The sequence below is a fragment of the Pleurodeles waltl genome, chromosome 10, assembly GCF_031143425.1.
Source record: "Pleurodeles waltl isolate 20211129_DDA chromosome 10, aPleWal1.hap1.20221129, whole genome shotgun sequence".
Classification (NCBI taxonomy): Eukaryota; Metazoa; Chordata; class Amphibia; order Caudata; family Salamandridae; genus Pleurodeles; species Pleurodeles waltl.
Window position 1 is genome coordinate 206,378,031 of NC_090449.1, and position 72,089 is coordinate 206,450,119.

General features: G+C 45.8%; 1 protein-coding gene across 2 annotated transcripts; it reads left to right on the forward strand.

Annotated features, from left to right (window-relative positions):
* The first annotated feature begins 11,006 nt into the window (after positions 1–11,006).
* RPS15A (ribosomal protein S15a) lies at positions 11,007–30,175 on the forward strand. 2 transcript variants are annotated; one of them, XM_069210189.1, is made up of 5 exons: positions 11,007–11,126; positions 12,493–12,630; positions 13,143–13,222; positions 24,363–24,448; positions 30,046–30,175. In XM_069210189.1, exons 2-5 carry the CDS (start codon positions 12,498–12,500, stop codon positions 30,137–30,139), a joined length of 393 nt encoding a protein of 130 aa, XP_069066290.1. In that variant the 5' UTR covers positions 11,007–11,126; positions 12,493–12,497; the 3' UTR covers positions 30,140–30,175. The 2 variants fall into 2 exon arrangements, with proteins under 2 accessions (XP_069066290.1, XP_069066289.1); XM_069210188.1 differs by having other exon boundaries at positions 11,053–11,163.
* The last annotated feature ends 41,914 nt before the right edge of the window (positions 30,176–72,089 follow it).

The following is a 72,089-nucleotide window of genomic DNA, read 5'->3' on the forward strand; positions in this document are numbered from 1 at the left end:
ATACAAAAACCTATTGGCCTGGAATTGTCTCTGAGTGTGTGTTCCTCATTTATTGCTTGTGTGTGTACAACAAATGCTTAACACTACTCCTTTGCTAAGCCTACTGCTCGACCACACTACCACAAAATAGAGCATTAGTATTATCTCTTTTTGCCACTATCTTACCTCTAAGGGGAACCCTTGGACTCTGTGCATACTATTCCTTACTTTGAAATAGTGCATACAGAGCCAACTTCCTACATTGGTGGATCAGCGGTGGGATACAAGACTTTGCATTTGCTGGACTACTCAGCCAATACCTGATCACACAACTAAATTCCAAAAACTGTCATTAGAAATTGATTTTTACAATTTGTGCTATTTTTCTAAATTCTTAAAAGTCCTGCTAGGGCCTTGTGTTAGTCCCTGTTAGCATTTCTTTTAGAGTTTAAAAGTTTTATGAAAGTTAGAATTAAGTTCTAGAGATAGTTTTAGATTCTTAAAAAGTATTCCAACTTTTAGAAACATAGGGGGTCATTCTGACTCCCGCCGGCCGCGGTAACTGCAGGGCCGGCGGGAGCCGCCAGAATACCGCTGCGCGGTCAATAGACCGCCGGGGTTATTCTGAGTTTCCCGCTGGGCTGGCGGGCGACCGCCAGAAGGCCACCCGCCAGCCCAGCGGGAAACCCCCTTCCATGAGGATGCCGGCTCCGAATGGAGCCGGCGGAGTGGAAGGGGTGCGACGGGTGCAGTTGCACCCGTCGTGATTTTCAGTGTCTGCTTGGCAGACACTGAAAATCTTGGTGGGGCCCTGTTAGGGGGCCCCACGACACCCCTTACCGCCATCCTGATCCTGGCAGCCAAAGCCGCCAGGAACAGGATGGCGGTAAGGGGGTCGGAATCCCCATGGCGGCGCAGCAAGCTGCGCCGCCGTGGAGGATTCCCCAGGGCAGCGGGAAACCGGCAGTACACCGCCGGTTTCCCGTATCTGACCGCGGCTGTACCGCCGCGGTCAGAATGCCCATGGGAGCACCGCCAGCCTGTTGGCGGTGCTCCCGCGGTCGTTGGCCCTGGCGGTCCATGACCGCCAGGGTCAGAATGACCCCCATAATGCCTGGTGCAGATGAGAATGTGGTGGAACTCGACCTCATACCTTACCTCCATCTTAAGATGAGGGAGCTAAGGTCTTTCTGCAAAATAAAGAAAATCCCAGTTGGCTTAAGACCCTCCAAACAACAGCTCCAGGAGCTTTTGGCAGAGTTTGAAAAAGCCAACCCCTCTGAGGATGACAACCCAGAGGATGATGATAGTGACTTGGAGGAGAATTCCCGCCTTCCAGTCCTAATTAGGGAACCCAAGGACCCTCAATCCCTGATTCCAAATGTGTTAGTCAGAGATGCTGCTTCCCTCACAGGAGGGGCCAGCACCTCTGAAATCACTGAGGATAGCCTCAGTGAAGATGACCTCCTGTTAGCCAGGATGGCCAAAAGATTGGCTTTGGAGAGACAGCTCCTAGCCATAGAAAGGGAAAGACAAGAGATGGATTTTGGTCCCATCCATGGTGGCAGCAACTTAGATAGGGTCAGAGATTCTCCTGTAATGCTGAAAATCCCTAAAGGGATTGTAACTAAATATAAAGATGGTGATGACATCACCAAATGGTTCACAGCTTTTGAGAGGGCTTGTGCAACCAGAAAAGTAAACAGATCTCACTTGGGTGCTCTCCTTTGGGAAATGTTCACTGGAAAGTGTAGGGATAGACTCCTCACACGCTCTGGAAAAGATGCAGAATCCTATGACCTCATGAAGGCTACCCTGATTGAGGGCTTTGGATTCTCCACTGAGGAGTACAGGATTAGGTTCAGGGGGGCTCAAAAATCCTCGAGCCAGACCTGGGTTGATTTTGTTGACTACTCAGTGAAAACACTGGATGGTTGGGTAACTGGAAATGAAGTGCATGACTATGTTGGGCTTTATAATTTGTTTATGAAAGAACACATTTTAAGTAACTGCTTCAATGAAAAGTTGCATCAGTATCTGGTAGAGCTAGGTCCAATTTCTCCCCAAGAATTGGGAAAGAAGGCAGACCACTGGGTCAAGACTAGGGTAACCAAAACTTCCACTGGGGGTGACCAAAAGAAAGGGGTTACAAAGCCTCCCCACGAGAAAGTGGGTGACACTAGAAACAAAGAAAAAGAGTCCTCTGAAGGCCCCCAAAAACCAGAACAGGTGGGTGGGCCCCAAGACACAACCCAAAACAAAGGTGGGTAAGAACTGGGATGCCACTAAGGCATGGTGCCATAACTGTAGACAGACAGGGCACCACACCAAGGACACTTCTTGTCCCAAAAACAAACCCCCTAGCAAAATCCCAGGGGTGACCAGTGTAGCCATTGGGGATGACTCCTCAGATGAGGAGGTCTTCATAGCCTTCAACTGGAAAAAGGGCCCCACGGGTGAGTTGGAGATTCCAGAGGGAAGTAGACACTTCCACCACCTACTGGTGAATGGAATCCCAGCCACTGCCCTGAGAGACACTTGTGCCAGTCACACTATTGTGCATGACAGGGTGGTGTTCTCAAACCAGTACATCCCAGGTGAGACTGCCAGAGTAAGAGTTACCCCAGATAGGGTCACTGATAGGCCTGTGGCTTTTGTGCCCATAGAAGTGGGTGGGACTTTTAGCTGGAGAAGGGTGGTAGTCAGTACTGACCTCCCCCTTGATTGTCTCCTTGGAAATGACTACCCAGAGGTTAGTCAGAGCCCAAGAGAGGAACTGGTCCAGTGCCAGTCCTCTCCCAAGGATTCTGGAGGTGCTACCCCTGCAGTAACTGCAAGTAGGCCCCAGAAGAAAAAGGAAAGAAAACAGAGTAGGAAAGGTGGCCCTTTAGCCAAGGTTCCAGCAAGCCAAGGAGATTCTGCTCCAGTAGGGGAGAACTCCAAAAATGACACTGATAAAGTCCAACCTGACCCACAAGAAGTCCTGGCTAGTCAGGCAACTGTTAAACCTGAGTGGGCGGCTCCTCAGTTAACAGAAGAAAGAGTGGAAGAAGGGTGTTTATTACAAGATGTAGTAACACCCCACTCTTACACAGCAGACAGGCACCTTGAACCCAAAGAAGCCTGTAACTTAGCCCCTTCCCTTGTAGGTGAAGAGCTAAAGGTGTGGTTCTGGGCACTGACAGTTGTCAGTGGCCTCTGCTGGGTGTTAGCCTTTATGGCTGCACTATCCTTGGCATGATGGTCTGACCCCATGCCAAATAGCAAGTTAGGCCCCCTGACCTTGTTGGTCATGGTGGGGTTACTCCAGCTCTGGGTAACCTCTTTGGGTAAGCTAGGGGTGACCATGGCCAAGATAAGATTAGCAGAGGTGGATACCTCTAACCCCAAAATAGAGAGAATGGGTGGAGACATTAAAAGCACAGACAAGAGGCAATTCAGACTAGGTCCTATCACTGTGGAAGTGGGTCAGTTCCCCGGAGGGAATGACCTGAACAGAAGGATGTAAGGCAGAGTAGGCCCTGCAACAAACCAGCCTATTTCCTCTACTCTTCCTCGCCTGACAGACTAGGAAGACTCTCCCAGCTTTGGCTTAGTCTCCTGGCCTGTGGGCTGGGGGGAGGGGGGCTTGTGTAAAGAAATGGCTCCCTGTTGCAGTTACCCCCCACTTTTTGCCTGTCACTGATGCTGACTTGCCTGAGAAGTGTGCTGGGACCCTGCTAACCAGGCCCCAGCACCAGTGTTCTTTCACCTAAAATGTACCACTGTCTCCACAATTGGCACAACCCTGGCACCCAGGTAAGTCCCTTGTAACTGGTACCCCTGGTACCAAGGGCCCGGATGCCAGGGAAGGTCTCTAAGGGCTGCAGCATGTCTTATGCCACCCTAGGGACCCCTCACTCAGCACAGACACACTGCTTGCCAGCTTGTGTGTGCTGGTGGGGAGAAAATGACTAAGTCGACATGGCACTCCCCTCAGGGTGCATGCCAACCTTACACTGCCTGTGGCATAGGTAAGTCATCCCTCTAGCAGGCCTTACAGCCCTAAGGCAGGGTGCACTATATCTTTTGCCTTTATCCCAACTTCTTATGCAGACGACACTCAGATTATCATCCCGATTAACAAAGATATGGAGGAAGTGGCCACCCGCTTCAACGCCTGCATGACAGCAGTGAACAACTGGATGAAGGCCAATTGGCTAAAACTTAATTGCGAAAAAAATGAGATTCTGTGCTTTGGGATCAAGAGGTAACATTGGTCTTCCATCTGGTGGCCTAAAGAGTGTGGCACTCTTCCTGTGCCAGGGTCTACCTCGAGGAATTTTGGATTATTATTTGACGACCAATTGTCGTTCAAACCCCAGATCAATCAGATAATTAAGACCTGTATGTGGACTCTGAAGAAACTAAAAAAAAGTGTTTCCTTTTATTCCACAATCTTGCAGAACTACTGCTACTCTGGCTCTAGTCATTTCCAGACTGGATTACGGGAATGCGCTTCTGCTCAACTTGGATAAAGAATCGCTGAATAAGCTACAGTTGATGCAGAATAATGCTGCTAGGCTTCTACTGAAACTGCCCCGTGGGGCCTCTGCTAAGAGGTGCCTCAGAAATCTACACTGGCTTCCGGTAGCCCAGTGGATCTCCTTTAAGGCTCTCTGCATTACTCACAAGGCCGTCCATGGGATTGGGCCTAAGGCATTAACCACCAAGCTGCAATGGTATAGATCTAATAGGCTGTTGCGATCTGCCTCTGCCTATCGAATCCAAACTTCCAGCACCAAAAAGGTGAAGTGGGGAGATAGAGCGTTCACCATTGCGGCTGCTAAAATCTGGAATTCACTCCCACTGGATTTAAGGCAAGAACACAATTATCTAACATTTAGGAGACTGGCCCAGACCTGGCTCTTCCCGCAATAAGGTTTGGAGTCTCCTTGTTAGTAGACCCTGCCTCACCCAGTTAGCGCTTCGATGCCCTAGGGCCGGAATACGCTTTATAAATACTCAATACATACAATACATACATACACTATACCACAGGTGAGGGCATAGGTGCATGAGCACTATGCCCCTACAGTGTCTAAGCAAAACCTTAGACATTGTAAGTGCAGGGTAGCCATAAGAGTGTATGGTCTGGGAGTCTGTCAAAAACGAACTCCACAGCTCCATAATGACTACACTGAATACTGGGAAGTTTAGTATCAAACTTCTCAGAATAATAAACCCACACTGATGCCAGTGTTGGATTTATTAAAAAATGCACACATAGGGCATCTTAGAGATACCCCCTTTATTTTACCCAATTGTTCAGTGCAGGACTGACTGGTCTGTGCCAGCCTGCTGCTGAGAGACGAGTTTCTGACCCCATGTGGTGAGGGCCTTTGTGCTCTCTGGGGATAGAAACAAAAGCCTGCTCTGGGTGGAGATGCTTCACACCTCCCCCCTGCAGGAACTGTAACACCTAGCAGTGAGCCTCAAAGGCTTAGGCTTCGTGTTACAATGCCCCAGGGCACTCCAGCTAGTGAAGATGCCCGCCCCCTGGACACAGCCCCCACTTTTGGCAGCAAGTCCAGGAGAGATAATGAGAAAACGAAGGAGGAGTCACTGGCCAGTCAGGACAGCCCCTAGGGTGTCCTGAGCTGAGGTGACTCTGACTTTTAGAAATCCTCCATCTTGCAGATGGAGGATTCCCCCAATAGGATTAGGGATGTACCCCCCTCCCCTCAGGGAGGAGGCACAAAGAGGGTGTAGCCACCCTCAAGGACAGTAGCCATTGGCTACTGCCCTCCCCGACCTAAACACACCCCTAAATTCAGTATTTAGGGGCACCCCAGAACCTAGGAAATCAGATTCCTGCAACCTAAGAAGAAGAGGACTGCTAAGCTGAAAAACCCTGCAGAGAAGACGGAGACACCAACTGCTTTGGCCCCCGCTCTACCGGCCTGTCTCCCCACTTCTAAAGACACTGCTCCAGCGACGCTTTCCCCAGGGACCAGCGACCTCTGAATCCTCCGAGGACTGCCCTGCTCTAGAAGGACCAAGAAACTCCTGAGGACAGCGGCTCTGTTCACCCAAGACTGCAACTTTGTTTCCAAAGGAGCAACTTTTAAAACAACTGCGTTTCCCGCTGGAAGCGTGAGACTTGCTACTCGGCACCCGACGCCCCCGACTCGACTTGTGGAGAAACAACACTTCAGGGAGGACTCCCCGGCGACTACGAGACTGTGAGTAGCCAGAGTTGCCCCCCCCTGTGCCCCCACAGCGACGCCTGCAGAGGGAATCCCGAGGCTCCCCCTGACCGCGACTGCCAGACTCCCAGATCCCGATGCCTGGAAAAGACTCTGCACCCGCAGCCCCCAGGACCTGAAAGATAGGAACTCCAGTGCAGGAGTGACCCCCAGGAGGCCCTCTCCGTTGCCCAGGTGGTGGCTACCCCGAGGAGCCCCCCCTTGCCTGCTTGCATCGCTGAAGAGACCCCTTGGTCTCCCATTGATTTCAACGACAAACCCGACGCGTGTTTGCACACTGCACCCAGCCGCCCCGTGCTGCTGAGGGTGTACTTTCTGTGCTAACTTGTGTCCCCCCCGGTGCCCTACAAAACCCCCCTGGTCTGCCCTCCGAAGACGTGGGTACTTACCTGCTGGCAGACTGGAACCGGGGCACCCCCTTCTCCATTGAAGCCTATGCGTTTTGGGCACCACTTTGAACTCTGCACCTGACCGGCCCTGAGCTGCTGGTGTGGTAACTTTGGGGTTGCTCTGAACCCCCAACGGTGGGCTACCTTGGACCCAAACTTGAACCCCGTAGGTGGTTTACTTACCTGCAAGAACTAACAAACTCTTACTCCCCCTAGGAACTGTGAAAATTGCACTAAATGTCGGGAACCATCCTTTTTTACAACTTTTTTATTACGAAAGTCGTGGTTAATGAAAGCGTAACAATGCTTTTTTTAACCACGACTTCGTATTTTTGTGCCTTAACTACGTATGTTCTGAACAACGAACATGCGTGGTTAAGGAACAAAGAAGGGAGTTGGCGAAGGTAAGTGGTGGGTTTAGGTTTTGGGGTGGGGTTGGGGGGGTGGGGCGTTTTTGGTTTTGGGGAGGGGGTGGGGGTGGGGGTTAGGGGGTTTTAGGTTTTGGGGTGGGGTTGGGGGGTGGGACGTTTTTTGTTTTGGGGAGGGGGTGGGGGTTAGGGGGTTTTAGGTTTTGGGGTGGGGTTGGGGGGGTGGGGCGTTTTTGGTTTTGGGGAGTGGGTGAGGGGTCAGGGGGTTTTAGGTTTTGGGGTGGGGTTGGGGGGGTGGGGCGTTTTTGGTTTTGGGGAGGGGGTGGGGGATCAGGGGGTTTTAGGTTTTGGGGTGGGGTTGGGGGGGTGGTGCGTTTTTGGTTTTGGGGAGTGGGTGGGGGGTCAGGGGGTTTTAGGTTTTAGGGTGGGGTTGGGGGGTGGGGCGTTTTTGGTTTTGGGGAGTGGGTGGGGGGTCAGGGGTGGGGCGTTTTTGGTTTTGGGGAGTGGGTGGGGGTCAGGGAGTTTTAGGTTTTAGGGTGGGGGGTGGGGCGTTTTTGGTTTTGGGGAGTGGGTGGGGGGTCAGGGGGTTTTAGGTTGTGGGGTGGGGTTGGGGGGTGGGGTGAGGGATGTAGGGTGAATGGTGCCTATTGCTAATGATTTTATCGGGAATGCCTTTACAACGAAATATCGTTGTTAAGGCATTCGTGGTAAAATCATTAGTAGTAGCAACGAGGTCGGTGTTCCTAACTCGTTGTTAAGGTTAGTAGTTGTTTTTAATTCGGTGTTCCGTCATATAATCCTAAATGTCTAGTTTTAAAATAGCTATATGTGATTTATTTGAAAAGTATATATGCTATTTTGATTATTCAAAGTTCCTAAAGTACCTACCTGCAATACCTTTCATTTAAAGTATTACATGTAAAATCTTGAACCTGTGGTTCTTAAAATAAACCAAGAAAATATATTTTTCTATACAAAAACCTATTGGCCTGGAATTGTCTCTGAGTGTGTGTTCCTCATTTATTGCTTGTGTGTGTACAACAAATGCTTAACACTACTCCTTTGATAAGCCTACTGCTCGACCACACTACCACAAAATAGAGCATTAGTATTATCTCTTTTTGCCACTATCTTACCTCTAAGGGGAACCCTTGGACTCTGTGCATACTATTCCTTACTTTGAAATAGTGCATACAGAGCCAACTTCCTACACTACGGTACTTACACCTTATACCAGGTCCAGGTATCTTCTCTCAGTGAAGTGTAGGCAGTGTCTAGAAGCCAGTCTCTCTAGAAGTAGCTGGGGATGAGCAGCCAAGTCGTATCTTGGAGACATTCAAAGCTCATGCAATACCACTACAGGCACTCAGTACTTACACACAAGAAAGAAAACACTTGGTTGTACTAAAATAAAGGAACTTTATTTTTGGAACACAGTATCAGAAAATACTAGAGAGGCAACCCTCCAATAGGAGGTAAGTAAATACACTATGTATATACACAAATAAACAGTAAGGGGCGTAAAAAGTTTAGGAAACAGTGTAAAATAGCAATAAGCAATATTCCTGGGGGATCCCAGACCATATACTAAGAAAGTGGAATGTGAACACAGGGCCCCCACCTAGGTAGGTAAATCATGTAGAGGGGAGCTGGGAGTACTAGGAAACCACACAGGTAAGTAATGCAGTACCCCCCAGCAACCAGGAATGCAGGAGTAAAAACACTGGATTTCCCTAAAACCACCCCAAAGGATGAAAAGAAGAAAAAGAAGACATCCATCCCTGCATGAAATCAGGAGTGGATTACTGGAGATGGAGACCTGTGGAGAGAGGGTGCCAAGTCCAGAAGTGTCTGTGGCGTCCGGGGGGGGGGGGGGGGAGTAGAAGATGCTACAGACCCACAGGTACCTTTTGGAGTTTGTTGACAAAGAAAGAAGACAGGTCAGCACTGCAACACAGAAGCTGGAGAAGAGTTCCTGATGCATGCAAAAGGTGTCCCACGCTGGAAGCTGGATTGCAGATGGGTGTCGGTAAAGGATTTCCACCAACAAGCCTTGGCAAAGGCAAATTTACTGTTGGAGGAAAAGAGGTCCTGCCGGGGATAAGCAAGGCCCACAAGGACTGTACCCAGGAGGGGGAGTCATCGGCGACCCTCTGTGTCATAGAAGGCCCACAGGCGCAGAGGCAGCACCCACAGGTGTCCCTCAGGACAGGGACACAGAAGTCTCTGAAGCAGCCCATGTGGCACCACAGAAGTTGCTCCCACGTCGCCGGAGGACCACGCAGAGGCCCAGGAGTTGCAGGAGGAAGTGCTGGGGGCTGGAGCTACACCTTGCCTGAAGTTCCTCTTGGAGTTGTAGCAAATAAGCCTTGGCAGCTGCAAAGGACGCGGTGCACAGGGGTGCTGTCTTGCGTAGAGTGGAAAGAACTTACCAACACCAAAGTGCGACAGCTGGTAAGGAGGACCAAGGAAGACTCTCCGGACCACCACTTTGAAGCAGGACCCACGCCACTCAGGAAGTGGGGAGGTCCACCCAGCCGGTCGTTGTTGCAGCCAGGTACCTGTTGTTACAGGGAAGTGATGCCTTCATCCCAAGGGAGATTCCTTTTCTTCTTGTGCAGGCTGAAGAGTTGCAGACGTCTGAGGATGCACAGCCGGGGAAATGTTGCAGAGCTGGCAGGAATTCTGGATACAATATTGCAGAAGAGTTTTTCTGTGGATCTGCAGCTTGTAGGTTCCTGGTGGGTCCAGTCGTGGTTCCGGAGGCCAGAAGTTCGAAGCAGAGGTGTCCTGCTGGAGTCTTGCAAGCTGAATCTGAGGACCCATCCCAGAGGGTGCCTCTGATATCACCTGCCTGGCCTGGCCACTCAGATGCTCCCAGAGTTCCCTGCCAACCTTGGAAACAAGATAGCAAAACCCAGGGACTCTCTGGAGGAGCTCTGGGCACCACCCCTAGGCTGGTGATGGACAGGGGAGTGGTCACTCTCCTTTCCATTATCCAGTTTTGTGCCAGAGCAGGGGCTGGGGGTCTCTGAACCGGTGTGGACTAGTTTATGCACAGAGGGCACCAAATGTGCCCTTCAAAGCAAACCATTGACTTGGGGAGGCTACCCCTCCCATGCCAGTCACGCCTTTTCCCAAAGGAAGAGGGTGTTACCTCCCTCTCCCAAAGGAAATCCTTTGTTTTGCTTTCCTGGGCTTGATCAGATCAAGCAGCAGGAGGGTAGAAACCTGTCTGATGGGTGGAAGCAGCTGGGCTGCCCGGAAAACCCAGTAAGACTGGTAGTAGCAATGCTGGGTGGGTCCTCTAAGGAGCCCCCACAGTGCATGGAATCACACTTCCAATCATTGCAACAGTATTGGGGTATGATTTGGACATGTTCGATACCAAACATGCCCAGGTTTGGAGCTACCATTATATAGCTGGACATAGGTAGTGACCTATGTCTGGTAAACATAAAATGGTGTCCCTGCACTCACGAAGTCCAGTAAAATGGGGCTGGAGTTCGTGGGGCACCTCTGCTAGTGCAAGGGTGCCCTCAAACACAGGTACCTGCACCACACCCTCTGGGCTGAGAGGGCCAATTATGTGTGTGTGTGTGTGTGTGTATTAATCTATATCTGCCCCCTTACCCGCCCCTAATTCAATAACAAGGAACACTCATCCAAAATGGCCTCTGCGTTTACAATGAAAAATGTGCATTTTTAGCCCTTCATTTACTTTCAAAACTATTCTTTTAGGCTTTCTTTTCTAGACAGCATCAACGTTGCCACGGGATACCAGGCACATAGAATTAAGTACCGACAAATCGCTCAAAACGCGATGTGTTTTAAGATTTTTTTTTTTTTACTAATTTGTGTACTGCAAGGATCTTCATTAAACACACCACATAATTGCATCGGAGGAATAGGTCACTGTTCTGCTGGTCCAAATATCATTGTCGCACCTCGTAAACTGAGGGTACTTTAAGATTCAAGTTTGTTGGGCCGTTTTTGGGCAATCGACTACTTTTCCTGCGCAGTGGCGAATGGCTGCTCGCGTATTCACTAACGCGCGACTTAAAGTTCTCGCGAGAATAGGGAAGTTCCGAAATTCCCCCGCAGGCCCTCCTCCTTTCTCTTTCCGCCATATTGCAGGACCGGTGAGTAGCTGGTCTTGTAGTGGCCTTATTAGAATCGGTACGATATCGCTTTCATCCTATCTTCTATTCTTATTTTGTAGTGCGGGCTGAATAGTACGTTTTTCGGCCATCTGTTCAGCTTCATTTTTGGCTCCGGGGTCCCTGGGAAGTGGATACGCCGCAATAGTTTTTTTCGCCAGTGGGTGAAGAAGCCCATGTTTTCTCCATTTAGTGGGATTGTTGGTCTCCGCGGAATTTCGGGCTGTACAGGTCTAATCCTCCCCTTGTGAAAGCGGTATCAGGGTCCCCGACAAGCTGTTAGGGTGCGGGTCGCATGTGAACAATCAGCAGTTCTCCTTCTGCATATCCAGTGGCTGATCCATATACTGAACAGTTATAGATTGTTTACTGCAGAAGCACTATGTATGTAAATAATGATGTGCCACCCAGTCTGTCGTCGTAAATTGAACCACAGAACATGCAATGATTCTAACATTAACAGCACCCTTTTTCGGCTGCAGTTGATTCAGTAAATGAACACTGTACCACAGTGAGAAAGTGGCACTCGGTTGTACGGCTGTGCTCTCATCTTTTAGCGAATTGTTATTGTGTGTTGTCTTATTTCCTCATGTTGGCTATGTGGGGCGCAAGATGACAGCTTTCCTGCGCTGGATCCATGTTTCGTTGATAGGCTTTTATCATCCTGCTTTCTAGTTTGCGCTAATCTGGCGGCCTCATGAACGTTTACAGGACCTTTAAGGGATGTGCGCTTTATTACGCGAACTTTGAAGAACCCCCCTTCATTCTAGGTTAAAACGTGTTTCTGGAATAGGAACGTTTTCGGTTGTTCGCGAAGCCAATTTCCGCATGTTAGAATTTTGTAGAAAGCGTATACGTTTCTCATACATGCCCAATCGATTCAATCAAAAACTTTATTCGGATGCTTCGATTCAGGCGGGCGACACCTTTTTCTTGAAGCAACCAAACGTGGCTTTTTTGGCTTTCTCTCGTCTGGACTTGCCTCCGCTTCATTAGACGTCGGTGGGGGGGAATTAATCCTCCCAATTTTATTTTTCTTAGTCCCCTGCATTCCACTTCTAAAATGTTGGCAAGACCCGTCGCGTCCAACTTTGTGTTTCTTTTTGCTCTTGATTTGCCCTGGTGCGTAACCAGAGAGCAATCTGCACGTGTTTATTTTTCTTCCTTTTTGCTGTACATCTTGCGATGTTAAACCTATCATTCTGTTCCATTTTTTATCACGAGCACTTGGGAGACCGTCGTATTAATTACGTTGCGTTTATGTCCATGAGTATTTGACTTTACATTTATGTTAAGGAAGGGCGGCGTTTTGTTTTCTAATTGGCATTTTGTTACTTTCGTTGAACAGGCACCATGGTGCGCATGAATGTTCTTGCAGATGCTCTGAAAAGCATCAACAATGCAGAAAAACGTGGAAAACGCCAGGTTCTGATAAGACCGTGCTCCAAAGTCATCGTGCGTTTCTTAACTGTGATGATGAAACATGGTAAGTGGCTTATTTAGTAATTTTCTTTATAGTAAATGCATCCGAGATCACTTACGAGTCATATAATGTGTTGGTTAGATTTTTTCCTTCTGGTGCGTCGGAATGCATGTGAAAAATTAAACAAATTAACTGGGTTCATCCCGGTCCGTTTCCTGCCCTCTTTCTTTGAACCTGCTGTGACTTAAGAAACAAAGTGTGTTTCTATGAAGATGATGGCTGTGGGCATATAAGGGTTACACTGTGCGGTCTTTGGAAGGGGGGGTGGAGGGGGCTCCTGAAAGTTAAGTGATCGCCTAATCTGTGGTGGCTGCCTTTTCAGGGTTCTAATTCCGACAAACCCTGGCAGAACAGCCAAATTAGTTGGATGGTATATTGCCTCACCCGGTTGCAGGGTAGTGAGTCTATTTGAATGAACATTTACTAATACCACAATCAATATGCTTTTGTCCAAACATGTTTATTTTTTTATAGTCTCATAAATGACTAACTTGGCACGATCTGGATTTTTACAGGCTACATTGGTGAATTTGAAATCATTGATGATCACAGAGCTGGGAAAATTGTTGTGAACCTCACTGGCAGATTAAATAAGGTTTGAAATTGACTGTTTATCCTTTGTGTCTCGGATTTGCTTCTGTTTCGATACCTTATTAGCAACGTCCTACTTACTGTCTTAAACTCTGTTCTGCTCCCAACCTTATTACGTTTCCAGACGTGGTACAATCACTGTCTTAATTTTCTTTTAACGAACCCCTGAAAATCGAGCGGTAAATACACTCCTTGGTTATGGATTAGCATGATGAGCATTAGCGGTACGATCGTTTCTTTCGTCTATTTTTTTTCTCCTATATATTTTTGCCTCTTTAAAAAACAAAAAAAAACTCAATGGGTCAAACATAATTGGGGCATAACATTTGTTAGCAAAGCATAAGCAGTTCCAGTAGGGCTAACTCAACGGTGGAACTACGAATGAGTAAAGAGCCACAATCCATTTATCAATGTAGTGTTTTTTTGGGGGGGGGTATTAATAGCATTTATATAGTCTTACTACACCTAACGCGGTGTTTAAAACAATTTACAAGCAGCACTGTGCTGCCTTGAATCCCAGTATTAGTGGCCAATCCAGTGGTTATTGTTATTGGCATTTACCTTGTCCAGTCAAACCATACTATGCGATAATTAATGGAAGGGGGTATGGGAGTTCATGCAGATGTTTGGTGGGAGTAATAGGTGAGCTTAGAAGACTGTTGGGTTGCAAGAGTACGGTTTTCAATGACGGAGGTTGTGATCGTAGAGATTGGATGTAGTCTATTCACAAGAAAACTTGAAGGCAAACATGACTGCTTTCCTCGGAAGACGCATATAGAGGTTGTAAAATAAGGAGCAGGACATAGGAGAAAATGGACATAAAGCTCATACTTAATGGTCAAGCGCGCACAAGCGATCTGAACCATGTTGTAAACTCTCTGTGGTTCTAACCACTCCCATGTCACGACCGTCACTTTCATTAGTTCGTGGGCTTTCCTTTTAAAAATCGATTGATTACATTTGTGGAAGGCATGCATAAGTCATGCCTGTTCTGGTGTTTAGGCCTCCTCCCCCCCCCCCCCCCCCCAACCCCCCACCCCAAAAAAAAGCGCACCGGTTAACTACTGAAAACATACAATGCTGCTGGTTTCTGGGCTTCTTTATCTTCATTTCCTGCTCAGCGGAATCTCGCTGAGCAGAAGTTGAGTGCTTTGCATGGCTAATGTCACTTTTGCCGGTAAAGTGGATAAGTCCACTTTGCCCACAAGTTTCACTGCAAGCGAACTTTGGTTTCCTTTTCTGTGTTTCCTTCACGCTCATTGCGACCATCGGCTCGCATATGTGAAACTGTTTTTACTTTTCATTATTAGTTTATGTAGCAAGTAAAGCCCGGTTATGAGTTTACAACGCTAATAGCTCTAACGCGAGCAAAAGCATAGTTTTTCCTTGCAGGTTTAGGACTATAGTGTAGGCGTTTCAAAGTGCCATGCAGCTTGAAGATGCAAAGCTTTAGAAATAAACATGCTTGTAAGACATTTTTCACCTGAATTCCTATATTGCATTGTCTGTTGCTAGACCACGGTTTCCTGTTCGATTTAAGGGTTTGGAAGTGTAACTGAATGGCTGGACACATGCCTAAATATTATTAGTTTAAAGTAAGGAAGCAGAGACTTCATGATCGTAGTGTGAAATAAAATAAAGTTTGTCATGCGTACATTTTAAATAAGATTCAGTAAATGCTGGATCAGGTGTTTTTTGATGCTGATCTTTGAAGTTTGACTGTTAATTATAACGGTAAAGTAAGATCCATTTGGATGATTATGGTTTAGCATGTAATAAGATTGTGTGAAAATGGCTTCCCCAAGAGAATGGAAATACATTGTAGTGCACGTCTGTGGGCGGAGTCCCAGGCACTGAAGTGAGAAGTGTGGAGCCAGGGATACCTTTAGAAATTCTGCAAGGGCTGCTCATTTAATCCTTCCTGAATACTTTTATTTGGTAGCTCGTAGGGGTGTGAGGGACGAGACTGTAGTTTGTTAAAGGTGAAGAAGGTTCAAGGCCAGACCTCCCTTTGGTCCGTCCCGTGTTACTACTTAAAAAGACTGATATCGGCAAGGTGCAGAAATACTTCAATTAATTGTCTGTTTTGAGTACTTACGATTGGAGCCAGCTCATTTGCCTCCTGCTGTGAGATAAGTCACCTTGTACAAAAGCTTGGTCTGGAGGTCAGCTTTGATGGGCAGTTCGAGTGATCCAGACCAAACTGGTTATGCATAGGGCTCCTGGTTTTATATCACTTCTGTCTGTATTGTACTTGCGTCTGTATTGATCAATATTTATTTGTTTCGAGAATAAAAGGTGTCTTAAAATGGTAGATTACCACATTCATTTAAACTGACAAGCATGCACTCATATTTTAGCAAAGTAAGCAGACAAATAAAACAAAACACTACACCCATAGAAACATGAGCATTATATACAAATGCATGCCAGCATAGTTATGTATTTAACGTTTTTTTTTTTTTTTTTTTTTAAATAATTCTTCATGCTTATATCTGCTCAGCTGTGGCCCTGGCCTGGAATTCATGAACGACAGCATGGAGAGTTACTCAGTGAATCACAATTTTCTGTATTTTTCTGCTTTTAAAAATAAATACAGACAGAAAACACACTTTTCTCTGTATTTGTCAGTAAAAATGGAAAACTGGGAGCCTTAGTTATGTAGTATGAGACTGGATGCACTTAGGAGAATTTTTCAGTACTAAGATTTGTAAGATGTACTGTGGAGTAATTTCAGTAGGTTATGAAGTGATAACTTACCATGAACTTGGAGCATACTGCAGACTGAATCGTCAGTAATAACCCTTGTTACGGGAGTTAACACCATTATGAATGGACCTGCATGTTCCCAGGATTTAGCACTATTCTGGTAGTAATCACCAGTAAATACTGCTGCTATCATAGTTCTATGTGAAGCATGTTGCCACACAATACCACTGCTCTGACATGGCCAGCATATTGCCAGGAATTACCACCTTTATGCAAGAACCAGCACTTTTTGGGCTCAATGGGAACAACACTCCTCATTCACACACAGACCTTTTAAAAAAACAAAATAAAACGGGTCAACCCACAGTGTGGAAACTTCTTCCTGACTCCTGGTGCTTAGGTGGGCCTGCCATCCCTCACTCTGATCCTGATTTGTGGTGCAAGGGTGTGGGCTGCTGAAGCTCTGTGGATGGCTTCAAAAGGGATGTGGGATGGGAATGCCACAGAAATGTGGGTTCAGGAGTCTGGAAGAAGTGCAATAACTTGACATGGTCCAACCAGGGGTGCAGGTTAGGAAGGTGTTGTAATTACTTGATCTATGGGTCATACTAGTGTGAATATTATCTTGCTACTTTACCTCATTCACTTTCCTTCCCCCCCCCCCCCCCCCCATATTGGAATGTTCCCCAGATGAAGAAACATTGCGATTCTGTTAAGTTTGTAATGTGAGGTTCTTTGACTGAAAAGCTGATAGTGTATTAAACGTACTGAAGAACTAAGAAGTGCTTTGGACTTATAACAGAAGGCTAAATCAAGTGGTAGTATGAGAGAGAGCATCTGGTCAAAGTACCTGACCTGATGACAGCCATCCGGTAACTTGCAGGTTTGGGTAAGCGTAAAGGAAGTGCAGCCGTGCCGCTATACAGCATGCTTAAAACATTACAAAAGCCAGTGGCTGTCGGGGGCGGACACCCCCCCCCCCCCCCCCCCCAAAAAAAAACCCTCTGAGCTGCTGCCCCCCCCCGTGCTGAGCCCTTTTTTGGCTATTTGGGGTAGTTTGCGCTTAAGCCTTCATAACTTTCTGTCCACATAAGCTACCCACAACATCCTAGGGATTCTAAAGGTACCCAGAGTTTCTGGGTTCCCCTGGAGGAGACCAAGAAATTAGCCAAAATACACTTTTTTTAAATTTTTTTATTTATTTTTTTATAAAAGGGCTGCCGAAGGTGGCTTGTGATTTTTACCCAGGAATTAGCATTAACGAAGGATTTGTGGTGCTAAAATCACCATCTTCCCAGCTTTCAGGAACAGGCAGAGTTAAATCAGAAAACCACAATTTTGGCATTTTACTGGGACACACTTCATTTTTACTATTTTTGGTGCTTCATCCTCCTTCGTTAATAACAGGAATGGGTGTGAAACCAACACTGGATCGCGGAAAGATAAGTATTTCTGAAAAATAGTCAAAATTCTGAATTCAGCAAGGGGTCATTTGTGTAGATCCTACAAGGTTTTCCTACAGAAAATAACAGCTGAAAATAAAAATATTGAAATTGAGCTGAAAAAACAGCAATTTTTCTCAGCGTTTTACTCTTACTTTTTCCTGCAATGTCAGATTTTTTTAAAGGAACATACCGTTACATGTGCTGGACTCTTCTGGTTGCAGGGATATATAGGGCTTGTAGGTTCATCAAGATCCCTAGGTACCCAGAGCCAATAAAATGATCTGCACCTTGCAATGGGTTTTCATTCTATTCCGGGTATACAGCAATTCATTTGCTGAAACAGAGAGTGAAAAATAGGTATAAAGAAAACCTTTGTATTTCCGAAATGGGCATAAGATAAGGTATTGAGCAGCAGTGGTTATTGGCCCATCTCTGAATTCCGGGGTGCTCATACTAGCATGTGAACTACAGTCCATTTCTCAAATAGACGTCTTTTTTACACACTGTCTTGCATTTTGAAGGAAAAAATGTAGAGAAAGACAAGGGGCAATAACACTTGTACTATTCTGTGCTTCCCCCAAGTCTCCCGATAAAAAAATGGTACCTCACTTGCGTAGGTAGGCCTAGTGCCCGCGACAGGAATAGATCACACATCGGTCAATGTTGGTACTTACATGAGGCAACTGTTGACCCTGGGGTGATCCATTCCTTACGCAGGCACTAGGTATAGGCACTCAGGTGGGGTAGTGTTTTTATTAGAACAGGTGAGGAATCACTGGGTAGTAGGAATTTTGTGGATCGCAGCATATTCCTGTAGTTTGTGTGACAGAAATGCAAGAAAAATAGTTTTTATTCAACATTTCAGCTTTGAAGGGTATTCTGGGTAAGAAAATATCTCCACAATACAATTTGGGCCGTGGAATTTGGGGCTGAACTAAATTGGGGAGCTCCCAAGAGAGCACCCTCTCTGTGCTTGGCCCTGTCTGTTGGGCTAACCCACTATTGCCCTGTTGCACAGACTCTGCTTGCGAAGGGACAACAGGACTGCCCTCATCACCTCCCTCACAATTTACTGGAGGGAGTTACCCAATGGGACCCCTCCAACTGAAAAATCACTCCCAGAGTCTGCGCCATTGTCCTATCCCTCAGATGCTGTCTCAGTATCTGCTGTCCTCCTCCTTGGATTTCCCTCATTACCACCCACCAAACGTGCTCTTCATCGCTCTATAGCCACCCCCCCACCCCGCACATACATTTCATTTGTATTATAGCGCAGATAGTGGCTGACTTTACTAACGTACCCAGTTATTTACATAAAATACAGATTTGCTCTTTGCAGTAGTCGTATAAACCTGCGCTTCTTTATGGCACTAAAACTGCCACTAGACAAGTCTGATCCTTTTGTAGCAGAAACCTAATCACAAGACTTGCTTGACTTCTTTATTGTTGCCTAAAAGCTACAGTTGAAATGCGTCAATTGAAGCATGTGCACTGCTTTGAAGACGCAAGCTGCCACTGCAAGACAACTGGTGGCTAATATATATATATATATATATATATATATATATATATATATATATATATATTCAATCACTTTTCAGTGCCTGTGTGGTTTCCCTGGAGGCTGCAATCGGACCCCAGGAACACCAGACACACACATAAAAGTGATAAAATGCCCCCAGGGAAACCCTAAAATAAATTGCCCCCCCAATTCAATTTCGCACCCGAGGATTTTCAGACTCCCTCCCTGGTGTCGCCCACTGGTTGTGACCTGCACCAGGGAGGTAGTGCGGGCATCGGCCAGTGGCCGGCGCCCGCATTAAAGGGGTTAATTTTATACTGTGGTTCACTTGCACCTCATGGAGCAGTCTAGTTGCTTTCTGGAACATAACATCTTAATTCGCCTAGCAACATCGCTGAGTGAAATTTTGAACCCCACAGCTTCTCGAGTTTGATGAGGAGGCAGCTCAAACGTTGAACTTGTCAGAACCCTTGTGTTTTTATAAGTATATATCTTTGACCTTTGCTAGCTTTTTATTTTATTTTTTTTGAATAGAAATTGCTGTGAGACAGTTTTTTTGTTTATGGGTAGCTTATTATCCACTTAGTTTTCTAAGCTTTGGTGTTTCTCCTCTGATTTTCTCCCCCCACCCCTCCCCTTTTTTGTTTCTTTGTGGTGTGAAGTACATCCATCATTTGTGATGACCAAAAATGTTTTCTTGCAAGCTGGAGCAAGTCTTACTTTTAACAACAAAATGGTTGCCTCCCTTGCATTTGCCACATTACAATTGTTCAGTAGTGTACATCAAAACCTAACCAGCGACTTAATGTACTTGAAACGTTTCTATAGCATAGGTGGTAGTTGTGCTTGCTAATAATCCTCCACCATTGCTGGTATTAATTGCTGTACTCTTTCAGGCGGTAATCACTGTGGTATACTTTACTTGATAATTACTGTTACACTCTAGCTACTTAATGCTTTTTTTTTTTTGTCTGCTTAGGGTGACCTTTTCCTTTTTGATTTAGACGAGTAATAGCTAAGTGTGACTAGTGGGTGTGGGGGGGGGGGGGGGTGTGTGTGTCTTGAAGTCCATGGCCTTTTCTTTCTCATTAAGAAAATCCCAAACTTTCAGGTTGCAAACCCAGCAGATGCCTCTGCTAAGGCTTGAACTTGATTTCTTAACATAGTAGAAAGCCCTTATTTTGGTGCTTTAGGTGCATATGAATGTACTAAGTGGAAGAATTTGTTGTATGTAGCTAAAAAAAAGCTTGCTAGCATCTAGCGAATATTTCTAGAGGTTCTTCCACTTGATTTCGTACGGCTACTGAAGCCATCCAGTGCACCTTTTACAATAGGATCTTTGCAGTGCCTCCTTGGCTGTCAGACCTATAAGGACCTTGGGTGGTATGGATGGAGGTGAACTTATAGATTCAGACCTTCCTGAACTTAGACCATAACTGAGTTCATCAATGGAATATTCAGAGTTCTTACAATGGTGCTCAACCGCTCTGATCAGTTGAAAAGTGTAAGCTCCAAAATGGTCCAGTTGTTACGTTAATTCTGAAAGACTGGATGCCTCCTTTATTGCTTTAAGGTCCCAGTGGGTCGAAGTGTTTCGAGACGTTGGGGTGATTAGGCAGTGGACCAACATGAAATATGCAATGTTACTGATGTCTTTGAGCAGGACTGGAGTCCCATTCTCTGTGGTGCAAACTGGTTCCAGCTTGTGAGACACTTCTGCACAAAAAGGGCTTGGAGCCCACCCATTGTTTACTATTTGTCTTCATTGGAAAATGCAGCCAAAACGCCACTTCGATGCTTGCTGTGGAGCAGGCACCAAGCATAGATTAATTTAACTTAATCTGTGCCAGTCCGCTGCTTCCGATGTGATTAAGCCTACTATATTTGGCCCCCTCCCCTGTCATACTTTCTCAATAGCCCCCTTTATTTCTTCCCCTCTGCTGCTCGCTGTATAGCTTTTTTTTTTTTTTCCTTTTTTTCATGGTCCGTTTTTCATCATTGCTTGCTGTTGTGCCCTTTACTGCTTGCATCCACCCTCTCCCTCCATTGCCTTTTTAGGGTCAAGCCTGCGTCGCATACGTATCGCTCGCAAGACGCTTTAGGTATTAGAAAAGGGCATGGAGCCCTGCCGACGTCACGTCAGTGTTTTTCATTGGCTCTTAGGCTTGCCTATTAAAATCTGCTTTCTTTCATTAGTCGAAAGCATGCATACTGACCAAGTACAGAAAACATGCAAGGCTCGCTGTTTTCTGTCCGGCTCGTGGACTACTTTTTCTCTTTTCCTAACGCGATTTCGCTTGGCAGAAGTCGAGCGCTTTACACACTTAATTGCAGTTTTTCGGGTTACGTACATAAATGCACTTTTGCCGATAGGTGAAAAGTCGGGTTAGGGGTTTACAACGCTATCCGCTCTAACACGAGCAAACTCGAGATCCGTTGCATTGCAAGTGCTTGTTTGTGTTTTTCTTTTTGAGCTTTACTGCACTAGTTGGGACAGAAACAAAAGTGAAATGGGAGTTGGAGCCTGAGGGGCAACACACATTCCTGACGAGATAATTTTGTCATTTGCTGCCATGCAGCATCCATGGCCATTGCCTGACGCAGCTAGTTCTTTGATGTGGAACACTATCACGCAAAAATGTATGTTGGCATTGATTGTCTGTGATCAGAATAACTTACTTGTGACTAGGTCACATTAAGTGCTGAACGCATGCTAGCACTTGTAGGCTTGCGGTTTCTCAGATTCTTTCTCTCCTTGTTGGTTCGTTCTCTGGTCTTTCCCTCTTATATTGTCTTGTCTGTTCCTTTCTCTTTGTTTTTCAATTCCACTCCTATTTCAGACAGTAGCTCCAGCACAAGGGCTTTTGTCTCATAAGACAAAATATTTTGATGTTGGTTGCTCCCTTCCCTCAGTTAAAAGGCCTTCTGTTGTAGTCTCACTTGCTGTTGTGCCCCCTTACTGCTTGCACGCCCCTCCCTTGTGTTTTTTTTTTTTAAAGCACATGGGCAGACTTCACTTCCTGTGTAGCGAAAGGGAGGGAGTTCTTAGATAAATAATACTGGATAGTGATGGGATCTGGACACTTAAAAAAAAAAAAATTGAACGCAACATCTCTCTGCCCTTTCTAAGGCCTAAAGAGGTCCTGGGTATTCATCAGTGCCAAAGGATCCCTACAACTAGGCCTAATCACTAAATAGACACAAACAGGTGAACTCCTACCTAAATAAGCAGGTACACTACTCCTAATTGTAGCAGGCAACTAGCCTCATGGTCTTGAGGGAAGGTTGCCGATGATAAAGCATTATACTGCTAGTGTGTGAGGCTTCCTCTTCCAAATAAATATTTGTTCTTCCCCATGTGACGAGAACAGACCATCTCTACCTGATTAGAGTGCCTTAACACATTTCTGTGGTGAGAGCTTAATTATTCCTCTCTTGCAAGCCACCGCACCCCGTTGTGATTTGCCACTCTTCTCTATGCCTTTCCACTCTGCTAACCACTGCACTCAATGCCAAAACACTTTACACCTCTTTACTCGAGTGCACCAATCTTCACTGCACTCTGTGCCACTATATGCTGCAACACTACACCACTGTGCTCTACACTATTGTTCTCTATACCGCTGTAGGCCTCAAAGTCTTAAATGTTACTAGACCTGCAGTTCAAGTAAATTTAATGTACTGGACCCGTAAATGTTTTTTTAAATTGTGTGATCATGGGCAAATTTTGTTTTACCGTCGCCTTTTTCTTCATTCTCACATGAGTGCACCTTCAAATATGTGAGTTCAGCATTTCTGCTGTAAGAAGAAAAAAAATCCTCTTGTCTAAATGCATTAAGCTTGCTCGATGTGTAATCTAGCCCACACATAGGATACACATGATCCATGCATGACTTGCCTCTTAGTTTACTGATAGCTTTGCCATCAGTGCAGCAGTGTTTCTCAGGTTGTTTAAACACTCCCTTTTAATAAATATATTAGTAAAGCATGATGTAGCGCGCTGTCATTTACAGACAGTACATTTCTGGGAAATGTCCCAAAAAACTTTCCCACTAACTTGGAGGTTTACTGATAAAACTATAATAGTGTATTAACGATCTGTGAAAATTGAGTTCTAAAAGACATTTATCATTTGCACCTCACCAAGTAAAGTGGTCTGACTTTTTTTTTTTTTCATCCTATTAAGATTTTTTTCATCGCACGTACATAAAAAGGTCTTTCAGAGCTACTGAAATATATTTTGAAATGTTTGTAAAGTTGACTTAGTTATATAATTGTTGTGTATTAGGGAGCACCTGATACCAAAAGCCTGTCATTTCACATAGGTCAGGCAGATCACCTTACAAGATCCTGGAACTCTGCAGTCACAAGGAAAAGTATTTGTACTGCAAGAAGACAGACTGACTTGACCTTTGTCTTTGAATACAGGGCAACTGTGACAAGAATAAGATGTAAAGACGTCTTAAGTGCTAATTCATTTTCTGACTGAACAGAACACCTGTTTGTCCACTTGCCAGAAGGGGCTAGTAGGATTTACAAATAGCGCTACCTCCATAAAATATAACTCCACAGCGAGTGATCGAGTAGATTTTTTTTTTTTTTTTAGCACTGCACTCTACGCCACCCTGTTCTACTCTGCACCACTGTGCACTACGCCAGTGCTCTCTGTACCACTCTACGTAACTAGTCCAGTGCACTCTAGGCCACTACAATACACCATTGCACTCTCTCCCTCACTAGCTTCCTGTGCACCATTGTACTTTATAGCACTTCACTCTAGGCCATTCTACTCCGCTTTACAACGCTCCGCTGGTGCTTCATTCCACTTAACTCTACTCCACTCTGATACTCCTGCACACTGCTCTACGCAGCTCCCTCCATGCCACCCTTCTCCACTCTGTTCTGACACACCACTCTCCGTCATTCCACTCTATACCACCACACAATCTACTCCACTTTTTACCACTCCATTCTGACACCCCACTCTGACTCAACACTACTCAGTACCACTCAACTCTGAAACTTCACTCCACTCTACACCCTTCCACTCTACGAAACTTTACTCCCCTCCATGACTCCACTACATAATGCCACTCCACTTTTTTCCACCCTGATCATGTCTACACCACTCCGTGACTCTCCACGCCACTCCATAACACACCACTCTACTTTATTACACCTCTCAATGTTAACCTCCTTTAAGCCACTTACTTTTAGCCATGCTGAACAGCTGCTAAACTGGTGTACAAAATGACTAAAACATTGGCAAAGCCAATAACCAGCTCTTGGGTGGGTGAGACTTATTGACTTTGCCATTGCTTGTTGTGACTGGCTCTTAAAATGTGATAAGTGCTCATGATCTTTAGTCTTGATTGCCTGTACTTCAGACCGGTGTTGTCTCCTTGCATTAGTTGTCTTTATTATTACATATATGGATGTGTTAATCAAATTCAGTTTTTGTTTTGTAGTGTGGTGTAATTAGTCCACGGTTTGATGTGCAACTGAAGGATCTGGAAAAGTGGCAGAACAATCTGTTGCCATCTCGCCAGTTTGGGTAGGTACATCATTAACTTATCTGCTTTAAAGGGCATCCATTGTTCTTTTCATTTTTCTTTTAAATTCTCGTATTTTCTTAATCTACAGTTTCACTCTGATCTCCCATTTACTCAATTTTCAGCACCTCTTTTGTACAATTCTTTACCTTCATGACTCCCTTCCTGTTTAATTTCACGTCAGTCGTTCAATTAGTGCAGCCTTTCATGCCTCACACTAATCGTCCCTACCCCACCCCCTTGTCTCATTTTACCCTACAGCCCCTTCCCTTCTGTTACTTTCTGCAGAATATCTGTTTCCACTTTGAGTTGAGACATAAAGGGGAAACTTTCCTTTCTCCTCATCCCATTTTTGTAGTTTTAAAATGTTATAAGCTTAACATAGGGAACGCTCTTATGTAGTATGCTGTTCTGTATGCTTATGTGTTGGAGGGAGATAGTTGCTATCTTTATAGCAATGCACCACTACCTCTGACAGTCTTCAGAAGGGGTGCCAGGTAGAGCACATTTAAGTTGCCATATTACAACTACGCTATTCTTCGCCGACTATAGTCTGATTCATGGCAGTTATAATGCCCAAAACTATGACGCGGTGTGGCAAGGGGATGGTATTATAGCTTTGTCTTGAAGTGCCCCCCCCCCCCCAAAAAAAAACCTTTACTTAATTCTCGAGCCAAGTCACTTATTTCTGCTCCTAACGCACAATTTAAATACAATTGTTTGACTTGCTTTAATCACTCTACAATTTAAAAACAATCCAATATACTTTTCAGAAACTTGAAACATCACAAAACCATTGCAGGTAATACTAGAAGTTGTGTTTTCTTTATCAATAAAATAAAAACTTATAAGCAATTTGCTATCTTCACTATAAGATCTTGATCCTGAATTGTCCTACACCTTGCTTTAATGAGATCTCTCTAAACTAACCTAGATCTAAGCCTGAAAAAATGTGACTCGATGAGTATTGAAGGTATTTGGGGCTCAGCTATACCTAGATTAGCCATGTTCATCAGTCTGCTAGGTATCCAAGAACAAGTGTATGTTCAAAGCAGTTCATGAAATAACTTTGCCCGGGTTCCCTTGTGCTTCATAGTTCTGCATCTGGAAAATCAGTTGTCAAATTAACAACCTTGGGTGTTACGTCATGGGTTGTCACCTCCCTTCTCTTCCACGAGAACAACTTTTAAAAAAAAAACTAATATTCCCTAGATATTGGCCAGAAAATAATAAATCGTCCCCAGTTGCCTCCAGATTTGGTCTAATCTTAAATATCCCATGGTGTGCGCAGGTGCCCCTGTTCCACAAATGCAGTTGGTCTCTTCTTGCCTAGTGTAGGAGGCTGGACTGGCTTGTAGTGAGTACCAAGGGGGTACTTACACCTTGCACCAGGCCCAGGTATCCCTTATTAGTGTATAGGGTGTCTAGCAGCCATTAGGCTGATAGATAATGGTAGCTTAGCAGAGCAGCTTAGGCTGAACTAGGAGACAAATGAAGCTCCTACAGTACCACTAGTGTCACTTGCACAATATCTTAAGAAAACACAATACACAGATGTACTAAAAATAGAGGTACTTTATTTTTATGACAATATGCCAAAGTATCTCAGTGAGTACCCTCAGTATGAGGATAGCAAATATACACAAGATATATGTACACAATACCAAAAATATGCAGTATAGTCTTAGAAAACAGTGCAAACAATGTATAGTTACAATAGGATGCAATGGGGACACATAGGGATAGAGGCAACACAAACCATATACTCCAAAAGTGGAATGCGAACCACGAATGGACCCCAAACCTATGTGACCTTGTAGAGGGTCGCTGGGATTGTAAGAAAACAGTGAGGGTTAGAAAAATAGCCCACCTCAAGACCCTGAAAAGTGAGTGCAAAGTGCACTAAAGTTCCCCAAAGAGCACAGAAGTCGTGATAGGGGAATTCTGCAGGAAAGACACAAACCAGCAATGCAACAACGATGGATTTCCAAACGAGGGTACCTGGGGAACAAGGGGACCAAGTCCAAAAGTCACAAGCAAGTCGGAGATGGGCAGATGCCCAGGAAATGCCAGCTGTGGGTGCAAAGAAGCTGCTACTAGGCAGTAGAAGCTGAGGATTCTGCAGGAACGACAAGGGCTAGAAACTTCCCCTTTGGAGGATGGATGTCCCACGTCGTGAAGAGTCGTACAGAAGTGTTTTCCCGCCGAAAGACCGCCAACAAGCCTTGCTAGCTGCAAATCGTGCGGTTAGGGTTTTTGGATGCTGCTGTGGCCCAGGAGGGACCAGGATGTCGCCAATTGTGTCAGGGGACAGAGGGGGCGCCCAGCAAGACAAGGAGCCCTCTCAGAAGCAGGCAGCACCCGCTGAAGTGCCGGAACAGGCACTAAGAAGAGGAGTGAAATGGTGCTCACCGGAAGTTGCACAAAGGAGTCCCACGCCGCCGGAGGACAACTTAGAAAGTCGTGCAATGCAGGTTAGAGTGCCGTGGACCCAGGCTTGGCTGTGCACAAAGGATTTCTGCCGGAAGTGCACAGAGGCTGGAGTAGCTGCAAAAGACGCGGTTCCCAGCAGTGCAGTCTGGCGTGGGGAGGCAAGGACTTACCTCCACCAAACTTGGACTGAAGAGTCACTGGACTGTGGGAGTCACTTGGACAGAGTTGCTGGATTCAAGGGACCTCTCTCGTCGTGCTGAGAGGAGACCCAGGGGACCGGTGATGCAGTTCTTTGGTGCCTGCGGTAGCAGGGGGGAAGATTCCGTCGACCCACGGGAGATTTCTTCGGAGCTTCTATTGCAGAGAGGAGGCAGACTACCCCCACAGCATGCACCACCAGGAAAACAGTCAAGAAGGCGGCAGGATCAGCGTTACAGAGTTGCAGTAGTCGTCTTTGCTAGTTTGTTGCAGTTTTGCAGGCTTCCAGCGCGGTCAGCAGCCGATTCCTTGGCAGAAGGTGAAGAAAGAGATGCAGAGGAACTCTGAGCTCTTGCATTCGTTATCTAAGGAATCCCCCAAAGCTGAGACCCTAAATAGCCAGAAAAGAGGTTTGGCTACCTAGGAGAGAGGATAGGCTAGCAACACCTGAAGGAGCCTATCAGAAGAAGTCTCTGACGTCACCTGCTGGCCCTGGCCACTCAGAGCAGTCCAGTGTGCCAGCAGCACCTCTGTTTCCAAGATGGCAGAGGTCTGGAGCACACTGGAGGAGCTCTGGGCACCTCCCAGGGGAGGTGTAGGTCAGGGGAGTGGTCACTCCCCTTTCCTTTGTCCAGTTTCGTGCCAGAGCAGGGCTGAGGGGTCCCTGAACCGGTGTAGACTGGCTTATGCAGAAATGGGCACCATCTGTGCCCATGAAAGCATTTCCAGAGGCTGGGGGAGGCTACTCCTCCCCAGCCCTGACACCTTATTCCAAAGGGAGAGGGTGTAAAACCCTCCCTCTGAGGAAGTCCTTTGTTCTGCCTTCCTGGGCCAAGCCTGGCTGGACCCCAGGAGGGCAGAAACCTGTGAGGGGTTGGCAGCAGCTGCAGTGAAACGCCTGAAAAGGCAGTTTGGCAGTACCAGGGTCTGTGCTACAGACCCGTGGGATCATGGGATTGTGCCAACAATACCAGGATGGCATAGAGGGGGCAATTCCATGATCTTAGACATGTTACATGGCCATATTCTGAGTTACCATTGTGAAGCTACACATAGGTAGTGACCTATGTGTAGTGCACGCGTGTAATGGTGTCCCCGCACTCACAAAGTCCGGGGAATTTGCCCTAAACAATGTGGGGGCACCTTGGTTAGTGCCAGGGTGCCCACACACTAAGTAACTTTGCACCTAACCTTTACCAGGTAAAGGTTAGACATATAGGTGACTTATAAGTTACTTAAGTGCAGTGGTAAATGGCTGTGAAATAACGTGGACATTATTTCACTCAGGCTGCAGTGGCAGGCCTGTGTAAGAATTGTCAGAGCTCCCTATGGGTGGCAAAAGGAATGCTGCAGCCCATAGGGATCTCCTGGAACCCCAATACCCTGGGTACCTCAGTACCATATACTGGGGAATTATAAGGGTGTTCCAGTATGCCAATGTGAATTGGTGAAATTGGTCACTAGCCTGTCAGTGACAATTTGGAAAGAAATGAGAGAGCATAACCACTGAGGTTCTGGATAGCAGAGCCTCAGTGAGACAGTTAGTCATAACACATTCAGGCACACTTATGAGCACTGGGGCCCTGGCTGGCGGGGTCCCAGTGACACATACAACTAAAACAACATATATACAGTGAAAAATGGGGGTAACATGCCAGGCAAGATGGTACTTTCCTACACCTGGGCTCTTTCAAGGTATCGTGGTGCACGCCATAGCCATTGTTACAAGTGCCCCCTATGCATTTGTCGTTCTTACTGTGTGTCAAAACCCTCTCGTAAGATTTAGTAGCGCACATGCTGTCCTGGGAGAATGCAGTTTGGATTGTTGCTTTCCTTCACACCTAACTTTATACATGTATGCATATTAAATAATAATTAGTGCACGTCTTCTAGAAAGTGTCAAGCATTTTTGCTACTGAAACAGTCAAGCTAAGAGGTTTTTTTTTTTTAATCGAGAAAGGAGGTGGATGCTGCATTGCATCTGGGAAAAGGCTCTCCTGTTAAACCTCTTCTCCCCCTAAAAATGGAATCCAAGGCCATTTTGAAGTTTTTCAAGAGTCGGTAGCAGCCTTTCAGTAATCTCTCTTGCATTTGAAAAAAAAACACAAGTTTACGCCAATCCTCCTATGCCATTCGTTTGGACCTCACAACCAAGATCCTAAAGTCCAAATTTTCAGTTAGTCAATTTTTTTTGCATTACTTTAAAGGTCTCCTTGACCTAAAGGTCACCAACTCGGTGATTTTAAAATATTAGCTTTCAGATGTAAGGTTTCTTGCCTTAGTTGCTGCTGCTACTAAGACAGCCGTCAAATTAATGCAGTAAGATAACCTGCTGACACATAAGGCATTACAGTTGGCACCATCTACGGGAAAGATCTCTGTAGAATGTGCTAGATGGAAGTCATGTTGATGCCATGAAGTATGGCAAAGAATACTTACCAGTTCTCTGAGCCTATGAAGCTGGCTGTAGCCATCAATGCCACGTACATATTGGACGCACCCAGCAGCTCATGTTACGAGAATCCTAGTAGTCAGTCATAAAATTGCTTTTTCATGCTCAGCGGTTCTGCTCTATCTCTAATTTCAGACATTTAACCCCAGATTCCTCCTGCATATGAGTAACATATGCTGGTCCTTTGTGCTAGCAATGGTATGCTTAGGTATTAACACTACGTGTTATCAGTGCTATGCTTTCTGCAGGTTTAGCTGGTTTCAGGTGCATATTGAAGAAAGTGCATATTGTTGAGTGCCAGAAAGATGGCATGCACCCTTAGAATACAGAACTCTGAAGACCTGTTAAGCCATTCTGGGTTTGCTAGTTATGATGTTGACAGGTTAAAGCCGCAATTCTACCTAATGAAATGCATTTAATAGAACTGTATAAAGAAAGGAGCTGCTGATTTCCAAGCTTATTAAGACTGTGATACCTCAATATTTTTAATTTAACTTTATTTATTTTTTCTAACAGATACATTGTTCTCACAACGTCAGCAGGCATTATGGACCACGAAGAAGCTAGGCGAAAACATACAGGAGGCAAAATCCTGGGATTCTTTTTCTAGAATGTAAAAAGGCAGACTAATAAATTGTAAAACAGACTTGTTTTGAACTTTGTTTGATCGATTGCGTAATGCAGTTTCAAAGCTGTACTTGTAAGTCAGTTTATCCTTCACTCTAAAATCCATTTGTATTGGTACGTTGAGGTGCATTAAAATAGTAAATGGTTAAAACTTGAATGTTTGTGTCCTAGCAGTGTGCTAGGTAGCAGATCTGTTACCACAGGTGCTGTAGGTCCATAATTGGCTGGCTTATTTTGCGTGATAGAGAAATTACAGAATGATTAGTGATTATTGTGACAGTTGCTTGAGTGAGTGGATAAGTAACCCTCACTGTCTCATAGAAATGAGGGTAGCTGGCTCAAGCTGCACAGATTTCACACCCACAGTAGTTAGTCTGAAGGTCACAAACGTTTGTGTTATCTGAGATGCGCAGTATGGGTTCAGTGCTTGCAGCCGTTGCGAGAGCCCACATGCAAGCATAATTTGCTTGCTGCTCTGTGGGTCCTAATGGACCTTAAAGCAGGTGTTGTCGTTTTCTGCTGCCTATTTCCTACGGGGTAGAGGCTTCTGGTGTGTAACTGGGTGAACTGTCTGCAGGGTTAGGACACAGGTGAAGTATATTGAGAAAATACAAATGATAGTGCCTTGTTGAAGGAAGTTAATCATTGGGTGTTTGTGCCTTTCATCTGGCACGGCAGTGTCATACCAGTGATAGAAGTCAAATCATATAGATGTGGATAATTTGACAGAAGCTGTGTTATGTCTGAAATAATAATTAATGGTTAAAAGAGGGGTGTGTGTGTGTTTTTTTTTTTTTTTGTGTGTAGTGGGAGGGTCATTGTGGTTATGGTATACTGAGCTGTTAATTGACATACGGGTAATTGGGTTGGTAATGGTGCTTGTGAATTGATTTGGTGTCTCTGTGAGATGGGACTAGAGTGTTGAAAAGGAATGGTATGTATCATACTGCTGGAGTGTCGAAAGTGAGTTGTGAGTACCAGGGGTAGATACTGGTTTCAGAAGTTGTGCTGAAGAGGCGTACTGAGGCAGGGGAGGTTGTCCATGGGTGTTTATGGGTCTGGTTTGGGTCGTGTGAGGCTGTTCTTGTGGGAAGTGTAGGACAGAGCTTTTACTTTTAATTGTATGTTTATTATTCAAGATTTGATAAATAAGGTGTCTGCTGGTGAGGAGTGTTTCATTGTCATTTGTGTTACTGTGTAAGGTTATGTAACTTGTCTGAAGGGTGCCCTTCATGTGAAGTTGGGAAAGATCAGGGCTTCATTGTGTAGGAGGAAATTAATCTATCTTGGTAGATTGCTTACATTTGCCTGTAAATTCTGGGTAGTGCTTTACTGTCGACGGTCTGAAATCATCTGCAGCTTTGAGCAAGATCATCGAAGCATGAATATTCCTTTCACATCTAATCAAATGTGATTTTGGATCCTCACTTTAAATTTGGGATGTTAAGTCAGGATTGTAGGACTTCTGCCTTGGTAAGCTTTTTCAAACGCTAGCAGATTGACTTGGCAGGGTGCAAGTTCAGGGTGAAAAAAAGGGTTGGTAGTTGGATGAGTGGCATTGGCTAGATTTAAAGGGTGAAAGAGTCGTTGTTTTCTGACTTAGGAATTTTCCTGTGAGGTATGCTTGCATCCCTCAAGAATGCTTTGGTTTAATCTAGGGCATATAGATGTTGGCTGGGACTGGTAGAGTAATATGTATTTACCAGCAACCACTTTTTTTTTTTTTTTCCAACTGTAGAAGAATTTTAAATTCTGCCCTTGTTAGGAGTAAAGTTCCAACCTTTCTCGGTATGGAAAAAGATTAGTGAACAGCTGGTGAAAACCATTTAAACATGCATACAGCTACCTCCAGCCATAGTATGTAGAACTGCGGAAAGGTGGCAAAATAAGGAAATTGCTAATATTAAAGTCCAACTATATTAGCTCTGGCATGATCAGAGCGGCTGTTATAAGCTCTTGTACAGTGATATTGCTGCCATAATTTTTCACTGCAACAAGGCACCAATAGTACAAGATGTTTTTTTTTTTTTTTTTTTTTCAAGACCAGCAGTTTTTTTTTAAGCAACCTGTCCTGTGGACAAGTAGATATTTTATAAAATTCCACCCCCCTGTACGTTGGAGGGGTTGCCACACCAAGTCAACAGGTATTCCCGCGCATGGGGTGGAGTAATGTCAATGTGTAGGAAAGTGCCTGCTTTCTTGGCATGGCTACTCCCGCTTTCTACCTGTTTCCGGTGTGTTTGACTTTGTCCCCTGGGATCCTGCTAATTGAGACCCCAGTGGTTATGCTATCTCCCTTCTAACTTGGTACATGTACCTTTTTTCTTCCAACAATTTGCATACTGGTTCATCACCCCCCCCCCCCCCCCCCCCCCCCCCCTCAATGTAAGTCCCTAGTATATGGTACGTAGGTACCCAGGGCATTGGGGGTACCATGGGATCCCCATGGGCAGCAGCAGTTATTCTGCCACCGATAGGGAGCCCATGCAAAGCGTTCTGCAGGCCTGCCATTGTAGCCTCTGTGAAACCCATTTTCACTAAGTCACTCCTATGGTAGGCCCTCTCTGCCCAGAGGGCAGTGTGCAGGTACCTGTGTGTGATGGTACCCCTGCACTAGCAGAGGTGCCCCACAAACTCCAGCCCCTTTTCCTGGACTTTGTGAATGTGGGGGCACCTTTTTACGAGTGTACTGCACATAGGTAGTAACCTATGTCCAGCTACATAATGGTAACTCCGAACCTGGGCATGTTTGGTATCAAACATGTTGGAATCCTACCCCAGTACTATTGGAAGTATGAATCCATGCACTGTGGGGGCTCCTTAGAGGAACCCCAGCATTGCTACCACCAGTCTTACAGGGTTTCTTGGGCAGCCCACCTGCTGCCAGCGCTCAGACAGGTTTCTGCCCTCCTGCTGCTTGATCTGATCAAGCCCAGTAAGGCAGAACAAAGAATTTCCTTTGGGAGAGGGAGGTAACAGTCTCACTTTGGGAATAGGTGTGAATGGCTTGGGGGTGGGATGGTTAGGCACCCCAAGCCACTAGTATGCATTGAAGGGCACATTTGGTGCCCTCCGTGTATAAACTAGTTCACATAGTTTCAGGGACCCCCCGTCCCTGCTCTGGTGTGAAACTGGACAATGGAAAGGGGAGTGACCACTCCCCTTTCCCTCACCACCCCAGGGGTGGTGCTCAGAGGGTCCCTGGGTTCTGCCATCTTGTTTCCAAGGTTGGCAGGGAACTCTGGGACCATCAGAGTGGCCAGGCAGGTGATGTCGGGGCCACCTTCTGATAGGTGCCTACCTGGCTAGTTGACCAATCCCACCTTTAAGGGCTATTTAGATCTCTCTCTTGGGTGGGTCCTCAGATTCAGCTTGCCAGACCCTAGCAGGATTCCTCTGCAACCTCCACCTTGACTTCTGGCCACTGAAACTGCAACTGGACCCTCCAGGAACACACTATGCTGCAATCCACGAAGAAGACTCTTCTGCAACTTTGTTTCAATGGCTCTTGCAAGCTTTGCAACCCTGGCTGTGTGTCCTCAGAAGACAGCAACTCCTCGGCCTGCATAAGAAGGAATCTCCCTTTGAATGAAGGAGTCACTCCCCTGCATCCGCAGGCACTTGCTGCAACAGGCTGGCTGGATCTCCCCTCATCTTGAGCTGCATGGATCCTACATCATGGGTGGTGGTTTGGGGTAGTCCTCTGTCTTCTCTGCCAGCTGTCCAACTTTGGAGGTAAGCCTTTGCTTTCCCACGCAGGACAGTACACCTGTGCACTGCATCTTTTGCAGCCACCAATGCGTGTTCGCATCCCCTCTAAGGGATCTTCAGCTGATGGGTAGCTCCAGTGCCCAGCACTCATTCCTGCGATACACAGCCCTCTGTGTGGTCCTCTTGCGGCATGGGATCAGTTCCTGTAGTGCTGCATGGCTCCTTCTGCATCCCCATTCTGTGCAATTCCTATGGGTGCTCTCTCTGCTCCTGTGACTTCCCCTCCAGGGTTGAGTCCTGGGCCTTGCTGGTCCCTGGCAGCACCTCTTTTCCACTAACCGCGAGTTTGCCTTTGCCAAGGCTTGTTGGTGGAATTCCTGCTCAGACACTAGTCTGCAACCCTCATTCCAGCGTGGGGCATATTCTGCATCCTTCAGGAACTCTTCTCCGGCTCCAGGGCTTCATCACTGTCGACCTGCAACTACAGCTGGGTGGGTTGGAGCTCCCACTACTCCTGGACTCCACTGTGACTTTTGGACTTGGTCACCTCTCTCCACAGGTTTTCTCCAGGATTCCACAGCTGGTTTCTTGCAGTGTCTTTTCTTACTTTTTGGTAGTTTGGGGAAATTCCAGAGAGTACTCCTGCTTTCCTAGTCACTGGGGTTGGGGGGTGTGTGTGTGTGGCGGGGGGGGGTGGTATTGTTACTTACCTCTGGTTCTCTAGTACCCCCAGCTCCCCTCTACACATTCCACTTACCTAGGTTGCGCTCCTGTGTTTGCATTCCATTTTTTTTGTATATGGTTTGCGCCCCCCTGCACGTTTTCTTTTTTTCTTTCTAACTTTTGCTAAGCCTATTTCTGATTTCTAGTGTACATATTTAGTCTGTTTACCTACCTTCTGAAGGAGTATTGCCTTTTTAGTAATTTTGGTACTGTCACTAAAAGTACTTAATTTTGTAACTGCTTTTTTATGTGTAAGTGCTGGCTGTGACTACAGTGGTATTGCATGAGCTTTGCACGTCTCTTAGACAAGCTGTCGCTGCTCATCCACAGCTACCTCTGGAGAGCCTGGCTTCTAGAGACTGCCTACACTTCACTAAGGGGATACCTGGACCTGGTGTAAGTACCTTGGGTACCCACCACACACCAGGCCAGCTTCCTACACATTGAGTGGGAAACGTTCTGACCTTTGGAAGTTGATGGACAGCCCAGAGAGGTGTCCAAGATGTAAAATTTCATGGATAATAGGGAGAGGTTAGTGGAAGGGACTCTAACATAAAGCAAAATATCCGCATACATAGGCAGCAGTAGCGCGTTGCTCTGTAAGCCATAGTGCCAGTGATGTACTAGTTATTGCCGGACTAGTGGGTCTAGTGAAATAATGAACAGTCAGTAGAGAGGGCAACCCTGTTGGGTGACCCTGGTGATGGAGTCCGATGTGGTCATTCACTCTAGTGACTGGCTGTGTCTAGAGGAGCTTAATGAGGTTGTGGAAGCAAAGGGCAATGTCTAGGTTAGTCAGAATCACCATTCCAAGGACTCGCACTTTCAGCGTCTAGTAGGGCAGTTGCAGCTGGTACAGTTGGAGATCTGGTTAAGAATGGCAAAAATGGTATGCAGATTTAGTGCGGGTGGTATAATCGAGGTCAGCATAGGGGATGAGATGTGTTCCATTAGAAGGGACATAAGTGTAGCAAGGAGTTTAGGTAGTATTTTGATCTCCTTGATTGAGAGAGAAGGGTCTGTAAGATGTGCACGTCACCATTGCTACCTCTTCCCAGTATGTTATTACTTTGTCAATGATGTCTGTGGTGCGAGCAGTTTACAGTTGTCAGTGGTATTGGAAGAACGTTGCAGCTATACCATTACTGTCTGTCACAATCTCCTGGCATCAGTACAAAGTTCTGCCATGTAAGTGCTAGGAGTATTTGGGTGCAGTAGTCTACCCAGTGTGTCGTGGTCTTTAACCCTCGACACACCTGCATGCTTGTGCATATTTACAGAGTAAGCTACTGCCCATTTTATTCAGTCATAAGGGCTGAATGTTGGTGGAGGTGTATATCTAGTCTGTCTAAGCGAGTCTTGGTCAATTTTCAGTAGCTCCTTTTCTACTCGAGCTAGGTCATTTCAAATGCTTTTTGCACCCTTGTGTTTGGTCATACACACCTCTACATACTCCTTAAATACCTCCCAGAGGGAGGTTTCCCTTGTGGCTGTGCCCACGTTGAGTGTGAAATACTCAATGGTGTTTTGAAGCTCAGAGTGGAAGACCCTTATGTAGGGCAGTAGTAAGGAATCTGCACTGACCTGTCCTATCTTTTTTTTTTTTTTTTTTTTTTTTTTTACTTGTAGCTTCACTGGGGAGTAATCAGTCCATATGCAGGATATGTGGTCAATGTCCTCTATCCATAAAAGTGCATTTCACGACAAACCAGTAATCTAGCTGGGACCAGACATGGAGAGCAGAGTGAAATGTATAGGAGCAATCTGTTGTGTGGTGGGTTCTCCAAGTATCCAGTAGATGTTAGATAATGAAGTATATCGGGGGGGTTGGGGGGAGGAGTGGGGAGGGGGGGGTTGGGGTGGAGGAGTAGGGGGGTGGGGGGGGGGGTAGGGGGAGGAGGAGGAGGTTCTATGTTGGATGTGTAAACATTACCCCCTCGTGGTGTCTTCGTGTTCCAGTCCTTGCAACTTTTTGTTTGTTGGCTGTTTGTGCTCTCTGCCCGTATGCTGGGCTTGGGCAGGGAGCAGTTTCTTAGCGACTTACGGCTGGGCCATTCTGGGACATTCTTCAAAACTTCCTGAGCCCCTGCCAGTGTATGCCCATACGCAGATGCATAGGGTTTGCAGTTTCTAGATCTCGCATGATGCCTAGTTACGGTATAAAATAAGAAGCCCAACTCTGCTCTAGCGCGTTGCTGCTTCTTGGTGGTCAGTATGATGGCGAAGACTTTGGGGGAAGGACTGTACTCCCCAGCCCTAGTCTCAGGGGGACGCTGAGGAGCTCCTTCAGAATTCCAGGGGAATTTGCAAGCCCTGGTTAAGGATACTGTTGATACAGCCATCCAGGAGAAAGGCATCCCTTCTAAGCACCTATTTTCGGAGGAGGATGCTGAGGAAAGCGGGGGAGGTATATTCAGGGGGACCAGCTCAAGGAGTTTTTGATCCATATTGGAGACATTTTTCGGTTTGCTCCACCAGATGTGGAAGAGTGACTTTTTGGTGCAACAATGTCAAACAATGATTTGCCTCTTCATGCTGTGATCCAGTCCCTTCTGCAGAAGGAATAGAGAGACCTTGAGAAGCCTGCTGCCCTCCCAGTTTCTTTGCTAAACGCTACTTGAGGGTTTTGAGGAACAGTTCCCTCTGGTGCTGAAGGTCAATTCTGTTCAGGCCTCCATGTCTTTTTTTTCTTCATCCTTGGCCTCTGAGGTTACAGTCCTCTCTGATCCAGTGGATAAGGGGGTCGAGTACGCCTCAAAGGGTGTATGCTTTGCCCAGTTATGGTACTGGAGCAAATACGTAGATTCCCTATGCTACACAGGTGCTCCTTAAAGACTTCCACACACTGTCTTCAGGCCAGGACGATCCCACTGCTCTCCTGTCTAATATGGAAATACTATCCCAGTTCTGGTCTGGTTCTGTGTTTGACAGTCTTTGGGGTTACTCAGTGGCTACTGGGGCATCCATTTCTGGACGTCTGTTCTTGTGGTTGAAGTCTGGGAAGTTGGATGCTTCTTAGAGATCCATGATTCAGAAAATTCCTTTTTGGAATCCTCAGTTATTCGGTCCTGTGCTGAATGATATGGTGGAGAAGGTGGCTGAGATGAAGATCCTGCTGCCAACTAAGCAAGTTCAGGGCAAGAAACATTTAGGGTTCCAGCATTCAGCCTTTCACTTAGCTGAGTGATGTCCCTTTAAAGGAAGGGCCTGTGGTTGGGAGTGGGGTGCCTGTTATAACAAAGCCCAACCTTCTTCCTCCTGCTCAGCAAATGTCCTGCAGCAGCCAAAATGACTATATAGTAGTGGGAGGTTGTCTTTGGCTGTTTCTGCCTCAGTATAGAAAGTAAGTGAAGGATCCTTGTGAAAGTTGCACATGGTTTTCGGATTCCATTCAAAGGGCTTGCTCCTCAGTTTCATTTAAGACTTACTCCTTCTCCAAAAGACCCGGTAAAACTTCTGTGACTCCGGTTGGGGATGTAGTTTTTGCTTCAGAAAGAGGCGATTGTGCTGGGTCTGGCCGATCAGGAGGATTTGAGGTTTTACACTGCTCAGTTTTTGGTTCCTAAATGGGATTTGTCTTTTTGCCCCATTCTTAACCTCCTGGACCTCAACACCTTTGTCCTGTTGGAACATTTTCAGATGGTGTCTCTACAGGCCATCATTGCCCTTCTCATGAAAGGGTATTTCTTAGTGACTCTGGATCTACACAATGCTTATTTTCACATTCCCATTCATGTGGAGAGTCGGCAGTTCCTGAGGTTTTCAGTCTTTGGAGTTCTTCATTACCAGGTTCAAGTCCATTTGGTCTGGCTATGTCTCCCTCTGTCACCAAGGAATTGGCATGATTGTTTTATTTTTATTTTTATTTAATGTACATGGTTTTGTCTTGTGTCCTCTTCTTGATGACTGGTTGTTGTTTGCTTCTTTTTCCAAGACAAGTTAAGCTGTGTGGGCACAGCGTTTCTGCTGGAGGAAAGACTGCTTCCCTCCTTCGGATTGCCTGGAGGGGGTGGCAGGTGGGGGCTTGAATGATGGAATTCTCTCCCCCCCTGTAGATTTCTTGGACTGAATTCTGGGGTCCCCCTGGCTCTCTACAGCAGCCGGACTCCCACTCCTTAGGCCCCTGACACAGCCTTTCTCTACTCGCCTCAAGGACAAACTAATGGACTTCCCTGGCACCAAAACGTCTGGAAGGCATAAGATGCTAGCTGAGGGCCTGACTCCTTGCTCTTTCTTCTGTGGAATTACCCCACAAATTGATGCTGCGTTGGAGTGTTGTGGCAGCTGGGGGGCACCTGGCTGACCTGGAAGAGTGTGGATGCCAACATGTGTATAATAGCGCCATTCAATGCGCTTGGCAGGGGCCCAGTATAAACTTGATGTAACTTGGATTTTCAACAGCAAACCCCCAGCGGCATTCGCACATTGGCAGTCAACTGATCCCACACTGGAGGGATGTGTGTGAACCTTGCAAGAGACTGGTACCAATCAAAGGTGGATCTACCTCCGTTCACTGCTGTATGAAAGTCTCCTCTTTCTGGCATGGTTCCCTCCACTTTTTTGCCATGGTGGCAGTCTGCTTACACTATTTCCACTGGGATCCTGCTAAACTGAACCCCTACAGCTCTGCAAAACCTCCGACAGCCCCTTTTGCATTTGACTGTGCTTGTTGGTGGTTCACCTGACCACTGACCTGTCTGCAATCCGGCAACTGTTGAGGGGCAGCTCTTAGGTCACTTAAGGGACACCTCTGCAGCTACTGGACCCGGCAGCTGGACTTAATCCACACTGATGACCTGGATCTTCAGCTGTAAAAGGGGGGGGGCGGGCGGGGGCATTGCCTCCTGCCCTACCTGATCACTCCTGCGTGGACTGGACTCTGTCCCCTTCTTTTGCAGGTCCTCCTCGCCTGGAATCTGTCCCTGGGTTCCACTGGCCTGGTCATGCTTCTGCATTTCTCCTACCACATCGTCTCCCATTTTAGTCTATGGAAAGACCGGGTAACGCACCTCTGCACCCGGCCACTGGGAATCTTCTAGGTACTAGGTATTGCACTGTTCCTCAGACTTTGGCTAGCTACTTCATCCACCCTGGGGAGGGCGGAGAAGGGGCAACCTTACTCATTCCCTTTTTTAGCATTGTTTGCCCCTTCCCTTAAGTGGCCCTTCCTAATTTATGCTTTTCCTGAGTACTTACCAGTGTATGTTCTGTGTGTTCATATCTCCAGAGGGCAGTATACCAATGGTAGTCTAGTTTCTGTGCCTATAATAAAGTACCCTTTATTTTTCCCCCAACACTGTGTGGTGAGTTACTATGTGACTACTGTGGTATTGCAAGTGCTTCCCATGCCTCTTAAATAGGTCTTAGCTGCTCAGCACCGCTACCCGAGAGATCCCTGGCTGTCTAGACACTGTAACACTATCTAATCAGAGTTGCCTGGGCCCTGTATAAGGTGTGAACACCATAGGTGCCCACCACATACTGGGCCAGCTTCCTACAACCGCTACTGCCATGGGATGCCAGATAGTCTCCACATCACACAAGGCCCCACCCCCCCCCTCAGGGTGCCATGCCAACCTCACACTGCCTATGCAGTATAGATAAGTCACCCCTCTAGCAGGCCTTACAGCCCTAAGGCAGGGTGCACTATACCATAGGTGAGGGCATAAGTGCAGGAGCACCATGCCCCTACAGTGTCTAAGCAAAACCTTAGACCTTGTAAGTGCAGGGTAGCCATAAGAGTATATGGTCTGGGAGTCTGTCATTCATGAACTCCAGAGCACCATAATGGCTACACTGAAAACTGTGAAGTTTGGTATCAAACTTCTCAGCACAATAAATGCACACTGATGCCAGTGTACATTTTATTGTAACATACACCCCAGAGGGCACCTTAGAGGTGCCCCCTGAAACCTTAACCGACTATCCATGTAGGCTGACTAGTTCTAGCAGCCTGCCACACACCAGACACCTAGGATTAGGGATGTGCCCCCCTCCCCTCAGGGAGGAGGCACAAAGAGGGTATACCCACCCTCCGGGCTAGTAGCCATTGGCTACTAACCGCCCAGACCTAAACACGCCCTTAAATTTAGTATTGAAGGGCTCCCCAGAACCTAGGAACTCAGATTCCTGCAACCTAAGAAGAAGAGGACTGCTAAGCTGAAAAACCCTGCAGAGAAGACGGAGACACCAACTGCTTTGGCCCCAGCTCTACCGGCCTGTCTCCCCACTTCTAAAGACACTGCTCCAGCGACGCTTTCCCCAGGGACCAGCGACCTCTGAATCCTCAGAGGACTGCCCTGCTCTAAAAGGACCAAGAACTCCTGAGCGGCCCTATTCACCAAAGACTGCAACTTTGAAACAACTTGCCTTTCCCGCCGGAAGCTTGAGACTTGACACTCTGCACCCAACGCCCCCGGCTCGACTTGTGGAGAACAATCACTTCAGGGAGGACTCCCCGGCGACTGCGAGACCGTGAGTAGCCAGAGTTGCCCCCCTGAGCCCCCACAGCGACGCCTGCAGAGGGAATCCCGAGGCTCCCCCTGACCGCGACTGCCTGCTCCTCAGATCCCGACGCCTGGTAAAGACTGTGCACCCGCAGCCCCCAGGACCTGAAGGATCCGAACTTCAGTGCAGGAGTGACCCCCAGGAGGCCCTCTCCCTTGCCCAGGTGGTGGCTACCCCAAGGAGCCCCCCCCCCTTGCCTGCCTGCATCACTGAAGAGACCCCTTGGTCTCCCATTGAAACCTATTGAGAACCTGACGCATGTTTGCACACTGCACCCGGCCGCCCCCGTGCTGCTGAGGGTGTACTTTCTGTGTGGACTTGTGTTCTCCCCCCCCCCACCCCCCCCCCCCCCGGTGCCCTACAAAACCCCCCTGGTCTGCCCTCCGAAGACGCGGGTACTTTCCTGCTTGCAGACTGTTACCGGGGCACCCTCTTCTCCATTGAAGCCTATGCATTTTGGGCACCACTTTGACCTCTGCACCTGACCGGCCCTGAGCTGCTGGTGTGGTAACTTTGGGGTTGCTCTGAACCCCCCACGGTGGGCTACCTTGGACCTAAACTTGAACCCCGTAGGTGGTTTACTTACCTGCAAGAACTAAAACTCTTACTCTTCCCCCCCCGCCCCCCCTCCCAGGAACTGTTGAAAATTGCACTGTCTAGTTTTAAAATAGCTATATGTGATTTATGTGAAAAGTGTATATATGTTGCTAATTCAAAGTTCCTAAAGTACCTACCTGCAGAACCTGTAGTTCTTAAAATAAACTAAGAAAATATATTTTTCTATACAAAAACCTATTGGCCTAGAATTGTCTGAGTGTGTGTTCCTCATTTATTGCTTGTGTGTGTACAACAAATGCGTAACACTACTCCTTTGGTAAGCCTACTGCTCGACCACACTACCACAAAATAGAGCAATAGTATTCTCTTTTTGCCACTATCTTACCTCTAAGGGGAACCCTTGGACTCTGTGCATACTATTCCTTACTTTGAAATAGTACATACAGACAACTTCCTACAGTCCCCATTGTTGAAGACCATGCAGACAATGCTGTGGGCCATTCCTGTAGAAGTAACGTGCATTGTTGGCCTGCCGGAGTGAGTGGAGGGGACTGATCCACTCCAGTTCATAGACACTTGGTTTTGTTCCTTTGTTCTGTCCTCAGATCTTGCTGCCTTCTACTTGCTGGAGAGAGCCCCCCTCAACGCCCATTCTGGCGAAACACCTCCATTACAGACGCCGTGATGCCATCTTGGGGGCCGCAAGTCTGAAAGCGTCCCTCATGCTGAAGAATGCCCATGTGATGATATTTCCTGATTACACCATCACGGGCCAGCGCAGCATGTTCCTTGAAGCCAAGAAATGTCTCTGGCAATTTGGAGTCAATACTCCCTGCTGCTTCCCGCCCTATTAAAATCCATGTACCAAGGGCAGACTGACTTTTTTGCAGACCTAAAAGAAGTGTGCAACTGAACTGAAACATTTTGGCACATTCCTGCTGGACTGACCACACCCCCCTCCCCCCAAGCCTGGATGCCTGATGGGCCTAAGAGATAGCGTGCAGCCCAGTCATAAACAGTTGCCACAGGGCCACCCTTACCCGCGGCTCCTGACCTGGAACAAATCCTAGATAACCGCCGCCAAGCACTGGAGGCGGTAGCACAATTGAACTCTGAGTTGGCCCTCTCAGATACGGAGAGTGGCTCCCACATCTTTTCTACAGATGCCAATTCGGATTTATCCCAGTTGTCCACCCATCCATCTCTTACCCTCCTGCAAGTGACTCCTCAGATAGCAGAAACAATCTAGCGTTTCCACCTCCCCTCACTGATAATGAGGTTCCCCTCCTTTCTAAGATGCGCTATGCAGCATTTGCAAATGTAGCATTGTGTATTTGATCTCTACGCTACATGCACACCTGCCGTTCCACTGACTGTCAACTTGTCCTCCTCAGACATACAGACTGTCCTGCCCTCACATCTTCCATTACAACCCACAGGGTGGTTAGCTCTGCCACCCTAGTGCCCTGGCCACCCCCTGAACATTGAGATTTATTCTTACTGTTCAATGATTTGGGCGTTCTGCCTGTTGCTGGAAGGCTTGATTTGTTTACAGCTGACCATTCTTACACTACCCTACACCACCATGCCATGGGATTACCTGGTGCCCAAGTCACTCCTACCACAGAGGTGATGGGGTGAAGGGTCACAGGGATGCCCAGTCTTCCTATGCATTTCCTGGGCAAAATCACGACTCTCCATTCCGACATTGACGTGTAATACTGCCACTCACTTCCTTACACTTAATGTCAAGGGCATGCACAAAGCCCGGAAGCACTACTTTGTCTTCTCCTATATCAAATGTCAACATCCATATAGTCTTCGTGCAGGAGACCCATACAATATCTGCAGAACTGCCCCGACTACAAAAGCGCTAGCATGACCCCATATATACAACCACATACTGAGCACATGCCACGGTAGCCTGGGTTTGGATACTCCTGGGGACTCCTTTTCACATGCTTGACGTTATCACAGACCGGGGAGGAAAATAAGTCTTCATTGATGGATACCTAAACAGCACCTCTGTACTAATTGGGAACATACATGCACCAAATGTAGATCAGGACGCTTATTCGACTGCATTTTCCACAATTTTGGCCAAAAAGACCCACCTTCCCTTGATGGGGGGGTAGCCTACAACATCACTCTTGTGTGCCTTCAACATCACTCTTGACCATTCTCGCCTATGACAATCCTGCTGCCCCAATCTCACTGGCATCTAGATTTATAGAATGGACACAGTTGGTCATAGATGCCTGGAGGTCCCTCCAAACCGCAGCCTGAGTTTACTCCTTTTAATTCCCTACCCATGATTTCTATATACACCTAGATTGCATGCTCTGCTCCCATTCCCTTACTCCTACACTTCTTCAGGCAGACTAATTAGGAAGAGTAGTCTTGGACTGTGATGCCCATGTTCTACACATTCAGTGGGGCACCCCTCCTTCCCGCCCCCCCCCCCCAGTCCCCCATGTGCCATCTTCCCCATGAGTGCGCAGAAGATCCGGTATTCCGGGAATCTTAGACTAACCAAATTCGTGACTATTTCAAAACTAATGTTGGCATTGCCTTCAACAGACTCTTAGAATGGGACATGTTCAAGGTTTTCACCCGTGTCCATTGCCTTCAGGCGATTGTTGGAGTTCAGGTTATGGGCAGGGAAATTGAGGAAGTTGAATGCTGCATACCTTCGTTGGAGCGCCGGGCTGAACAGGATCTCTGTCCCCCCCTCCCCTCCCCCCCCCCCCCCCTTGCCTTCCTACACAAGTTGACACCAAGTGGCAACTTCCTTCCCTATTGGAGCGCTTCTGCTGCTATTATCTTACTGCCTATGCAACCAAAACACACATGAAGGGTGACCAGTCAGGATACCTCCTAGCCTGACTCATTTGCCAGAAGCCACAGAGCTACCCCATCCTCAAACTGCAATCCCCCTCTGCAACCCCATTATATACACAATCTGACAACAGTGACTCCAGTGGCAGTGATAACGGTATTCCTAGACCCCCTCCCTCTGCCACAGATCGACTCAACCACCCAGACAATGCTGTGTATACATTACCTCCAAAGATGTAAAACGGGCAATCTAGGATCCGGCTTGGAGTCAAACCCTGGCTTAAATGGCATCCCTATAAAATATAGCACATTTGCTGACACCCTTGCCCCCTTCCTAGCAAATATGTATAACGAGGCCCTGCGACTCAGCCACCTACCATCCTCTCTCTGAGAATCGCTCAAGGTCTCTATTCCCATACTTGGCCATGACCCCATGAGTATCGTCCTACCGCCCCCTCACCATACTGGGGCAAACTATAAAATCCTGTGGAAGATTTCAGACGTCAGTTATGCACAGGTCCTACCAGATCTTATACACCCAAACCAGAACAAATTTGTGCTGGGCAGAAGTACATCTCATAACCTACGTCGGCTGTTCCACCACCCCAGGACGTTTCCTCACTCGGTCTGCCTGATCCTCAAGGCATTTTACACCATGGATTGGTCCTATCTTTTCCATGTCCTCATATGGGTGGGTGTGGGTCATAGTCTCCAGGTCTACACATGAATCTTATACTGATCTGCTGACCAGGGTGTGGGTGGGGTATCTTATATCAAATGTGGCACATGATAGGGCTGCCCCATCTCACAGCTGCTCTTTGCTGTGGCTCTGGAACCACTAGCTGCCCTACTCCATTTGATTGGAGACCAATGGGGTATACCACTTTCGGACAGGACACACACAGTGTCCCTCTACGTGAATGATCTTCTCCTGTACTTGCATTATGTCCAGGTAACCCCATCTCTGCCCTGGCTCCCCTGCAGTCATTTGCGAAGGTGTCTGGAGTAAATTTTTGGTTTATCCACTCCGTGCCGCCATCACTCCAACTGACCTGACCATAGACTGCATCTCTTCCCCCTGGAGTGCTCCTTGGTGTGCTATTTGGGTGCCAGCCTATGTCACTCCCCTGCAGACATGCACAAGGGAAACCCACACCCAGTACTGACTTTGCTCAAATCACTGGCCTCCTTCTGGGTCAAACTGCCCCTGGTCACCACGGGATGCATTGCTTTGTCAAAAATGATAAAGCTGCCCCATCTCCTCTATACTCATGGAATTTAATCTCCTTATAACCCTCCCCCAATCTAAACACACAATCTGTTCCCAAGATGCCCCCCACCTCACCCCAACATTAGTCCACTGGTTGTCCAAATTTTCCTCACACCCCACTTGACGAGTGGCTCCCCCGGAGCGAGCAACCCTTCCCACCCCTGGCTGGCTAACCTGACCCCCGCACAATGCCTCCAAGCCATATATCACCCAGTCCCTGACTGGGGACACTCTGTGCCCTGGTCCCATCCTCGCTGCGCCCCACCATTCTAGAACACTAGCTGGCCCCTCCCCTCACCCTCAGTTACCTGATTGTTAATGTTATTGTTTGAATCTGTCTCGTAGTTTTCTTTTTAATAAGCTATTTATACGAAACTCAGTTTCTCAGATCCTATAATCAAGCCTGTGTAATCCATTATCTTCAGTCTAGGAAGCGGACTCTATGTGGTGCACTAAAAGGTACACCATGCAGAGTCCAGTGGATACCCAATTGGTTTTCAGAGGGAAAAGTAGATGGGGCTAATGCTCTATTTTGTGGTAGTGTGGGCAAGCAGTTAGGCTTATCGGAGGTTAGTTCTAAGAATTTGTTGTACTCACAGAGGCAATAAATGAGACCTACTCAAAGAATAAATCTGAGACCAATCTACAAAAATACTTTTGTTTATATATACTTTAGACCCAAACACTTCATCATAAGGTAAAGTATGTTTTCAAGCAAAAATACTTTTTAATTTAAAAAGTCGGTACAGTGCAATTTCAGAGTTCTTTAATGTTCACCTATGGAGGAAAACAATGTTCAGCAAACACACGGTTAACAATGACTTACGAGGCCAGTCTCAAAGAGTTAAGGTAAGTACTGGGACTGTTCACAGGCTCACCAGCAGGTCACACCGGGCAGCACTGGGGCAGTCGGATGCAGTAAGAGGTCAGGTGCCCAAAAGTTTTCAATGGAAAATTGTCCTCATGAAAACAAGCTACAGGCTCTGACTAGGGGGCCGGTTGGGGACAACAAGCAGGTAGGTGACAAACGTGGGGTGCTCAGGGATGTAGGTGCATCTTTGGTCCTTTTCTCTAGGGGCGATGGATGCAGTGGTGTGCTTAGGCTTCAGGTATCTTCATCTAGGGGCACTTGCAGTCAGGGAGTCCTGCGTGTTGAGGCTGCAAAAGTCATTGGGGAGCCCAGCAGGGCAGAACCCAGGGTGGACTTGGGCCCAAGGGAGCTGGGGGACGTAATTAGCACCAGTGGCCCACCTCAGATCATTATCACTGGTGACCCACCTCGGACTGGGTCGTGGGCAACTGGTGCAGTGGTTGCTAGGTAGTCTGGTTTTCTCTCACCACACGGCCGCAAGAGTGGGCCTGCATGCAGAGGCTGCTGGCGACTTTGGGAAGTCCAAGATGGTTGGAACCATGATGTATTCTGACTCTGGACAGCTGGGCAAACCTTGCTGGTACCATTTGTTGGCTTCACCTCAGGTTGGGGATGGGTGCAGTGGTCACTTTGGGTGTGGGGTCTTTGTTGTTCTGGAGGCTGCAGAGTACTTTCTTGGGACTTTGTTGCAGAGCAGATCCACTGCTCATGGGAGTCTTGAGTCTTTATGGAAGGTAGGAAGTCTTCCTGGGTTTTTGGAGGCTCAGCTGCAGGACGAGTCATCTTTTAGGGCAGAGTCCATTGGTCAGCCGGCAGGCTGGTGGGGTTGGCACCAGCTCAGCTACTTCTTCTTTTCCCCTTCTGCAGGTATAGCGACTGAGTCCTTTTCTTTGTAGGCTGTTGGGATCTAAGTTCTAGGATTTAGGGGTGCCACCTAAATACTCCATTTAGGATCATTACAGGGACTGTCATGTGCTAGCCAATGGGCTGACCACCTTTAGGGTTACTACACCCTTTCTATGACCACTTCCACTGGGAAGTGGGCATAACCATAATGGCCTACTTCCTTCCAAACAAAGATGGAGGATTTTAAAAAGTGGTGTCCACTTCAGCTCATCCACCTTAGGGGTGGGACTGGCATGGAGTGGGCACACCTCCTAATCTGCCTATTTTTCCTGCCTGTTCTGCTGCCAAAAGTGGGGTCAGGACAGGGGGGGTCGGTGATCTCCGCCATCTGGACAGACCTGGGATACATTTCAAAAGCAGCCAGGCCTTTGAAGCTTCCCAACCTGCCTGGGTGTGGTGCTAACTCCAGCACCCAGTGCAGAGTTTTGTATCTGGCCCTCCGTCTTATCCAGGTGTCTGGTTGACACCTGTTCGGTATAAGTCAATAAGGACGCTCAATGAAGGACCACACGACACGCCAATTATAAATACAATTTAGCTTTACTAGAATTGCAGGTAAAATGTAGGCATTTAGCACATTAACAATAGTAGAATAAGAATAGCAATGAAAAGCATCTATATATATATGCAAATAATTCATTGACAGATATAAGTTTTGATTAACTGTATACTAAAATGCATTGCACTACGATATTCAGAAAGCAGAATATAAATGAGTTGAATACTTCAGATAAGCTTTGATTTACTGCACACCAAAATGCATGTTTCAGTTATTGTAGCAGTTCACAGTAATAGGTTTAGAAAGCAAAATATAAACAAGCTGAATACTTCAGGTTATAAACGCAGTGCAGGCATAAATAATCAGTCATAATAATAGAGCAGAGAAACAAAGGTATTTTATCCCTGTGTGGAAACTTAACTTAATCTACGACATGCTGGGGAGCCCTCTACTGCCTGTTTGGACCTCTCTCCCCCTCAAGCACCACGAGCAAACAGGGAGGCAGCGCTGGGCCATGGCAGCTTCCACAATTCCATCTGCACGCTTCCAAATCCCTCACCCACACTTCAGTGCTTAAATAACTCAAAGCTTGTATTCTATCTCATTCTGGCATTTTCTAGCTATATTATCAGTACTTGGCTGCTCTGCCCTTCTCCAGCCTTTGTTTTCATTCCATCTTCTCCCTGTACTCTCGTTCTCAAGGTTGAGACGGAGTCTTCTACACAAACAAGCTTGAAAATATCATGAACTTTTCCACGATGTTTGGGAAGGGGTTTTAACAGACATTACACTCATCTACACTGCTCAAGCTAATTAACCCTTCACGTTACAATGTCTTCCGCATCTTTCCCTAATACTGAACACCCTCAAGAGCGCTGGCTTTCACTTTGGAGGGCCAGAAATGTTTCTTAAGAAGGCTGAACTGGTCAGGACCAGTCAGTCAACACGCCTGTGGCTGGTAGGTTTTCAGGTGGCATCTCTAAGATGCCCTCTGGGTGCACTTATTAATAAATCACTCACTGGAATCAGTGAGGGTTTATTAATCTGAGATGTTTGATACCAATATCCCTGGGAGCAGAGAAGCCATCATGTAGCTGGGGAACTTGTAATGCCCTTGTTTAGCATATGTGCTTAAAATGGCTTTCCTGTTCACTTACTATGTCCAAAAGTCAGAGATATAACATGGGCATATTTGCTCATGCTTTTATGTACACACGTGTCCTGATGCACCTTGCCATAGGGGTGACTCACACCTGGTACATGCAGTGGTAGGGGACCTGGCCCACAGGGGTGTGTGACAGGTCGTGTTTTCAATTTTACCTGCACCAACACATGCAGTCCGCAATGGCAGCACTGTGTAGGTTTGAGGGGTCCCTGGGGGCGGCACAACTGGAGCTGAAACCCTCAGAGACCTTCCTTAATACACCAGGCGTAAGTACCGGGGCTACCATTTCCTGGAGGTTACAGGGGTGTTAAGAGTGTGCCAATTGTGCAAAGCAACTGTGAAGTTTTGTGAAAGAACTCTGGCACTTGGGACCTGGTTAGCAGGGACCCAGTGCACTGAGTAGTAATTACCTGAGGTACCAGCATGGGTGGCTCCTTCACATTGGCGAAGGAGCATCACCCCACTGGCTTTGAGCCAGAAGCTGAAAAATAAAACTATGTTAATATAGTTTAATTTTTCAGCTGCTGCCTTAGCTTGTGTAGGGAGGGGCGGGGCTGGGCCTTGGGATGGGGGAGGAAGAGGAGTTGAGTGCGCTTAACTTTCTCCTATCCGGCTGTATTACACAGCCAGGTTGGCGAAACAGCTCAGACTCCTGGTCACTGTCTGAGCGGCAGACCAAACAATTCAGACCAATCCTGGTGCTGCTGTCATGATAGGTATGGCATGAGAGCAGCACCAGGATTACGTGGGGGAGCCTATGATGGTGTCCCTTGCTGGGACACCACCAGAAGAGAAGATGAGTGAGACAGTCGGTGGCAGGACAGGCATTATTTTTTTGTATTTTCTTTTAATTATCCTCCCAACATCCCCCTGACACCCCCCCCCCTCCCCCCCCCCCCACAAACACACAACAATCTTTGAATGTATTTTTCTGTAAATTATGCTGTAGCAAACAGTGATTGGCAAAGGTGAGACCCAACGACTTTGCCATTTATAGAAGAGGCCAAGTACTGACTTTAGTATTTAAGCAGTAATTCAGAGCGAGTGCAAAAAGTGAGGGCTAGAACTCCTGGGGTCGAATAACTTTTGTGTTGATTATTTTCCAAGGTAGTGTGACCGAGTTTATATTTGTACACATTGGTGAAAGTGTTCAAATGCAATTTGTGCCTGTTTAGCACATATTGCTATCAAGTTTTTACCAAGGCTAATTGCTCTCTTGTAGGTGCAACCTACTGGGGTTCAAACAAGTCACTCCATATAAGTAGGGGTCCAGGCACTGCTGTCACCGTGCGAGGCACAAGTGCAGATGTCTTCACAGGGTCTGACATGGGCAGGTATTTCACCCCTGGGTGGTCGGCAGCACCTGCACACCGAGCCCGTGAAGTTTCTAGCACAGGTGAAATACAAATTCTTAATGAATGTTCATGTATTCTGAATAAGGGGTTTGTGTAGAAAATAACGTCGAAAAATAATGCACTCATTTGAAAATGTGATTACGATGAGTGGCTGCCAATATTCACAAAGTGTACTTATTAATGGTCTAATACTTAGAAGTTGAATATATGTTTGACTAATGTAGTAATATGTCATATTAATGATTATGCATTATGTCTTCGTTTTATTAATTGTAGGCCTTAAATTAGCAAAGGTCTTCGCCTACTTGCCAGCCCTCGTGTCAAAGCTGTATTTCTTAACGTATAGTAAATGGCTGCCCTAGAGAGTTAACCAGTGATTTTACGTTTGCACTGTTTAAATGTCCTTATAACCTGAAAGTTTCTCATGACAACCGACAAACATTTTGTGTTTAATATGTGTGAGACTGACTTTCTCAGGAGGAGAATAATGAAGATACTGACTAAAGTAGAAGCTGCAACAATATTGTTACCTGACAAGCCAGATGATGAGGATTGCAGGACAACCAACCAATCACATGTGAACGGAGTAATGGTAGAACTCATAGATTTGGAGTTTTAGTTTTATTGGACGAAGTGTGAACATGCGATTAATTGACCTATATGGATTTGCGAAATGGTTTTAGTGGTTTTGATTTAACAACACTGCACTGAGAGAAGACCGGTCATTGCCCATTTTCTTGCTGGCCGAAAGGTCAATATTTTCTTGTGCGTCTTCACAAGAGACATGCTTAACTTAATTGCTTAAAGACTTCACGTTTTCTGAACTTTAAGGCTGAATCCTGATGGCTTGCTGATCGACTGTCCTGAGGACGAAGACTGACTCTGCTTGCTGATCCACATTGAGGATAGGTATTATGAATTAGACTGATTATTATGCATATTTGCTTTTCCTTTCTAGGTACCAAATGCACTGTTTGATAGAGCCATAGTTAGATGTTTTTCCAACATGCTGATGCTAATCTGATGTTAGTTAGGGATCATCACTAACAAAATTGTGCTAATAGGGAAAAATGCTTGAATTTTTCTGCTGAACTCGAATGTATGTAATCACTCTGACTTTGCTATTAATTTGCACCATAACCTTAGAATGTGTTGTAGTTCATGCTTTGATTAGATCACGTTTCTTCCTCCGTTTTGGACAGCCACTTTTGTTTCTGAATGTGTTTCAATAAATCAACATGACCTTAGCATTATTAATATAGGGAAATAAATATTCTAACTTTTACTAAAATGTGCGAATATTCATGACTCAAAGGTCATAGTGCGTGACAACTACTGACTATTGATTATTACTGTTATTGATTGTTGATTGATATTGTGTATTGGTTATTGATTTGCATGTACTGGAGTTATGATAAAAAACATCTTTAAATGCAAGTCAAAAGGTTCATCGACCTATTCTCATCCCCTTGTAAGTTTACTTATTAAGGTCAGATGCGCTAACAAAGACATCCAGGCTGTGAGGCGTAGTGAAGTCTTCAGTTGCTCTGGCCAGCGAGTCTGTGTTCCGGGCCGAGCGATGGTACTTGCCAGGGCTCCCTCTGTCGAGGCTATGGCACTCAAATCCCAGAGGTGGGGAAAGTTACTCCGGGTGAAGCATGCAACTCTACTGGCACGCAGAGGGACTCGCTAATTCCACCCTTTAGCTCATCTGTGGGGCCTCTGAGGGCAGTGCCGGCGTGCTGTTGCCTGCGGTACTGGGACCTGAGGGGGAGAATCAAGTCTCTGGGGGTGGGAGGTTGCGCCCCTCCGTCTCATCTTATTGGTGCAGTGTTGGGGCTCATTTTAGACACCATGGTTGGCGGACAGGCGGCTTCAGAGCTTCATTGTCTTGTGGCCATCTTGGTCAATGGCATGACTCCACTCCATAGTTTCAGATGAGTCTTAATCTCTACATTTGTTGTGTTAGCAGTTTAATAGATGCAGTTGCTTTGGTCAACAGTACTGTTACTGTTGATTTGTGTTAACAGTATTATGTAGCTTTTTGCGCCTCATGGGCATATTGTACAGATAACATGCAGTATACATTTAAGGTTCGGAAGACCATGTACATCTTGCTGCTTTCTGAACAATATTGAGACAGACTGTTTGGGAGCAGATACACTGCAGGCTGAAGCAGAACCCTGCATCCCTGTGTGTGTTGGGTAGAATCTGGGGAATTGTCAAATACCACTAAGATATCAGAGTATAAAGATCAGTGTTTATTCAATACCTTTCATTAGCTTAAATCTCATATGTGGTGGGTCCATATGGGGGCACGCTTCTAAATAAAACATTAATTGAAAACATGATGCTTCATATTCGTTTTTTAAATGCCTGCCTGAAGATGTTTAAATTGGACTGTAGTAGTTGTTGGACCATCTGACAGGGTTTTTTGAGGATTGGTCTTGTGCTTGTTTAAATGTCAAAAGGGATGGTTTGGTAGTGTGAACTGGGGTGAAAGTATTAATGGATCTCTTGTATGATGTTTGAATTGTGAGGCCAATTTCTTGCTGAGCTTTAGTAGGTTTACTACTGATGGCCAGTGCCTTTTTAATACCAAAAATGATAGCTTTTTGGTGGGTACTCAGTGGTGTCCACCCCCCGCACTCCTGTCTCAAGGTATGCAAACTCAAGCCTTGAGGCTCTGGGTGATTCTGTTCCATTCACAGTGCTGAGCCCTTTTGAGGTCGAGGATTAAAAGGCTAAAATGTTTGCTAAAAACATCTTGGGGACATTCAGAAAGCCTCCCTGGGAGTGCATTCCACCCATTGCTTACCATTGACTTTGTGGTTTGTAACTCACATTGATTTACTTTCTATTTGCTAGCGTTATTTACTTTAGACTGTCCAGCTTGAGTTTGGCTCCTCCCTTGCCCAAACCTTATTTAGTGTATTCTTCCATCAGTACTGGATTTCTGCATTTAAATATTGTTCTCATCTTGTCACATTGCTGTGCAATCAGAGACAGAGGTCATAAGTCAGGTTCTCTCTTTCAGGGAGGTAGGTGTTTACTTTTCCTTCTCGGTCTTTAAAGTGAGACTGTTTATATGACAGTCATGCGTGCTATTGGGGTCATGCTGGACAAAGCTGTACAGTGATATTTTTTCTGCATACAACAAAAATTTACATGTCTGTAAATGAAGCTATTTCAGAATATATCAGAATTAGGACAGTGCAAATGAAACAAATTGTTTTTTGGTAATTTGAAGTGTCGTGGAAACAAACATTTTAATATTATCAACACATCGGTGTACTAGGTGATGACATTTCCACACATAGTTCATACTCTGTATACTTTCGTTAGTAAAACTGGATGTCTGTGCTTATGTAAGTCATTTCCGTTGTAGATGTGCTGTCTGTAATGGTAGTACACTACACACACTATGCATACTCCACCCTACTCCACTTTACACTATGCTTGTGTCCTCTGCTCTGCCACTGTACTCTACCCTGCACCAGTCCACTATACATCTCTGTACTCTACACCACTCTGCTAATGCACTGTACCCCACACTATAATGCACTATGCGACTCTTCTCCACTGCAATGTACACCACTCCACTCTGTGCTAATCCTCTGTATGCCAATCTACTCTGAAATACTGCACTCTGCACCACTACACTCTAGGGCAATGTGTACTCTGTTCCAATCCACTCTAATCTTCACCACTCTCCTCACTGCACTGTACACCAATCTATACTGCACCAATGCACTGTAAGATACTGTACTCTGCACCATTCTCACTGCACATCACTCTATTATATACCACTGCCCTCTGACAGTGTGCTCTACAACACTGCACTCTGCTGCACTCTATGATGCCATGCCAATGCACTCTGTCACTGCGCTCTACACTCTGCCATGCACCACTCCACAACACTGCACTCTACACAACTCTACACCACTGTGTTCTATGCCTCTGCACTCTACTTTGCACCACTTTTTGCCACTGCACTTTATGCCAATCCACTCTTAGCCACTCTGCTCTGCACCACCGCACTCTACAACACTCTTTGCCACTGCACTCTACACCACTGTATTCCACTCTGCGCCATTCTACTGTACACCTCTGCAGTTTATCTGTGCAACTCCACAGTAATGCACTCTCCATCACTTTACTCAATACAGTGCACTCTACACCAATTTACTCTGCATCACAGCACTGTACATCATTATACTCTACAACACTCTATGCCACTGCACTGTAGTCCAATGCACACCATGCAACTCTTCCTTGCAACACCTTACTCTGAAACAGTGCACCTATGCCAACACGCTGTACTCTGCACCACTCTACTACCAATGCAATCTATGCCACCTTAACTCTCTCTACTCCGCTGTACTTTGCTAGTTCACTCTACTATGTACTACACTTTAAGCTACTGTGCACGACTGCACTCTGAACCACTTCATTTTACTCTGGAATAATCTACTTGTTGCCACTCCACACCACTCTAGAATCATGAAGTGCATTGCTTTTGAGTAAACTGGCATTTACTATGCAACACTACACCACTGCAAACCTTGTCACTCTCTACCATTGCGCTCTGTCACTCCTTTCTGTGCCACTGCAACCTACACCACTTCTCTCTGCCACTGCACCACTCAGCTCTCTGCAAATGCACACTACATCACCCCGTGCCACTATAATCTATTCTGCGCCCCTGCACTCTGCTACTCTCCACCTCTCCACTGTACCCTGCCACTTCAGTCTATCCTGAAAGTCTACTCTACGCCACTCTACTCTTCACTCTTTTCAACCTTACTGCACTCTCCCTCAAATAAGTCTACACCACTTTATTCAAAACAAATGCACTCTACAACACTGCACACGAATGCACTCTACGCCACTGCACTCCATGCCTATCTACTCTGCACAAATGCACACTGCCACCGAACTCAGCTCTACAACAGTAAGCCAACTGCTCCCTACCCTGCTGTACTCTGCACCACTGCACTCTACAATAGTCTGTTCTCTGCCACTGCGCTCCGCATTGCACCACTGCACTTTACACTAGTCTACTTTGCACTTTATGCCACTATAATATGCAGTGCACCACTGCACTCTGCTGTACCACTCTGCTCTACCAGATCACTGTACCATGTACCACTTCACTCTATGCCCCTTCACTCAAACCTGTGCCCCTTCACTCAAACCTGCACCACTTCACTCTATGCCACTTCACTCTTCTCTGAAACACTGCCAACGCACTCCACACCTCTGTGTTCTGCCACTCTGCTCTGCACCACTCCACTCTTTCAATGACCTCTACCCCAATGCAGCCCACCACCGTATTAAGTAGCACTGCACTCTACACCACACTGCGCCACTCCACTCCAGTGAACTTAACACAACTGCTGTCTACACCACATCACTCTGCTACTGCACTATACCCCAATACAGTCCACATCACTTTGTTGAAAGTAATGTATTGTACACCAGTCTACTCTGCACCACTGTAGTTTACACCACTTCACTCGAGTGCTTCCCTACACTAAGTATGCGTCTCCCCCATCCACCTACCCACCACACTTTGAGGATTCTATAGATTCCTACGATTTGTTGATTTCCCTGCAGGGAAACTAGAAAGTAGTGAAAATATAGTGAAATGTGTTTTTTTGAAAAATTAGGAAAACAAATGGGCAAGAAAGTGTTTTTTGTGCATTTTTTTATATTTCTAAAGAGCAACAGCTCACCCAGAGACAGAGCTTAATTTGTGCTTGTTTTTTCCGGTGCAGAGCAACTGCACTTATCTTTGAGGGCTGGCACTTACTTTTCTGCCTCAAGCATTTACTGCGAGCAAAGAAACATATGGGAAAGAGTTAGAAAGAGAAAAACGAAAACGCGTCACAATGGGAGAAAGCTGAAAGAGTGAGCTGAAGGGGCAGGGAGTAGCTTTAAATGGATTGAAGAGGCCCAAGATGGCTTTAGGATTACGCTGCCTCCGTATTCCGTTCTTGCACATTTAATTGCAGCAGCCGCGTGTTTAAGCGGAGGCTTTGGGTACTGGCACATTTTTATTTACAAATTAAGCACTACTCCCAGAGGAGAATCCTGATGCTAGGCTTCCACCAGAAGGATTTCCCCCTAACCTCTTAGATGGTAAAACATTACTCTAGACGGAAGATTTCCTAATTGCTAGTCAATTTTTCCTATTTACTTCTCTTTTTCCCAGTTTCAGCTTACTTTTCGTTTGTGGTGGAAACTTGAATGAAACCCAAGGGTGAGCCTCGAAAGCTCCACATTGCTGAAAGCTAGACAAAAGTATAGGTTTAGCAAGGGGTAATGTGTAGAATTTGTTAATGGTTTTTCAAAAGAAACTAAAAGTTTAAATGGAATAATGAAAAATAAGTGGGGAGAAATAGCAATTGGTAACATTTTCATCTGTAATATATTTGCCCCGGTGGAAATTGTATTAAAGTAATGTACTGTTATCAGTCACTCTCTTCTGGAAGCAGGATATGCAGTATGAATTGGTTGTCCTAAAACATATGATATCCTGAACCAGCAACTGAACTGCACACAGGCTCTAATCTTTTTGCAGTGTAACTACTAACAACCCTGCAGCAATTCATATAGTAAAATTGAAGAAAAATAGGTATGAAGTGAAACTATGCATTTTTGAATGCCGGAAGTCATTCTGATCACGTCAAAAAGCAGAGCATCCTCACGGCAAATGACAAGTCCTGTGGATTCTTTTGGGTGTGATTTTGACATATGGACTGGCAGAGCGGGGTAAATCGAAATTTTAGCCAAAGGTTGAGTTTACAGGATATTCTAGGCAAGAAAACGTAGTGGGATTCCCACACAAAACATACTGCCATGGACTCCCCTGGGTGTCTAGTATGCAGAAATGTCAGGTTTTGTCGGTTTTCCTGTGATTCAGGGTGGAGCCTGGGCCTGAATAGTGCATCTGTGCAGCGTGGCGAATAAGAGACAATTTTGATTTACCACACTCTGCCAGTCCATATGTCAAAATGACACCCAAAGGAATCCATATGTCAAAATAGCACCCGGAAAAATCCACATGACTTGTCATTTGATATTGGGGATGCTCTGCTTTTTGATTTGATCCGAAAGACTTCGGGCTTTAGGGGTTGGGGGGGAAAGGCCCAAAGCTAGGGCAACCCACCCACAGTTTTTTCCTAAACCCAAAAAATGATGTCTAATTGTCCCTTGTGCAATCAGGGGGAGGTTTGGGGGGTAAGCTACCTGGGGTGGGGGGGGGGGGGGGGGGCGGGGTGTGTGAGTGGTCTGGCAGACAGAAAATAGTAGCTAGTTGAGCATAGGTTCATGGTTGGGGTGTAGGTGTTTTTCACACTCCTCAACAGTAGTCCTGGTTTCCAGTGGAGAGGATCGCTTATTTGTGCGTTCCTCTAGGGTGTGGTCGCTGTTGGGGGTGGGTAAGGGCAGTAATACTGGAAAAAGGACTTTGCCCTCTTTCAATGCTGCCCTTCCATTGTTGATTATTCTGCTCCCTGAGCATCAATCACCCCCTGCAACTCCCCCCCCCGATGCTGAGGGGGCAGAATATCCCCCCCCCCCAAGCTTATCTTCGGTACTGGTCAATTGTGAAAGCAGATCATGCCGTTGGCTCTCTGCTTTTGCTCTTGTTTTGGTGCAAAGCTGGGTACTGCTTGTTACAGCAAAGCAAATAGAAATCAAATTCTGTATGTGAGGGAAGCTCTTCATCCATATCGTGGCTTTGATTTAAAAAAACAAAAAAAAGAAAAAAAAAATGTTTGTGGTGCTTCTACCAGAAACATTTCTTTTTCACAGTCGTGGTTTGCGGTGTGCATAAGGGGCAGGTGAGAGGGGGAGATAGATTGGGGGGGGGGGGGGGGGGGGGGTCCGGGAGGCGCGAGGAATGATGAATAAAATATTTAAATAAACACTTGCAACCGCCGCACCTCTCCATCTGCTTCTCTGCTGCAGGCACATGCTTTTAGCCTGCCCTGCTGCCAATCCTGATGCTGCTCAGAGCAGTGTTAGGACTGGCAGGGAGCAACTGTGTTGCTGAGCTGGATAGACCCTACTGCGCATGTGTGCGCCCGAGACGGCCGGCCAAACATACATGGACACCCCCCCCCCCCCCCCCTCTTTTACTAAAAAAAAGATAATAAACATAGTTTATCGTTTTTTAGTTAAAGTTTTGCAGCTGCTGCTGCTGGCAGGAAGGCAATGCTCCGCTGCCCTAATGGAGGAGCCACCCCTGCTTTTTCAGTATGGTGGGTCTAGATGTGAGCATGAGATGCAGGGTTATTAACATTGCAAAGGTACAAAGGAGTTATAGTGGGCACAGGAGAGACGTGCATGGGAAGTGAATAGGAGCGAGATGTAAGAAATGCATGCATTTGTCCAAAATGGAAAGTAGTTGAAGCAGAAGAGAACTAGAGGGGCAAAAGTTAGGGGCAGTGGATAAAAGTTGGGCACACGTTCTGAAGAGAATTTAATGTACTTAGGAGCTTTAAGATAAATCGATGGGATATGGACAGAAGAGTAAAGAATAAGCATTGGCAGAACCAATAGGTCTTGCCTTTGGGACCTGTTAGGTTTGACAATACCTTTAATCCCTGCTGTACACCATCCCTGATGTTGTGCAGCATGATTAAATAAGAAAAAAAGGGGTATTGTATAATTTTGTAGGTGTAAGCCTACAAATTGATGCAGAACCGCTTTTCTTTTTATTTGCCTGTCTACATGGATCGGCATGTTAAGGAAAGAAAAAGCTGCAAACGTTTTTTTTTGGGGGGGGGGGGGGGGGGGGGGGGTGGTAAGGAAATCGGGAGCAGGAAGCAACTTGGAGAATGTGGGTGGGGAAGACAGCCAGAATGCAAACAGGTGAGGATGAGACCAACGTGAAGCTGGGAGGAGTGAAAATAACGTGGGTGAGAAAGCAAGGAAGGCATATGGTGTGGCGGAGGTGAAGGAAAACCAGGGTGAGTGCATAATGAAGGGTAGGCAGGCAAGCATATGAACAAAAGAGCAGTGCAGAGGGAAGAGAAGCACATTAGGGAGGAAGCTGGGAAATGCTTAAACAAAAAAGTAGCACATGAAAAAAGCAGGTAGCGTAAGGACGCAGGAAAGCGTCCCTGCTCCATGAGAAGGACAAACACAAGAGGAAGGAAAGCCCTCCTACTAACAAAAAAAAAAAGCAAGAAAATGAGTGACAGAGAAGCCAACCAGTTGTAAACAAGGTCCACACTCTAAGCCCACTGTAGGTTAACAATGTCTTGCCACAAACAGTGAATGCACGGTCTAGTAGGTGAGATCTACAGCAAGCATTGGCAAAGCCTATAGGTGTCGTATTTGGTGCCAATTGGCTATGCCAGTACCCTTTAGCCTGCTGCACATCATCCCCAAATAAGAAAATAAAACGTATCACGTCATTGTTTGTTTTTGGCACATGTACCTACAAAATTATGCAGCTGTTTTTTTGGTGATGGGAAGCAACACAGGCAGAGGTTGCAGAAGCAATACGGGGCCAAAGTGTGAGGGGGGTGCAGAAGCATTATTTGGGGGCTGAAGCAACACTGGGAGTTGGATGCAACATGTGTGGTAGGTGAGAAGAGCAAAACAGTTGAAAACGATGTGGGTTGGGAATGGGAAAATCACATGGATGAGAAAGCAATATGGTGAAAGAACATGAGTCTGACCGTATCATGGAAGGAAGAGGGTGTAAGGAAAGAACAATATGAGAGAGCAGTGTGGAAAGGGGAAGACAAGCACATTAATCTACTGGAAAACAAGCGGACTTGTGACGAGCTTAAAGAAAAGTGCCTGGTAAGTGATCACAGTAATGTGTCCATGCTGCAAGGGAGGGGCAAACACAGAAAGCAAGCAGATGAGTGACAAGGAAGCCACCAAATGGTACGGAATGGGAGGCTGAGAGCTTACAATATGCCTTTCAACCGACCATGCTGTGCTGTCTAGAAGGCAAGGCTTAAAACAGAAAAAGATTGTAAGTGAGATGGGCAATGGCGAGTTGCGGTAAAGATGTGTCAAGAAAAACTAAAGTGGTAAAGGGCTTGTTAGAAGATTGCTGATTATATGGCAACAAGATAGGTGCAGGGAAGTTGTGCACAATCTCGACTGCCTCTTTACAAGTCCCACTTTCTTACCCAACATCTTCATTACTGCACTATTCATACATACTTTATTCTGTCTCTCAATAACCCATGCTGTTAATGTGTGGCAGGCTGTGCTCTAGGAAATAGTGTGGTATACTGTGGAAATTGTAGGAGTGAAGGTTTAATTGTGCATGTTGAAGCTGATAATGGTTGTATGTGATAAGTTTATGCGTGGAGAAAAAGACTGATCACATGATTGAAGTGGGAGCCTAGTTGTTTGTGGAATGTCAAGGGATTCTGTGAAGGTGGAAAACATCGACGGAGCTCCAAAACTGGCATTTCTCATTGACTAGTGCTTCTTTTCATCCCAATACCTGAAATTCTCTATGTGATTCTTACCTGGTCAATTCCCTATGTTTAATACTTTTTTAATCTCTATCTTGTCACCATTTACTTCACCACAAATGTCCATTGTTTGAGCAAGCCACCAATAATTTGTATATTCTTTCAATTATCTCAAAACGTTATCTTCATTCAGCAGGTTATATGTAGACATTGAGTTTGGCATTTGTTAAAAAAAACTATTTATTCAGTGCGGTTGTGGCTATTTTTGGAGTTGCCGGTCTATGCTGTTACTTTATTGGAAGCAGCATGCCGTTTCTTCCCTAGAGCTAAGAAATATAGTTCACTGAAGAGTTTGGTGAATGGAGAAGATCACAAGCACAAGCACAAGCACAAGAACAAAGATAGCAATGTGAGAAAGACTAGTTTTAAAGAAAAAATTAGAATTTTAGTGTAGGAGGCTGGCCCTCTATGTAGTGTGCAAAGCTAGGCACACTGTGAAGGGGGTCCAGGCAACCACACGTTGGTTTCCAGAGGCAAAAACTAGATCACCTAATGGTCTAATTTTTTAAGTTTCTTGGTCGAGCAGTTAGGCTAATCTTGGAGAGGTGCAAAGCATTTCTTGTACTCACAGTATCAATCATGCATCTCACACATCTGGAGGAATAACTCAAGACCAGGTTAAGTACTTTTTAAGATATGAATGTTTGAAGTTGTTAATAAATGCAGTCTTTTCTGTGCGTAATTATGCACCCTAGGAATCAATTGGCAGTCACTTTAAAAATGTGCAGTTATGTTACCAGGTTTTGCTTTTGCAGGTTGGTCGAGGTCACTGGTGGGCACACTGCCAGCTGGAGAGGCTCAGGTGGCTCCCAGTTCCGACGGGAGCAGCGTTGAAATGCCTCTTGGTGTATGGCCACTCAGGGGGCCACTTGTAAAAGCATGGTTCTTGTCGAGGTTGCAATGGGTGTGGGACCCTGGGGCCACAGCTGGTTCCTCGTTGCAGGGTGCTGGGCAGCTGCGTACAGAGCAAGTTGGTGATCCAGGAGCTGTGTGCGATGGAGCCCTTTGGAGCTGGAGGTAGGTCTTTTTGAGGGTGGCCCACAGGACAACAGGGGCACTCTGGTGGGAGGTCTGGGGTGTTCTTCATATCCCTCGACTGGGGCTTCCTCCTGGTCCAGTTTCAGCTCTAGGGGAGCTGGTTTTCTGGGAGTCGATGTCCTCTGACCAGTACTCAGGGTATTGGCACGACTCGGCCACTGGAGGGTGCAGTGCCACCAAACTTACACCAACGACACCTGGAAAAACCCCGCAAGTGTGCCGATGTTGGGTCTGGCTGTGACTTCCGGTTCAGGAGATATCGGCCAGTCGGAGAATTGACCCTCTCTGGCTTGTTGGTTCTTTGTTGGTTGTAGAGTGGTACCTCCACTCTGAAGGGAGATCTTGGGCGATTTGTGATTCCTGGGAGTCCTTTGGGTTTCTTGAGATCAGTCCAGTGTCCAGATCCTCCACAGCAGTAATTGTTGGGTCCTGGGTGCAGCAGTCAGGATTTGGCACCCTTTCTTGATGCAGCAGGTCCACAGTTCTCTTGCTTTGGATAATTTTTGGTGCTAGTCTTCTTTGTCCTTTTAAATCTGATTTCTTGGTCTAGGGATGCTCACTAAAAACTGAATTTAGTGGACGTTTTAGGGGAAACCTGGTAGTATCCAATGGGACACTTAACTTTGGGTGGCTACTCCCACGATAGTGACCACTCAAACCTAGTTGGCTGTTTTCCTTCCATCCAAGATGGAGGAAATGAAACAGGGGGGGTCCACCTCACAGGCAACACCTTATGGGTGGTGCGTGCCAGGTGAGGTCACTCCTCCTACCCTTTGTGAGGTTTCCTGCCTTTGCGCCTGTCAAAAGTGGGGATTTCAAAAGGGGGAGGCCAGTTGCTGCTAGCAGCAGGCTTGGGGGTTGAATTTCAAAGGCAGTGAGCCCACTGTAGCTCACTGCCAGGGCAGTGCACATTCCTGAGGGAGGGGGTGTTAGCTCTTCCACCCAGGAAGGGAATTGTTTTACAAACCAGAGACTGGGCTCTCCCCCAAGGTTTGTATATTGGCTGACAGCAGGTGGCAGGCTGATTGGAACCAGTCAGCAACCATGCCTAGTTAGTTAGCTTTTGCAGGGGGTGCCTCTAAGTTAAGCCCTGGGTAAATTTTATAATAAATCCAGTACTGGTACCAGTTTGGATTTATCATTCTGAGTTGTTTGATACCGAACAACCCAGGGTTCAGAGTAGCCATCATATAGGTGGGAAACTTATGTTGACCAGTCTCCAGCATGTATATTAAAATGGCTGCTCTGCTCACTCACTATGTCCCAGGTTCGGCAAGGACACAGTGGTGGCATATTGTTCATACAGCTGTGCCCTCACATACAGCATAGTGCACCTGCCTTAGGGCTGAAAGGTGACTTTCCTATATGGTATGTAGTGTATGGTGGACAGGGCACACAGGCAGTGTGCCATGTCGAGTTTGCATTTTAGGTTTTCATCACAACACTCAGCCAGCTATGGTAGTGCTGGGTGCATCTGAATGCATGGCCACAGAGGGTGTCACAATCAGTGCTGCTACCCTTAGGGGCTTACCCTTAGTACCCCATGCCGTGGGTACCTAGGTACCCAGAGCACTAGGGACTTATAGTGGTAGTTAAGTGTGGTTCCAATTACCTTTACACTTTTAGGGAAAGAACACTGGCACTGGGAACCTAGTTCGCAGGATCCCAGTGTAATCCAGTCCAAGTGGCGTTCAGAAACTAGGCAAAAGTGTTTGTTGGGGCGTACTGCAACAAGGTGCCAGTTTTCCACATTTAGTAAAATGTTTTAAGTTCACTTTTTCACTGGGACATGCACATGTTTTGCAAAAGGTGAAATAATTTGTTCCAAGATACTGTGTGACTAGATTATTTTTAAAATTTATGTGGAACTACATTTGGGAGAGTACAGGAAGAGTTTTCTGAAGACAGAAATAATGAAAGAAATGGGAGAATATTTTTAATTTGGAACCAAATAAGTGTTTACTCCACCTTTCCCAATCTCCCGAGTTTATCTGTTTTGTTAATGACTTATCTAAAGAGATTACTTTGAAAACGAAAGCATTTGAATAAGACTGAAGGATCTAGGGCCTGGCAGAAATTGAGCACAAGAGCAGGGAAAACTCTGATGTATGCATCTGAACTACCCTTAATACACCACCGAGCCATCTCGGTCTTGCAGGAACCCAGAGCATTCTCCATGTTGTTGGAGGCTTGACTGATGATGGTGGGGGACGTGGACCCAGAGGGCAGATTTATCTCACTGGAGGCTGATGCACAAACTGGACATATCACCCCGTTGCTAGGGTTTATTCATCACGGACTCCAGAAAGCTTTGAGGGCTTTTTACCCTTGCTTCCCAGAAGCCCCTCCCATGTCAGAGACGCTACAGATGATACTTACCTGCAACTCAGAGAAACTATTAGCACGTCTGGCCTTAATATGTAAACTTACAAGGGGATGCAAATACCTTTATGAACCTTTATCTCACAATTAAGATGTTCTTACCATAACTCCAGTACATGCAGATCAGTAATCAATAACCAATACACAACATCAGTAATCAACAACAATCATTAACAGTAATAATCTATGGAGTCAGTAATTGTCAAGCACCACGACCTTTCCGTCAGGAATAACCACACCTTTTTTAGTAAATGTTACAATATTTATTTCCCTATATTAACAATGCTAAGGTCATGTAGATTAATCTCAAAATCAGATGAAACACATACAGGAACAATACTGGCTGTCCAAAGCTGTGGAAGTAACATTATCTAATCAAAGTTTGAACTACAACACATTTTAAGGTTATGGTGCAAATTAATAACAAAGTCAGCTGCGACAAAGTGATTACATACTTTCGAATTCAGCAGAGAAATTCATCAAACATAATTCCCTATTAGCATTAGTGAGGATCCTTAACTAACATCAGATTAGCATCAGCATGTTGGGCTTCATGCAAAACAATTTAGTAACACAAATTTGAAAAAACATCCTCAAGACATCATTTGATCAGCAAGGCATCAGGATTCATTATCAAAGTTTAGAAAACGTAAAGTCTTTAAGCATTAAAGTTAAGTATGTCTCTTGTCAAGAAGCAGAATGGGCTATGGCAAATGTAGAATGCTCCATTCTTCTCAGTGCAGTTCTGTGAAGTAAAAACTACTAAAACTATGTCTCAAGTCCCTATTGGTCATTTAATCGCAAGCTCACACTTTGTCCAGTAAAACTAAAACTCCACATCTATGAATTATTCTATTACTCCGTTCACACGTCGTTGATTGGTTGTCCTGCAATGTCTTCATCATCCAGATTGTCAGGTAAGAATATTGCTGCAGCTTCTACTCCAGTCAGTATCTCCATTGTTCTCCTCCTGAGAAAGTCAGTCTCACACACATTAAACACAAAATGTTACATTAGCAAGAACAGCATCTTCTAGCAGTTTAGTTTATTTTTATGCATTTATAAAGCACGTAGCTACCCCAGGGCATCCCAGCGCTGAAGGTACAGGAAGATCCAGAAGAAAACATGGAGGGTAGACTAGTGACTAAAGAGAATGGTTTTCAATCTCTTCCTAAAAAGAGATTCAGAGGGTTCATGTCGAAGCTCAGGAGGTAAGGCATTCCAGACATGGGCAGCCTGGATAGTAAAGGAGTTTCCACCCCATGATCTATAGACGCGAGGTATATGAATCTGCCGGGCAAAAGAAGATCTGAGGTGTCTCCGAGGAGCGTGAATGGAAATGTGTTTTCTGAGAAAAAAATGGACCTTTGTTATGTATGGCTCTGTGAGTGATGCACATGGATTTAAAACATATGCGCTGTTTGACCGGCAGCCAATTAAGTGCTACAAGAGACAGCTTGGCCTATAGATGTCTGGGGCAGTTCATAAGGAGCCTAGCTGCTGTGTTCTGTACAATCTGCAGCTTCCTTACTACGTATTCCGAGGAGCTAAGATAAAGAGAATTCCCATAGTCCAGGCGGGAAAGAATCAGTGCCTGGACCAGGATGCTTCTGGACAAGGCGGGAAGAAGATTGAGAATCTTCTTAAGAGATCTAATAAGACCAAAACAAACCGAGGACATTTTCTTAGCTTGTAGTTCCATCGTGAGACGGGAGTCCAATACAAAACCTAGGCTTTTTACCTGTCCTTTAGGAGGAGGGAGATTGGTGAAGGCCTCTGAATAACACGTTAAAGGGGAGGCAGGAGAGCCATTGCCTAAAATGAGCACTTCAGATTTGCCATCATTAAATTTGAGTTTGGATTGAATCATCCAGTCGCCGATATCCCTCATACAGCCAGATAAGTTGACAGAGGGAGAATTTCCAGTACTGGAGAGGGAAACCACTAGGTGAGTATCATCAGCGTAGGTGACCACTGAAAGATTGTAGGGAGTAACTACTTTTGCCAAGGAGGATAGGTAGATATTAAAAAGAGTTGGACTTAAAGAGGACCCCTGAGGGACTCCACAAGTTAGAGGGACAATATCTGACAAAAAAGAGCGGTCCAGAACTTGGAAGGTTCTTCCTGTAAGAAAGGAAGAGAACCAGGAGAGCGCTGGGCCTTCCACGCCTACCTTGAAGAGTCTATCGCAGAGAAGAGAGTGGTCAACCGTATCAAAAGCTGCACTAAGATCCAGGAGAATAATGGCTGCATGTCCTTCCTGGTCTAATAGTTGACGGGCAGATTCAGTCACTGTTAGAAGCGCAGCCTCAGTACTGTGTTGTGATCTAAAACCCATTTGGGTGGGGTGAAGGAGCATATTACTCTCCAGATAGCTAATCAGTTGTAGATTTACATGCTTCTCTAGTATCTTGGCTAGAATGGGGAGAAGAGCAATAGGTCTATAGTTATCCAGGACCGAGGGGTCAAGTTTAGGCTTTTTAAGAAGAGGTTTTACAATAGCGTGTTTAAGAGATTGAGGAAAGAGGCCCGAGATAAGGGAATTGTTAAGTATTCTAGCCAAAGGGGAGATAACAATGTCTGCGGCTTTTATCAGAGTGGACGGAGGGGCAGGATCCAAAGGGGAGCCAGATTTAATAGCACTGATTAATTTAAGGGTTAGCACATCTGTGAGCGGTAAGAATGTAGTTAGTGAAGGCCCAGCCGGTAGGGAATTCACTGCCAACTCATCAGATGACTTCTGGGAGGAGGACAACGAGAAATCAGTATAAATCTTCTTAACCTTGTCCTGGAAATGAGCTGCTAGAGAGTTACTATGAATAACAGAAGCTTCAATCGGGGAGGCCGGCATAGGAATAGTAGTAAGCTCTTTAAAAATCTGGAATATTTCCTTCTGAGAATTGGAAGGGTTCTCTATTCTCCTGCTATAATAGCTAGTTTGAGCTGCATTAATGTCCTGATGATAATTTCTGATGGCTTGCTTGTAATTTTCTTTGGCTGAAGAGCTGTAGTCCTTTCTCCAAGTTCTTTCTAACTTTTTACAGTGTGTTCTAAGTTCTAATAGTAAGGGAGAGTACCATGGCTTAGATTTGAGGTAGGTTTTTTTTATTCTTAATTTGGTGGGCAGTACTAGATCCAGAGTGGTAAAATCCAGCTGTCGAAATGTATTGGAGTATTCAAGGGAGAGTCACCGCAGAACCTGGTGGAAGCTCAAAGTGCGGTGTGCCAAAGATTGGGTAGCAATTTTGACCAAGTGCGACTCCAGGTGGTTAGCTTAGGCTGAGGGTCTCTGGGGACATCATAGGGGAAATTAAATGAAAGGAGAAAATGATCAGTCCATAGTAAAGGCAGTGATGAAGAGATGGCAAAATCTGAGATATTGCTGAAAAGCAGATCCAGAGTATGGCCTTTCACGTGAGTAGGACCCATGACAAATTGGGTCATGTCTAACGCATTAAAGGAGGCCAACAGGGTTTTTGCCGAAGGGCAGTCTGGATTATCGAGATGAATATTAAAATCCCCGAGTACGGTTAAATTCGGAGTCTTACCTATGAGGCTAGACACAGTCTCGGGTAGCGCTTCTAAAAAGGAGGCACAAGGGCCGGGTGGGTAATAAAGAAGAATTCCAGAGAAGGTAAAGGTGGCTGATAGATGTAGGGAAAAGATCATACCTTCACAGTCTGGGATCCTAAGAGGTGATGTCAGACACTTAATGGTCTTTTTGTGAATAATTGCTATACCACCACCTCTATTCTGTGATCTGTCTATATGGGTTATAGAGTAGGAGGGGGGCAGGGACTTACAGATATCAACTGATGAGTCCTCTTTGAGCCAAGTTTCCGTTAGGAACAGGGCATCGGGTATAGATTCTTCCAAAAGCATATAAATATGTAAAGCATGTGCTGGTAAAGAACGGCAGTTGAGGAGTAACATATTGCCCAACTGTCGGTGAGAGGGAATCAGAGGAGCAGTCGGAGGGGTCCAGAAACAATCAGGACAAGAAAAGCAGGTAAAGGAATGAAGCATGTTTACCTTAACAGGGCATGGCAGGTGACTTCTAAGGGCATGCAATTGAGAAGAAGAGTAGCTCTACCTATTGATAGAGAGAAGGGCAGCATCCCAGGGCGCGTCAGGGCGTGGACGGGCTTGCCTTTGGCGCACCTTCAGTGCGCCCGCTGCGCGGCCGCCCGTGCTTAAATGTTTCATGTGGGCGGGCCGACCAAGCTCCACACCACAAACAACTAGAGAGGAGACCAAAAGGGCCGCCGCAAAACGGCTGGGTAATGGGCGCCGGACAGGGCAAAAAAAACGCCGAATGCCTCTGATAAAATGGCCCCAAAGTTAAAGAAAGAACAAAATGAATTAAAAAGCCCCCCGTGGCTCCCACGTTCTAAACTTGCAAAAAGGTAAAAGCAGGAAAACTTTTTTTGTTTGTTTTTGTTTTTGTTATTTTTATAAAAAAGTAGCCCTTACTGATGTAGTAATAAAACAAGAAAAAGGAGCACAGCACCTAGTGCTGATTAAACAAATAATACACAGCCCCAATGAGTTAAAAAAAAACAGATTCAACGTATTGGCAGATACAATAAAATAAGAGCAGCAAATTGAGCACATCAAAGCCAGAAATAGGAAAAGTCTGTATCTTCGAAGAGCCGGCGGCCGCCCCTGCTTAAATGTTTCATGTGGGCGGGGAGACCAAGCTCCACACCACAAACAACTAGAGCGGAGAACAAAATGGCCGCCGCAAAACGGCCGGGTAATGGCTGCTGGACAAGGCAGAAAAAACGCCAAATGCCTCTGATAAAATGGCCCCAAAGTTAAAAGTTAAAGAAAGAACAAAATTAATTAAAAAGCCCTCCGTGGCTCTCACGTTCTAAACTTGCAAAAAGGTAAAAGCAGGAAAAAAAATATCTTTTTTTTGTTTTTTTTGTTATTTGTATAAAAAAGTAGCCCTTACTGATGTAGTAATAAAACAAGGAAAAGGAGCACAGCACCTAGTGCTGATTAAACAAATAATACACAGCCCCAATGAGTTAAAAAAACAAAAACAGATTCAATGTATTGGCAGATGCAATAAAATACGAGCAGCAAATTGAGCACATCAAAGCCAGAAATAGGAAAAGTCTGTACCTAGGTCGGTTCTTATGGGAAAAGATTCTCAGCTACGAGCACAGTTAAACAATGAAAAATGAACAAAATCACAGTTTAACTCTGTAGGAGTGTTAAGAAATACAGCTTTTACACGAGGCCTAGCAAGTAGGCCAGGATTCTTCGCTAAGTTAAGGCCTACAATTAATAAAGCTAGAGCATAACGCATAACCTTTATTTTTGACACATTATTACATTAGTCAAACATATATTCAACATTTCACTATTAATCTACTAGTAAGAACACTTTGTGAACATTCACGGACACCCTTCGACATCACATTTACAAATGCGTGCATAGTTTTTCTACATTATTATATTTTCTACACAAACTTATTCTGAATACATGAACACTCTTTAATAATTTATATTAATACACCTGTGCTAGCAAAAGCTCATAACAAGGTTATACATCACCTCACAGGGTGATGACTGCACTGACCAGTTTAAACAGCTTGATAAGTGGAACAGTAGGATAGACCCACAGATGTCCCGAAAAGAGTAGACATTTTGCTGCACACGTAAGGCCAATTTACGCTTAATTGTAATTTACGAATTATATCCTTGAAATATTTGCCACAACTATATTATACTCCACTTCAGCTACACAAAAATGGCCTTTATGCTGTTGCTCAGTGTGTCCGCTGTGGTGTTAGAGGTGGAGTTTCTGTGCTTAGCATGGTCCTTTGACCTCATTAATCACATTTGGATGGCGGTCAGTCAGGCATTGTCTGGAATGATCTTTGGAGGCTGTTGACTGCACTCCACACGTTTGTCTTCTGGGTTTTGTAAAAGGTTTGCAGCTATCTATTCGTAAACTAGTAGCCATAGCTTTGTTGTTTGCAAAAACGAGAGCAGCATTGCACTGGGGGGGGGGGGGGGGGGGGGGCAAGAGTGACTGCCAAATTCGATAAGTGGCTGATTGATAGGACGTATTGCAGGGACCAATTAGACACACATTCAGAAGAGGTACCGGTGGCATCAAGACCCAAAAATATCTGGACACCAATTACGGCGTATCTCTTGTCAGCAGAGGCTATAGACTAACTGATGATATATAGACCACTTTGTGTGAAGAATATATACTAGCTATGTATCATGCATAATTGACAATACTGTCCTGATGCATATGTGATGGACAGTAACTGTGCTGCTGTTAATGTACTGAGATTACACTGTTTGTTAAACTGTTTTGACAAACAAATATTTAAACAAAATAAGACCGAAGGATAAGGAAATTATTTGAAAAATAGATTATCTAGATTCAATTCAAAGCAAAGCATTTCTTTTAGGACATTGTGATTACACAAACAAGTATGATTCAAGCTGTTTCCTGATACTGAGTAAATTGTTATTCTGCCTGAGCACTAAAAGGAGGGAATTCCACAAGGTGGGAACCGAGTGTAGAAACGCGCCTCCACCCACCGGCCTTTTTTACCCTTGGGACAACGGGCACATCTAGGTTCCCAGATCTTACATCTGTTGTGGGACAGTAGGGGTGAATCAAATGATGTAGAATTTGTGCCCCCTTCCTATATAGAGCATGATGCATGCCAGGCCCAAAGCTTTAAATGGATTTCTTTTTTGTTTTGGCAGACAATGGAGCAAGGCTAATGCAGGCCAAGCTGTCTGTTGCTTTGAGATTCCCAAAAGAATCCAGTTAGCAGCATTTTGGATGACTTGGAGTTACTTAATCACAGATTACGGAAAACCTAAATTTGATGCATTTCCATAGTCCTGCAGTCATAGTACCAAGCCCTGAACAACCACTCTTCGTACAGGATTTGGCAACCACCTCAGCAACTTCCTGAGGAATCTCAGAAGACCAGAGAATATGGTATACAGCTCTCTAGCCTGGACATCCATGGTAAATTTGCAGTCAATGATGATACATAGAATTTTTACTTCCAACTTGAAAGAAGGGAGGTCTCCTAGGGACTTGGGCCAACTGAGATTACCCCATAAGGAGGGATTATTACCAAATATTAGTACCTTTGTCTTGTCACCATTACGTTTTAGGCAACTGGCTGCCATCCAATATGCAACTTCAGTTAGACAGGCATTAAGTTGTGTGATACTGCCTGGTCCTGGGAAAGAGGGAAACAATCTGTGTGTTGCCTGCATATGACACCATTGAGAAACCATATAACGTCTGCAAGTGGGCAGACATAGAAATTAAAACGTGTGATACTCATGATCCCTGTGGAACCCAACATTTTAGGTGATGTGAGAATGAATAAATTGGTCCTTCACTGACTTGAAAACTTCTGTTGCTCAAGAAGGAGGTGAACCATTTTGGTGCTAGGCCAACAATTTCCACTTCTTCCAGTCTTGTAAGCAAATTTGGATGGGAGACCATATCAAATGCTGTACTCAGGTCTAGAAAAATGATTACTCTTGGTTGAGGCCCCCTTTTAACTCTTCTGTGACCACTAGAAGAGCTGT

What these genes read in the sequence shown, in the direction of transcription:
- RPS15A (XM_069210189.1), top strand. Translation starts at nt 12,498, where the DNA reads ATGGTGCGCATGAATGTTCTTGCAGATGCTCTGAAAAGCATCAACAAT. An exon ending in AACTGTGATGATGAAACATG is followed by an intron (nt 12,631 to 13,142) that starts GTAAGTGGCTTA and finishes GGATTTTTACAG; the next exon opens with GCTACATTGGTGAATTTGAA. An exon ending in TTGCCATCTCGCCAGTTTGG is followed by an intron (nt 24,449 to 30,045) that starts GTAGGTACATCA and finishes TTTTTCTAACAG; the next exon opens with ATACATTGTTCTCACAACGT.